Raw genomic sequence first — 72,089 nt, 5'->3', positions numbered from 1 at the left:
AATGTGGTGTCACCGCTAGACACCACACTTACTAGGTGGTAACTTAAATCGGCCGCGGTCCTGTAGTACATGTCGGACCCGCGTGTCGCCACTGTGTGATCGCAAACCTAGCGCCACCACATGGCAGGTCTCGAGAGACTGAGGAGACCTCGTCCCAGTTGTACGGACAACATAGCTAGCGATTGGACGTGCTAAGCCTTGCTCTCAATTGCCGAGAGATAGACAGTAGAATAGCCCTCTGCTAAGTTAAATGGCGACCACCTAGCAAGGCGCCATTTGTATCAGTGCCTATAGCTTACTAATATTCAAGAGAGATGTATTCCAAGGACTAATTAAAAGTTAAGTAACAAGCATCTACGTACTTTTCTTCTTATTCATTTATAAGTCTCATGTTCCAGACTTCACGCCCGTCTGCGTTAGCATTGCGTGCCCTATCGGCTACAGCATTGTGTCTAGGCTGTATGGTCTAGACACAACAAAATGCTCTGCAGTGGAAGCCGCCGTCTGACATGCGGTATCATCATGACACAGCAGCTGCAGCTGCGCGGAGTGGCCGCGTGGTTTGCGGTGCCATGCACGGACTGCACGGCCCATCCCGCTGGGGGTTCGAGTCCTGCCTCGGGCATGGGTGTCTGTGTTGTTCTTAGCATAAGTTAGCTTAAGTAGTGTGTAAGTCTAGGGACCGATGACTTCAGCAGTTTGGTCCCTCAGGAATTTTTCCACATTTGAACATTTAATGATACAGCATCGTCTTGTCTGCAATGTCCGGTCTCACTCGATTCACCCTCTTCCTGAAACTTTCAGAGAAGTCTTCCTGATACTCTTGGTTGACAGTTTGTCCTGGAGAAACAAATACATTATGCACGATACCCTACTGTCAAATGAGCTTTGTTTTGATCTGTGATTTGCTCATTAGAGCTTTTTTCGGTCGAGGAGATGTCTCAGTGTTCCACTCCTCAATTCGCCGCTTTGTATCAGGACCATAAACAAAAATCCTGAATTCATCACCTGTGATCGCACGACTGAACCATTCGTGGTCATTTGCACTCCTCTCAAGATGATCAACGCACACATTTCTTCGATTTCCTTTCTGCTCATTTGTGACGTTTTTCGGCACAATTTTGCCACAAACCTTTCGGATGTGCAAAACTTCGGTCAAAATTTGAAGTACAATGGAAGTGTTTAACAGGTCAGCCGGGGACAATTATTATTATACGTAAGCCGGATCTCATAACAGCATGCACATGTTCGATGATTTCCCGGTTTTTGAAGTTGAATGTCTCCCTGAATGAGGTTCACGGCCGTAAAATACGCTCCTGGAAATTGAAATAAGAACACCGTGAATTCATTGTCCCAGGAAGGGGAAACTTTATTGACACATTCCTGGGGTCAGATACATCACATGATCACACTGACAGAACCACAGGCACATAGACACAGGCAACAGAGTATGCACAATGTCGGCACTAGTACAGTGTATATCCACCTTTCGCAGCAATGCAGGCTGCTATTCTCCCATGGAGACGATCGTAGAGATGCTGGATGTAGTCCTGTGGAACGGCTTGCCATGCCATTTCCACCTGGCGCCTCAGTTGGACCAGCGTTCGTGCTGGACGTGCAGACCGCGTGAGACGACGCTTCATCCAGTCCCAAACATGCTCAATGGGGGACAGATCCGGAGATCTTGCTGGCCAGGGTAGTTCACTTACACCTTCTAGAGCATGTTGGGTGGCACGGGATACATGCGGACGTGCATTGTCCTGTTGGAACAGCTAGTTCCCTTGCCGGTCTAGGAATGGTAGAACGATGGGTTCGATGACGGTTTGGATGTACCGTGCACTATTCAGTGTCCCCTCGACGATCACCAGTGGTGTACGGCCAGTGTAGGAGAACGCTCCCCACACCATGATGCCGGGTGTTGGCCCTGTGTGCCTCGGTCGTATGCAGTCCTGATTGTGGCGCTCACCTGCACGGCGCCAAACACGCATACGACCATCATTGGCACCAAGGCAGAAGCGACTCTCATCGCTGAAGACGACACGTCTCCATTCGTCCCTCCATTCACGCCTGTCGCGACACCACTGGAGGCGGGCTGCACGATGTTGGGGCGTGAGCGGAAGACGGCCTAACGGTGTGCGGGACCGTAGCCCAGCTTCATGGAGACGGTTGCGAATGGTCCTCGCCGATACCCCAGGAGCAACAGTGTCCCTAATTTGCTGGGAAGTGGCGGTGCGGTCCCCTACGGCACTGCGTAGGATCCTACGGTCTTGGCGTGCATCCGTGCGTCGCTGCGGTCCGGTCCCAGGTCGACGGGCACGTGCACCTTCCGCCGACCACTGGCGACAACATCGATGTACTGTGGAGACCTCACGCCCCACGTGTTGAGCAATTCGGCGGTACGTCCACCCTGCCTCCCGCATGCCCACTATACGCCCTCGCTCAAAGTCCGTCAGCTGCACATACGGTTCACGTCCACGCTGTCGCGGCATGCTACCAGTGTTACAGACTGCGATGGAGCTCCGTATGCCACGGCAAACTGGCTGACACTGACGGCGGCGGTGCACAAATGCTGCGCAGCTAGCGCCATTCGACGGCCAACACCGCGGTTCCTGGTGTGTCCGCTGTGCCGTGCGTGTGATCATTGCTTGTACAGCCCTCTCGCAGTGTCCGGAGCAAGTATGGTGGGTCTGACACACCGGTGTCAATGTGTTCTTTTTTCCATTTCCAGGAGTGTATAAATTGTGCCAGCGAAAAAACGTGTCTCGATATGGAATGTTTTTTGTAGGTGTGTTTCAACTTTTCAAAGATCACACACGTGGATTCCCCAAGCTTAACGTTGCTCCAAATTCCGCTCTTCAGTTTTCGTAACACACAAAAAAAACATAGCTTTACTGATGGTGCTCTCAAAAATCAGTTGATGGCTGTACGGAGCTGAAATTCTGACTCTGCATTTTGAAGTTTTGAAGGAACGAACACACCGGTCTACGCAAACAGAACAACACGGCATTGCAATATCACTAGCAGTGCTATCAGCCTCTCTCAAAAATCACGCGATGGCTGTACGGAGCTGAAACTTGGACTGAGCACGTCTCGTACATCAACACACGCTTAAGAGTCAAAATTACGGCCACTGCCTCACCGCAAGTGTGAAAGCCACCCGAAGGCGTTGTGGGCACTTGTCGCGGTAAGTGGATAAGCGGAGACTCATACTAGCAACGAAACGAGCTGTAAATGGCGAAATCCCTCCGACGCAGGGCAGACTTGTTTACGCTGGCGCTTGGGAGCTGATCGTGGTCAGGAGTTCCCCAGGGACTGTCATATGACTGCTTTTGTTCTCTATATTCGCAGACGATCTGGCGGACAGGATCAGTAGAGCTCCTTGGCTCTTTGCTCATGCGTTGAGTGTGGTGTAATGAAAGACAGTTTGTTCAAAATGTAGAATTATACACTCCTGGAAATTGAAAAAAGAGCACATTGACACCGGTGTGTCAGACCCACCATACTTGCTCCGGACACTGCGAGAGGGCTGTACAAGCAATGATCACACGCACGGCACAGCGGACACACCAGGAACCGCGGTGTTGGCCGTCGAATGGCGCTAGCTGCGCAGCATTTGTGCACCGCCGCCGTCAGTGTCAGCCAGTTTGCCGTGGCATACGGAGCTCCATCGCAGTCTTTAACACTGGTAGCATGCCGCGACAGCTTGGACGTGAACCGTATGTGCAGTTGACGGACTTTGAGCGAGGGCGTATAGTGGGCATGCGGGAGGCCGGGTGGACGTACCGCCGAATTGCTCAACACGTGGGGCGTGAGGTCTCCACAGTACATCGATGTTGTCACCAGTGGTCGGCGGAAGGTGCACGTGCCCGTCGACCTGGGACCGGACCGCAGCGACGCACGGATGCACGCCAAGACCGTAGGATCCTACGCAGTGCCGTAGGGGACCGCACCGCCACTTCCCAGCAAATTAGGGACACTGTTGCTCCTGGGGTATCGGCGAGGACCATTCGCAACCGTCTCCATGAAGCTGGGCTACGGTCCCGCAACCCGTTAGGCCGTCTTCCGCTCACGCCCCAACATCGTGCAGCCCGCCTCCAGTGGTGTCGCGACAGGCGTGAATGGAGGGACGAATGGAGACGTGTCGTCTTCAGCGATGAGAGTCGCTTCTGCCTTGGTGCCAATGATGGTCGTATGCGTGTTTGGCGCCGTGCAGGTGAGCGCCACAATCAGGACTGCATACGACAGAGGCACACAGGGCCAACACCCGGCATCACGGTGTGGGGAGCGATCTCCTACACTGGCCGTACACCACTGGTGATCGTCGAGGGGACACTGAATAGTGCACGGTATATCCAAACCGTCATCGAACCCATCGTTCTACCATTCCTAGACCGGCAAGGGAACTTGCTGTTCCAACAGGACAATGCACGTCCGCATGTATCCCGTGCCACCCAACGTGCTCTAGAAGGTGTAAGTCAACTACCCTGGCCAGCAAGATCTCCGGATCTGTCCCCCATTGAGCATGTTTGGGACTGGATGAAGCGTCGTCTCACGCGGTCTGCACGTCCAGCACGAACGCTGGTCCAACTGAGGCGCCAGGTGGAAATGGCATGGCAAGCCGTTCCACAGGACTACATCCAGCATCTCTACGATCGTCTCCATGGGAGAATAGCAGCCTGCATTGCTGCGAAAGGTGGATATACACTGTACTAGTACCGACATTGTGCATGCTCTGTTGCCTGTGTCTATGTGCCTGTGGTTCTGTCAGTGTTGTCATGTGATGTATCTGACCCCAGGAATGTGTCAATAAAGTTTCCCCTCCCTGGGACAATGAATTCACGGTGTTCTTATTTCAATTTCCAGGAGTGTATGTTAGATAAGGGCATACACTATGTGATCAAAAGTATTCGGACACCCTAAAAAACATACGTTTTTCATATTAGGTGCACTTTGCTGCCACCTACTGCTAGGTAATCTATGTCAGCGACCTCAGTAGTTATTAGACATCGTTAGAGAGCAGAATACGGCGCTCCACAGAACTCACGGTCTTCGAACGTGGTCAGGTGACTGTGTGTCGCTTGTGTCATACGTCTGTACGCGAGATTTCCACACTCTTAAGCATCCATAGGGCCACTGTTTCCGATGTGACAATGAAGTGGAAACGTGAAGGAACACGTAGAGCACAAAAGCATACAGGCCGACCTTGTCTGTTGACTGACAGATGCCGCCGACAGTTGAAGATTGTCGTAATGTGTAATAGGCAGACACCTCTCCAGACCATCACACAGGAATTCCAAACTGCATCAAGATCCACTGCAAGTACTATGACACTTAGGCAGGAGGTGAGTGTGGTGTCACAGCCAGACACCACACGTCCTAGGTGGTAGCTTAAATCGGCCGCGGCCCTGTAGTACATGTCGGACCCGCATGTCGCCACTGTGTGATCGCAAACCTAGCGCCACCACAAGGCCGGTCTCGAGAGACTGACTCGAACTCACCCCAGTTGTACGGACGACAGAGCTAGCGACTAGACGTACGAAGCCTTTCTCTCTCATTAGCCGAGAGACAGAATAGCCTTCAGCTAAGTTAATGGCTACGAACTAGCAAGGCGCCATTAGCCTTACAGTGATTGTAATTAGAGTCTCACTTGTGTTCACCATAGAGATGTACAAGAAGAAATTAAAGATAAGTATATGAGAAACTCCGCTCTTTTCTTCATAGCATTAATTACGTATCCTGTTCCAGTACTTCACGCCCGTCTGCGTTAGTCTAGCGTGCATTAAGCCACCTCTATCTACAAGGTGTTGGCCCAGCTGCCGACACATCACATGGCGACGAGTCTACAAAGGCTCTTGTGTTTTACTTTGCCCTAATTTCTTTGTGTCATGGCTTCGCCACAATCTCCAGATGTACTGTCCAAATTTTATCGCTTGCAGAATCAGCAGACGCAGGCGTTATTGGATGCTCTTGGACAGCTCGTCCAGGGTCACCGTGCGCTGCACACCGATGCGGCCGCCGCCGCTTCATCGCTACCGCCGCCACAACATGCTGTTGCACCTCAATTCAGACCCTTTGATGCCACCCACGAGTCATGGCACGAGTGGTCCCGTCAGTTCGACTTCCACCTAGCAGCCTACAGAATTCAAGGTAATGAGCGGCAGCCGTTTTTGCTTTCTTGTGTCGGTGTGTCCACCTACCGAGTGATAGTGAAGTTGTTTCCCCGGCGCGACGTAGCAACTCTGTCCTACGAAGAACTTTTGTCTGCTTTAGATGCCTATTTCAAGGAAACATTAAATGTCGTTGCAAAAAGGTATACGTTCTTTCGTACAAAACGTACGGCCGGTCAGACTAATAGGGAGTGGGTTGCGACTTTGCAAGGACTTACTAGGGAGTGTGCATTTGAATGCGAATGTGGACTTCCTTATTCAGATACTATGGTGCGTGATGCCATTGCACAGAACGTTTCTGATGTTCGCATACGGGAACAGATTTTGAAACTAGTTAATCCCTCCCTTCAACAAGTGATAGACATATTGGATAGGCAAGACACACTTGACTTTGCTAAGGACTCATTTGAAACTTCGCCGGCTGTGTGTCACATTAACCGGCCCGCCGGGCCCGCTGCACGGGACGCTCAGCGGCCCTCGCGCGCGTCAGCGCAGCGGCAGCCTAGCTCGCAAACACGTGCGCCGCGTAAGCAAGCTAATGCAGTGAAATCATGCCCGCGGTGTGCAACTAGACATTCGCGTGAAAACTGCCGTCACGCCAAGCTATTTGCTTTTACTGTCATAAGAAAGGACATGTCCAAAGTGTTTGCCAGAAAAAGCTCCGATCAGACACTCACACCAATTCCAGGCCCTTTGCTTCGCGTCGGAATCGAACCACGGTAACTCAGGCTCGTGAACCTTCGCCCATGGATATTCACGTAGTTCATTCCACCCCGTCTGGTGACAGTGTTCATTCCACAAAAAGTGTGCGTCGACGTCGTCGGAAGTCCCGTCACGTCGCACGTGATTCTGTCCCAGTGTCTGTTCCAGTTGCACAAAACAGTCGCTTTTGTCGTCAGCAGAACAATAAACTTTTTGTAGACTTAGACTTTGCAGGCAAAGTGATACCATTCCAGCTCGATACCGGAGCTGCAGTTTCATTGCTCAATCACGACACGTACAACCAACTGGGCAAAACTCCGTTGCGTGCCGCAAATGTTCAGCTCAATAGTTACTCAGGCCAGAAAATACCAGTGTTAGGACAGTGCAGCCTTCTTGCAACATACGAGGGACAAACAAAACTTGTGTCATTTTACGTTCTTCGCTCTTCTACTGCAGTGAACTTGTTTGGTTTAGATTTATTTCAGTTGTTTAATTTGTCTATAGTAAATCATGTCCTATCAGTGAATCAGACTGTGCCTTCCGCCAGTGTTTCTAGTCTATGTGAAGAATTTGCGGACATTTTTGCACCGGGCCTTGGTTGCGCTAAGAACTATGCAGCACATTTGGAACTGAAAGAGAACGCGCAACCGAAATTTTTCAGAGCGCGCAATGTTCCCCACGCATTGCGTGATGAGGACGCAAGAACATTAGCCGATTTAGAATCTCAAGGTGTAATTGAACGTGTGCAGGCTTCTCTCTGGGCCTCACCCTTAGTAATTTTGCCAAAACCTTCCGGAAAATTGAGACTTTGTGTGGACTTCAAGGCAACTGTGAATCCACAACTTGTGACTGCCACTTTTCCTTTGCCCCACCCGGAAGATCTTTTTGACAAACTGTGCCCGGGAACATATTTTTCAAAGTTGGACCTAGCAGATGCGTACTTGCAAATACCTTTGGACAAAGCATCCCAGCGCGTCTTGGTGGTAAACACGCATCTTGGCTTGTATCGCTTCAAAAGACTGCCTTTCGGGTGTGCATCCGCCCCTGCATTGTTTCAGCAATATTTACAAACTGTTTGTGCGTCGGTCCCTACTGCTGCGAACTATCTGGACGATATTGTGATCTCCGGAAAGACAGAAGCCGAACATTTGCAAAATCTCCGAACATTATTTCAGGTCTTGCGACAAAATGGTCTTCGCTTGAGGAAGGACAAATGTGTCTTTTTTGCTCGGGACTTACCGTACCTGGGACATGTAATAAATGCCCAGGGCATCCATCCGAGTCCAGAGCACCTCCGTGCCATACAGGATTTGCCATCACCGCAGAACTTGAAACAACTACAGAGTGTGCTGGGTAAAATAAATTATTATCATAAATTTCTGCGCAATGCTTCTTCCATCTCAGCTCCGCTTCATCGCTTACGCCGTACAGGTGTTCCGTTCGTCTGGACGACGGAATGCGAACGCGCCTTTCGCCAGTTGAAATCGACGTTACTTTCAAATACTTGCCTTACGCCATTAGATCCCCGAAAACCCCTTTTGTTGATGGTAGATGCATCGGATTTCGGGATCGGTGCTGTGCTTGCGCACAAAGATGGATCGCATGATCGCCCTATTGCCTTTGCGTCAAAATTGCTCTCATCTGCGCAAAGAAATTATTCGCAGATAGAGAAAGAGGCTTTAGCTCTCGTGTTTGGTGTTACTAAGTTTCACGATTTCTTGTATGGTCGTCACTTTACCATCATCACGGACCACAAACCGTTGACATCGCTTTTTCATCCGACCAAGCCTGTACCTCCACGTACAGCGCAGAAATTCATTCGCTGGTCTCTTTTTCTCTCGCAGTACCGCTACGATATCTTGTATCGGTCCACTGCTAAGCACGGAAACGCTGATGCGTTGTCCCGTTTGCCTGTTGCTGAGGATAAAGCATTCGATTCTTCCGAACTTGCTTGCATGTTCATTGATGCGGAAACCGATGATGTGGTCGCATCGTTTCCGATTGATTTTCGTCGTGTAGCTACGGCCACAGCTGTTGACCCTGTCCTTGCTCCTGTTTTGCGTTTTGTTGCTACGCAATGGCCATTGTCAAAGTCACAGATCGCGGATCCGTATGTTCGCCGATTTTTTGCTCACAAGGAGAGACTTTTTGTACGACGTGGTGTTTTGTTGTTGCGTTCTGATAATGATTAGTCCCGAGTCGTGGTCCCACGTTCGTTACAGTCCTCTGTCTTACGGCTTCTTCACCACGGACATTGGGGTATAGTGCGTACGAAACAACTTGCTCGTCAGCACTGTACTTGGTTCGGAATCGATGCTGCGATTACGAATATGTGCTCCTCTTGCGTGGCGTGTGCCGAACAACAATCCGCACCGCCGTGGAAATTCTTTGCATGGCCGAAAGCCACTTCCCCTTGGCAACGCTTGCACATCGATTTTGCTGGTCCATTCTGGAATGCTCGTTGGTTGGTTGTGGTCGATGCTTTCAGTAATTTTCCTTTTGTTGTCCGGATGTCTTCCACGACGTCTTCTGCCACAATCCAAGCCTTGTCTGCTATCTTTTGCATTGAAGGTCTTCCGCAGACTATTGTTTCCGACAATGACCCACAATTCATGTCCGCAGAATTTCAGTCCTTCTGCAAGGCCAATGGTATTCAACATCTGACGTCCGCGCCGTTTTCGCCTCAGTCAAACGGTGCCGCGGAACGATTGGTCCGGACTTTCAAGTCACAGATGTTGAAATTGAAAGAGTCGCATTCTCGGGAGGACGCATTATTGCTCTTTTTGTCCTCGTATCGCTCTCAGCCCCGCGATGGTCGCTCGCCGGCTGAGTTGCTCCATGGTCGTTCTCATCGAACCTTGATGACTTTGCTGCATCCGCCGCATCAGGTTCCTGTGCAGCGGCAGACTCCTGCTTTTGCTGCTGGCGACGTTGTCTTCTATCGCACCTATCGCGGTTCACGGCGTTGGCTCGCAGGGCGCATTCTTCGCTGCCTCGGCCGCGCGATGTATTTGGTTTTGGGGGCCTCTGGTGAGGTGCGTCGGCATCTCAATCAGCTGCGCCTGTGTCGTCCCCCGGGTACTGCCGCTCCCCGTCTGCTTTCAGCGACGGAGCCGTCAGGTCAGCGCCCTGGGGACCCATCTACTGGCTCGCCTCATCCCCAGGTGTTACCGACGCTGCCTTCCATTTTGCCTCATGGCGTCGCGCCGCCGCCGCAGCCGCCGAAGCCGCCTCCGGCGCCGCCCGCAGTGGACGCTTCGCTGCAGCCGCCACGCGCCTCCCTGGGTCACGCGCCGCCGATCGCTTCCCGTGACCATCTGTCCTCCGCCATGGAACTCTTGCCCGCTCCGGACCAGATGTAGTCATCGCGCGTCGGATTCTCCGACCACATGGAGGTCGACCCTTCGGCCCCTCCTGTCTCATTACGGGCGCATACACCGCATGTTGACGTGCACCCTGGACTAGGTTTTCAGGCGTTTCCTAGCTCCCCTCGGACCGAATGGCCGGGTGCGGGTGGCACAGCCTCGCCTGTTGTTAGGCTCCCCACCTCATCGCATACGTCAACATGGGGTCCTCCCCACGGCGGGCGGAAGCCTTATCTCACGACCGTTCGCCGATTTGCGGGGGAGGAATGTGGTGTCACAGCCAGACACCACACGTCCTAGGTGGTAGCTTAAATCGGCCGCGGTCCTGTAGTACATGTCGGACCCGCGTGTCGCCACTGTGTGATCGCAAACCTAGCGCCACCACAAGGCCGGTCTCGAGAGACTGACTCGAACTCACCCCAGTTGTACGGACGACAGAGCTAGCGACTAGACGTACGAAACCTTTCTCTCTCATTAGCCGAGAGACAGAATAGCCTTCAGCTAAGTTAATGGCTACGAACTAGCAAGGCGCCATTAGCCTTACAGTGATTGTAATTAGAGTCTCACTTGTGTTCACCATAGAGATGTACAAGAAGAAATTAAAGATAAGTATATGAGAAACTCTGCTCTTTTCTTCATAGCGTTAATTACGTATCCTGTTCCAGTACTTCACGCCCGTCTGCGTTAGTCTAGCGTGCATTAAGCCACCTCTATCTACAAGGTGTTGGCCCAGCTGCCGACACATCAGTGAGCAAACTTGGATTCCATGGTCGAGCGGCTGCTCATAAGCCACACATCACGGCGGTAAATGCCAAACGACGCCTGGCTCGGTGTAAGGCGTGTAAACACTGGATGATTGAACAGTGGAAAAACGTGGTGTGGCGTGACGAATCACGGTACACGATGTGGCAATCCGATGGCAGGGTGTGGGTATGGTGAATGCCCGGTGAACGTCACCCGCCGGCGTGTGTAATGCCAACAGTAAAATTCGGAGGCGGTGGTTTTATGGTGTGCTCTTGTTTCTCGTGGAGGGGGCTTGAACCCCTGTTTGTTTTGCGTGGCATCATCACAGCACAGGGCTATATTGATGTTTTAAGCACCCTCTTGATTCCCAATGTTGAAGAGCAATTCGGGGATGGCGACTGCATTTTGCAACACGATCAAGCACCTCTTCATAATGCTTGGCCCGTGGCGGAGTGGTTACACGGTAATAACATCCCTATAATGGTTCAAATGGCTCAAAGCACTTTGGGACTTAACATCTGAGGTCACCAGTCCCAGAACTATTTAAACATAACTAACCTAAGGACATCACACACTTGCAAGCCCGAGGAAGGATTCGCCACTGAGATCGTAGCAGCAGCGCTGTTCCTGACTGAAGCGCCTAGAACCGCTCGGCCACAGCGGCCGGCCCCTATAATCGACTGGCTTGCACAGAGACCTGACCTGAATCCTATAGAACCGATGGAGGGCGCCACGAACTTGTAAGTCATTTTCAGCTAGGTGTCTGGATACTTTTAATCACATAGTGTATGTTCGTAGCGTTCTTGTTTTGGATGTTGGTACTTCGCTTGCTATGTGTTTGTTTATCGATTGTCATTTTTTTGTAGTTCACTGTTGATGGTTGCCTTTACATATTGTCATTTTCAGATAGTGAGGGGAGCTGTGGACGTTAGAAAATTGTGTGCCACGCGAAAAAATCGGATCATTCCCGACGTATTCTTCTGCTTGAGTTCAGTAGATGGGTGACAGCAGCGCAGGCAGCCAGAAATGTTTGCGCCGTGGAGCATGGAGGTAATGGCACTGGACAGATCATGGCAAGAGTTTTCTCGTTTTGATGAGGATCGTTCTGACATTAGTCACACTCCACGTTCAAGAAGGCCTTTAGAATTTGATGCAGATTATTTAAATGCATTAATCCTCAATTATCCACGTCAGTGTACTCGAGAACTGGCAGATGCCGTGAACTGCGATCATTCCACCATCGTGCGACATTTGTATGCAATGGGGAAGGTTAAAAAATCGGGTGTGTGGGTATGGCATGCTCTAAGCCAAAATCACCAAAAATCAATGTGTATCCTCATGTGCAGCTCCACTTGCTCGTGAACAACACAGAGCATTCCTGTCCTGTATCGTTACTGGTGACGAGAAATGGTGTATCTATGCTAAGATAATCATTCATTCATTCATTTCCGTGTCAGGTCAGCATTTCCAGAAGGTAACAACTCCGATGACCTTGCTGTTTCCCTCGATCACGTTCTGTGTTGTGCAGGGTTGTTCAAGTTGAGGACATATTAGCAGGTGGGCCGGGTCTTGTTCCGCACTCGCAGGATGTGTCTTCATCAGCTGGAAGAATGCCCCATTTTCGCATATTTGTCTTGCATAGAGAAACGCCCACTCTAAGACGATTGAGCGATCTCCAAATAGGGTAGGGCAAGTCGTTTCCTGGAGTTAGCTCTTCCTTTAAAGGTATATCAGGTGGTAGCTTGCTCTTCCACCTGGTGATGCGGTTAGACTCTGGTGTTCCCTCCACTGGTTGAGTCCTGGCGATGAAGCTCTCTCGACCAGTCGACGGACTACAGCCTGATGATAGTGCAGTGGATTTCGTGAATCATAAGTTTGCTTAGCCGTCTCTACATCAGCAGCAACAGCCCTTCTAATAGTGGGGGGAGCTATTCCAATAATCTGGTAGATTTTATCGACTGCAGTTTTTTTCATACATCCAGACAAGTTTCGGACGGTCTCATTGATTGCAATATCAACATGTTTGGTGTGAGTGGATGCACTCCACACAGGTGAAGCATACTCTGCAGCGGACACACACAAAGCCAGAGCCGAAATTCTCAGGACGGGAGGACTTGCTCCCCAGGCAGTGGATGTGACCTTCTTAAAGATGTTATTCCGTGAACTAACTTTCAGCCTGGTGTTATAGCAGTGTTTCTTGAAGGGCAGAGTTCGGTCAAGGGCAACACCCAGATATACTGGTGTTGAACAATGCTCCAGTCGTCTGCCTCGCCATGTAACGTCCAGTTCCCGCCGAGCTTCTCTATTCTTCAAGTGAAATGCGCACACCTGAGTCCTGTTGGGATTTGGCTTTAGATGGTTGGCTTTGTAGTAGGATCCAAGCGTATCTAGGGCACAATTCAACCTTTCCTCTGTTTCTTCGAACGTATTTACTTGAGCAGCCACTGCAGTATCGTCAGCATAGACGAAAAACATAGAATTTTCCGTTATGGGCTGGTCATTAGCGTAAACATTGAAGAGCACAGGGGTGAGCACACTGCCTTGACGTAAGCGTCATTTTTATACACCATTTGCTCTTCTTACAATGGAGAGAGACCTGGAATCTTCTGCTCTGCAGGAGAGTACCAATAACGGATGTTAGTTGGTAATCCTTGGTGAGTTGGTAAATTTTCCTCAACAACTTTCTGTGGTTGATAGTGTCGTATGCAGCTGTTAGGTCGACAAAGGCAACTCCTGTTATCTTACCCTGTTCGGAACCATCTTCGATGTGTTGGGTGAGGTTCAGTATCTGACTGCAGCGCGACGTTCAGGTCGAAAGCCAGCTTATTGAGGGATGAACTTTTCTTCGAGGATGCCTCTAATTCGGTTAAGAATAAGACGCTCGAAGCCTTGAAACAGTGGCATAACAGTGATACTGGGGGGAAAGTTTTTAGGGTCGTTTGTTTCCTTACTAGGTTTAAGTAGTGCAACCACACCAGCTTTCCTCCAGAGCTTGGGAATATATAACCTTAGTACACGTTCATTAAACATTCTAAGCAGCCATTGCAGAGTGGGACTGCTGTACTTCTTGATCTGTTCTACTTCGATGTCATCGATGCCAGCAGCTTTGTTCAGTTTCAAGGTGGAGATGGCCGAGCCTAGTTCATCCAAAGTGAATGGTTCTCGGACGTTATGGTTCCCGCATGCTGGGGATCGTTCCAGTTGCTCCCGTGTACTCCGACCTTTAGTCTTCCCGTTCATTAGCAACTGTGTTGCAATCTGGTCTGCTGTTATTGCGGTGTCGTTTCTATATTTCGTTGGGTCACCGCTCAGGGTTTTCAGGAGACTCCAAGCCCGCCTAGTATTTAATTTCATGTCGGGGTTCTCTACCATCAAGGTCCACTTAGCTTTGCGATTTGCTGAGATGATTTGCGTGCAATTCTTTGTATAGGTAGTTTGAGCTCAACCATTCCCAGTTAACATAATGAAAAGACGGGAATGGTTGAGCTCAAACTACCTATACAAAGAATTGCACGCATCCGCAAAAGATAAAGTTATGCGTCTGGTGGAACAGCCATGGTGTGGTGTACTACAAATTGATTCTCCGAGTTGTAACCATCACTGCAGACATTTATTGGCAACAACTGAGACTTTTTGCACGCGTGATACAAGACAACGACCAGAAAGACTGCGTGAAGTGATGCTGCTCTACAATAACTCCCGCCCGCATTCTGCTAGACTGATAAAAGACACTACTCAGATGCTGATCTTGCGCCCTTGTATTTTCACTTTTATCGCCCTCTGTCGAACAGTCTTCAAGGATCTTCCTTTCCTGATGAAAATGCGCTCCGAACATGGCTCGACCAGTTCCTCGCCTCAAAACCACGTGATTTCTACAATCGCGGAAACAGAAAGTTAAGCCAGCATCGGCTGACAGTTGTAGAAGGAGAAGATATAATAGAAGGAGAAGATATAATAGACGATTAAAGTTTCCGCTATGGGTTTTTGTGGTGTGGAAAACGCTACAAACTTACGCACCAACCCAAGAAGTTAATGAGGATGAGTGGGAAAAATAGTCCTATAGCTTACGAGTACAGCATTCTTAGGGTGCAGCATGACACAGTCACTTCGGGTAAATATATAGGCGTGACGTTGCAAAGCGTTGTGAAATGGAATGGATCAGGTTGGTAGTAGGGAAAGCGAATGCTCTGTTTCGCCTCTTCGGAAGAAATTTTGGGAAAATGTAGCTCATCTGTAAAAGAGACAGCGTGTAGAACAACAGTGCGATCCATTCTTGAATATTTTTGGAGTGTTTCTGATCTTCACAAGATCGGATGGAAGGAAAACATGGAAGCATTTTAGAGGCGGGCTGCTAGCTCTGTTACCGGTAGATTCGATCAGGTTATGGAGAAACTTCGTGAACTCAAATTGGAAATCTTGCGCAAAGTTAGAAAACCGGCATCTGACGCCGGCTACAAAACAGTTCTGCTGCCGCCAACGTACATTATACGTAACTACCACGAATACTAAGATGCGAGAAATTAAGGCTCATAAGGAGGGTTTGAGACAGTCGTTTTTCTCTCGCTCTGTCTGCGAGTGGAATAGGAGAGGAAATGGCTACCAGTGATAAAAGGTAGCCTCCGCTATGCACTTCACGGTGGTTTGCGGAGTATGTATGCAGATGTACATGTACTGTTGTGAGCATCTATGGGAAAGTGTTGAAGGACGGAGAAAACACGGGTAGGCGACAAGGCGCTCGACCTCCATACCCCATAACAGAACATTAAGGTCAGTGGCTTGGCCAATCTGTTGTCAGACTCGTCACAGAATGCCGCCTATCCTCCTTTACAGAGTAAATTCGATTCTACACAGAGTACGCGAAAGAACTTGCCCCCCTTCTAACAGCCGTGTACCGCAAGTCTCTAGAGGAACGGAGGGTTCCAAATGATTGGAAAAGAGCACAGGTAGTCCCAGTCTTCAAGAAGGGTCGTCGAGCAGATGCGCAAAACTATAGACCTATATCTCTGACGTCGATCTGTTGTAGAATTTTAGAACATGTTTTTTGCTCGAGTATCATGTCGTTTTTGGAAACCCAGAATCTACTATGTAGGAATCAACATGGATTCCGGAAACAGCGATCGTGTGAGACCCAACTCGCGTTATTTGTTCATGAGACCCAGAAAATATTAGATAAAGGCTCCCAGGTAGATGCTATTTTTCTTGACTTCCGGAAGGCGTTCGATACAGTTCCGCACTGTCGCCTGATAAACAAAGTAAGAGCCTACGGAATATCAGACCAGCTGTGTGGCTGGATTGAAGAGTTTTTAGCAAACAGAACACAGCATGTTGTTATCAATGGAGAGACGTCTACAGACGTTAAGGTAACCTCTGGCGTGCCACAGGGGAGCGTTATGGGACCATTGCTTTTCACAATATATATAAATGACCTAGCAGATAGTGTCGGAAGTTCCATGCGGATTTTCGCGGATGATGCTGTAGTATACAGAGAAGTTGCAGCATTAGAAAATTGTAGCGAAATGCAGGAAGATCTGCAGCGGATAGGCACTTGGTGCAGGGAGTGGCAACTGTCCCTTAACATAGACAAATGTAATGTATTGCGAATACATAGAAAGAAGGATCCTTTATTGTATGATTATATGATAGCGGAACAAACACTGGTAGCAGTTACTTCTGTAAAATATCTGGGAGTATGCGTGCGGAACGATTTGAAGTGGAATGATCATATAAAATTAATTGTTGGTAAGGCGGGTACCAGGTTGAGATTCATTGAGAGAGTGCTTAGAAAATGTAGTCCAGCAACAAAGGAGGTGGCTTACAAAACACTCGTTCGACCTATACTTGAGTATTGCTCATCAGTGTGGGATCCGTACCAGATCGGGTTGACGGAGGAGATAGAGAAGATCCAAAGAAGAGCGGCGCGTTTCGTCACAGGGTTATTTGGTAACCGTGATAGCGTTACGGAGATGTTTAATAAACTCAAGTGGCAGACTCCGCAAGAGAGGCGCTCTGCATCGCGGTGTAGCTTGCTCGCCAAGTTTCGAGAGGGTGCGTTTCTGGATGAGGTATCGAGTATATTGCTTCCCCCTACTTATACCTCCCGAGGAGATCACGAATGCAAAATTAGAGAGATTAGAGTGCGCACGGAGGCTTTCAGGCAGTCGTTCTTCCCGCGAACCATACGCGACTGGAACAGGAAAGGGAGGTAATGACAGTGGCACGTAAGGTGCCCTCCGCCACACACCGTTGGGTGGCTTGCGGAGTATGAATGTAGATGTAGATGTAGACACTTATCACTAGGTCGCCTGAATCAGGTTTCTCCTTGCGCCAAGTCGATCGTCGTGTGCAGAAACTTCGCCATCCAGGTGAACGTCTGCTCGAGACATGCACCGCGTCAAGGACACAGTCCGGCAGATGGCAGTATTATACTGTGGGGGACATTTACGCGGGCTGCCATGGGACCTGTGGTGGTGATCGAAGGCACCACAGTGGCTGTAGATTATCTAAACATTATCTGGGACCTCCTGGATCTGTTCATGGTTGAGGTCTTCCTTTATGATGATGGTATTTTCCAGCAGGATAACTATTCAAGAATCATGCTACAGTGGCTCGAGGAAAATGATAGTCGACTCACGCTGATATCTGGGCCATCAAATTTGACGACAGAACACATCTGGGATGATATCGGCTGGCAGCTCCGCACCCACAAATATCCGACCTATGATTTATGGGATTCGTGTAGTATGTATGTAGACATCTGGAACCACGTACCTCAGCATACATACCAAGGACTTGTTGAAACTATATCACACAGTAATGCGAACCAACATGCTACTAGTGTACAATAATTTGAGTTCATTTCCGCACCGAAGTAAATATTAGAAGGAGAACAATTTCATCACTAGTATGAGAGAAAAAAAGTAGATGTACAGGGCTATTACAAATGATTGAAGCGATTTCATAAATTCACTGTAGCTCCATTCATTGACATATGGTCATGACACACTACAGATACTTCAGGTTTCCGCCGCCAGAGCGCTCGAGAGCGCAGTGAGACAAAATGGCGACAGGAGCCGAGAAAGTGTATGTCGTGCTTGAAATGCACTCACATCAGTCAGTCATAACAGTGCAACGACACTTCAGGACCAAGTTCAACAAAGATCCACCAACTGCTAACTCCATACGGCGATGGTATGCGCAGTTTAAAGCTTCTGGATGCCTCTGTATGGGGAAATCAACGGGTCGGCCTGCAGTGAGCGAAGAAACGGTTGAACGCGTGCGGGCAAGTTTCACGCGTAGCCCGCGGAAGTCGACGAATAAAGCAAGCAGAAAGCTAAACGTACCACAGCCGACGGTTTGGAAAATCTTACGGAAAACGCTAAAGCAGAAGCCTTACCGTTTACAATTGCTACAATCCCTGACACCCGATGACAAAGTCAAACGCTTTGAATTTTCGGCGCGGTTGCAACAGCTCATGGAAGAGGATGCGTTCAGTGCGAAACTTGTTTTCAGTAACGAAGCAACATTTTTTCTTAATGGTGAAGTTAACAGACACAATGTGCGAATCTGGGCGGTAGATAATCCTCACGCATTCGTGCAGCAAATTCGCAATTCACCAAAAGTTAACGTGTTTTGTGCAATCTCACGGTTTAAAGTTTACGGTCCCTTTTTCTTCTGCGAAAAATACGTTACAGGACACGTGTATCTGGACATGCTGGAAAATTGGCTCATGCCACAACTGGAGACCGACAGCGCCGACTTCATCTTTCAACAGGATGATGCTCCACCGCACTTCCATCATGACGTTCGGCATTTCTTAAAGAGGAGATTGGAAAACCGATGGATCGGTCGTGGTGGAGATCATGATCAGCAATTCATGTCATGGCCTCCACGCTCTCCCGACTTAACCCCATGCGATTTCTTTCTGTGGGGTTATGTGAAAGATTCAGTGTTTAAACCTCTTCTACCAAGAGACGTGCCACAACTGTGAGCTCGCATCAACGATGCTTTCGAACTCATCGATGGGGACATGCTGCGCCGAGTGTGGGAGGAACTTGATTATCGGCTTGCTGTCTGCCAAATCACTAAAGGGGCACATATCGAACATTTTTGAATGCCTAAAAAAACTTTTTGAGTTTTTGTATGTGTGTGCAAAGCATTGTGAAAACATCTCAAATAATAAAGTTATTGTAGAGCTGTGAAATCGCTTCAATCATTTGTAATAACCCTGTATAATTTGTAAAGAGCTAAAAGTGAGCACCGCTGATGAATAAGTAGAAACTGTTGTCAAATGGTTCAAATGGCTCTGAGCACTATGGGACTCAACTGCTGAGGTCATTAGTCCCCTAGAACTTAGAACTAGTTAAACCTAACTAACCTAAGGACATCACAAACATCCATGCCCGAGGCAGGATTCGAACCTGCGACCGTAGCGGTCTTGCGGTTCCAGACTGCAGCGCCTTTAACCGCACGGCCACTTCGGCCGGCGAAACTGTTGTCGAAAGATGGGAAGATTTTCAACGTTTTGCAAAACTCGTCACTCAAGTATTCGCAGAAAGTGAGAGACAGGAGAGAAGGAATTTCGCTCTTCCATAAGACTTTGCCTATCAGTGGCTCTTCGCTCCAGCAGCGTCTGTTGCTGCCCGTTTTAATGCTGACGTTTCCTTCACTTCGCCGCAGGCCATTCACCAGTCACTGAAGCGATTTACAACGCAAACAGCCGCATTCTGTCTGCCTCAGAGGACAAAGGAGTGGGGGCCAAACTTTCTGCGAGTTGGCCCTTTCCCTTCAAAGAGAGAAGGCGGCCGCATCTGAGGGCTGATTCATGAACCGAGCCGAGGCCATTGTAAAGCAAAGCTAACTCCGACAGTTTCTGGTTGTGAATGCTCTCGCTCAGTGTGCGCTGATTATGATGCAAAAGGGGCCGTGAAGGGCTACATTGCGTCTAAATGGGCATAACCGTTCCCTCCAGCCAGTGGATCAAGCTCATACTCACTGAAATGAAGGAGACCCGCCCACTAGGATTTCATCAAAACCTTTTTTGCTACGTTTAAATTTTGGAAGTGACTTTAAATCTCTCATGCAAAGCTATTTCTTACATCTACACCTACATCTATACGGCACAAGTCAATCTTAGGGTGCGTCACGGAGGGTATTTTGTGTACGTCTTTTCCACTCTTCCATTCCTGAATGACGCGTAGGAAGAATGACTGACATTACAACCACGTATCAGGTTTAATTTCTCTGATCTTCTCGTCCTGGTCATGTCGCGAGACGTACGTAGCGGGTAATCGGTAAAATACATTGACTGATAAAAATTCTGAAGCACTCACAAGAGGAGAGGGGACGAAATAGACCTTCACAGTCGCGAAGAGTATGCGATGTTAATTCAGTGATTACAAAATCGAGTCAAGTTTACAAAGAGCTTGGCATATCACACCATGGCAAAAACAGTGACACAATTCAAAAATGCAATACTTGAGAAAAAACTGACTTAAATAATTCTATAAAAATTGTGTTGAAAAAGTATAAGCGTCCTTCAGATTTCATGTAGGCAGTTTTGGCAGTAAATATTGAAAGCTTAAGATGTTCAAGCACTGGAGCATGGTCACACTGAAAAACGCAAGTCGCCGTCATGCAAGTAAACTTTGACGATGGAACAAAGATGATCACTTTCTCTCATATATATATATCAGTCACATTTCCTTTCAATGTGACCACTCAACGATGACAGTAACGTGAGATTTAGGGCGGTCTACAGCATTACCATCAGCTCCGTCAGTATACAGACTTCGTGGGCTGAACGGTGTCAGCTCTTACAAGCGAAATTACTGCAACGATTCTACAATAAGACACACAAGCAGATTTCTTAACATGTCTTGCTACATCGACACAAATATGTTTCAGTTGCATTAAAAACCTCTAATATCTTGGAGGGAGATGTCCATGACATACTGGCACTGTTATATGTAAGAGTGTCTAATTAAAAGAAAGACAAGGTCGAGCCATCACCTCGTAGCTCATTTCACTTTTTGTCGTCAAACTTTTTGGCAAGTGGCCCGTGGGATAGACCTTATTTTGGATCACTCATAAAGTGTATTTCATTCGTTACTTATATCGGCACACTATGCGGGGAAGATGCAATGTAAATATGCTCGCGCCAAAAAGAAAGATGATCATATATTTGTATTCTAATGTTTCCTTAAGTCGATAACAAATTTTTCACCCTTCAACTATCTGTCTCTTCCAGTCCGTGCTTCTCCGTGGACGTACTACGTGTATGTCAGACAACAATATGTGCTGGTGTAAAAGTTATTTTACAATATGTCTTCTGGAAATGGAGGCAGTTTCTTTTATTTGTAAACTACTTCATTCTGAAAATGATAGCTGCACACACCGTAGCCTGCAAACTTTGGAAAACACGGCCAGGTTACTTATGACTGTATTAGACTGCATTCTCTATCACGGAGCTGGACGGTGCATCTTTCATTCAAGAAAGAAGAGGTAAATATCACTCTCTTCAACGGAGAGTTAATATACCAATCAATCAATCTAGACTGTTACAGTGGTAATCGTAGCCAGAGACTGTGGAGGTGAGAACGTAGACGTTTGAACTGCCGCCAGCCACACACATCGAAATAACGCACATTTCTTGGATCTCCTTACAGCGCCAGTATGTAAACACCAGTACAACCAACACATCACAAAATTTTACAATGCGTGTCACACAGTTCCTCTTGTCAACAGGCCTAAAGTAAAGCAGGCGGTTGACCTTACGTCAGTGAGCATATGAAACACACGTAGTCAAAATTTGTTGTACCGAAAGCGGTATTCGACAGGCTTCACGTATTTTTTTATTAGATCACACCACTGAAAAAAAAGTCATCAGTTCCCTAGACTTAGAACCATGTAAACCTAACTAACCTAAGGACATCACACACATCCATGTCCGAGGGAGGACTCGAACCTGAGACCGTAGCAGCTGAGCGGTTCCGCACTGAAGCGCCTAGAACCGCTCGGCCACACTGGCCGGCCACCCCACTGCAGGAGGGATACTGTGCTTCAGTGACAGTGCCCTTTTCTCAACCTAGTGATCATCACTTCCTTCCATGTCAGCATTTGAGAAAATAAATGAGATGAAGGATCACGAGGAATATATCTCAAAGATGGAAGAAATCTTCTTCTTCTTCCTAGGATAGGGCCTGTTCCCTTCAATATCCATCATCCTATGCTTAGATTATCGCTCTATCTTTTTCTTAGACACCCAATATTTATTTCAGCTGTTGGAGATTCATTTCTTACAATTTTCACAATCTTCTTTTCACCCATCCTGTATATGTGTTTATTTCGTTCACGTCTTCTGTTGTGTACTCATTCATTATGGGGTCCACTTTACACCCTTTTCTATCACGTCCACTTCTCTATATCTCAGTGACTTTACTGTAATCCTTCGCTGAATTTTCATTTCAGTGGCTTCCAAAAGTCTCTGTTTTTGATGTTTCTGGTCTTGTCTCAGGTGTGTATGTCATAATTGGTGTCACTAATCTTTCGCATATTCTTGCCTTTGCAGCTTTTCCTATAGGCTTGTTTTTTTTCAGATAGCATCATTTAAATGCCCTGCCACTTTGTTTGTATTTGCTCTTTGTTCTCTAACTTCCTTATTGAAATTTCCAATGCTCGACGGCTCATTAATAAAACGTTTAAATGTCATTACCTGTTGAATAACTTTTCCATTCACTTCCAGTCTGCATTTAATTGGTCCCACATATATGTCTTCATATATTTAGTTTTTTTAGTGGTTATGACCATATTTAAATTCTTGGTTCCCACGTTAAATATACATAAAAAATTCTGCTGGTTATCTTCACATTTTGCCAACAGGATTACATCGTCAGCTTAACAAATGATTGTTATTTCTTCGTCCCACATTTTATAACTGCTACTGGCTAATTCCTTCTCTATTACTTTGTCTATTACTATATTACAAAGTAGCGGGCTCGAAGTGTCACCTTGTCCGATACCAGTATTAGCTGGTATACAGCTAGTTAACCTGCAACCAATTCTTGGCCGGGCTTAGTTGTTAGAATAAATGCCTTCAGTAGTTTATATTCCGTCGGAAGTAATCCCCCTATTGTAGAACAGGTTTAAAACGTCTGTCAACTGATTCCTATCGAAAGCTATCTGTAAATCGATAGAACAAAGATAAGCTGGTCTCTTGTATTCAGTGGACTTCTCTGCAAACTGTCTAAGAATGAATACTGCATCTGTGCATGACCTATCAGATCTAAAACCAAACTGCTCCTCTGCAATGGTTTTAATCCTTTTCATTTTATTTCCTATTATTTTTTATGAGTCTGAAAACTCAACTCAGCAGCTTTATTCCTCTGTAGTTCGATGGGCCTTTCTTATCTCCCTTTTTTGAACATGTGAGTTGTAATACTTTTCGAACATTCGTTTACAATTTTAATACTAATTATAACGTTGTCAATTACCTTCGTTAATTGTTCACTTAGTGCTTCAGTAATTCATTGGGACTCCTAGTTTTCCCTTGCGACTTCCTATTTCTTAAAAGACTTACAGCTTCTTCTACTTCTGCATGTCAAACACTTACGTTATTATTTACTTGTATTTTGATTCTGATCTCTCTTCATTTGTTGGTGATTTTTTACCTTTGTACGATTCTGTTAAATATGTAACCCATAATTCATCATTTATGTCGTTCCTTTCTAAATTTCATTTAATTCGTTCTTCTGCTGTCGTGTCATTTTCCAAATTTGTTTCTGCAACCCATGAAAGTCACTTTCTAAATTTTTAGAAAAGATTTGCCAGTGTTCCTGGTTAAATCATCTCGCTAGTAATTTTGTCTCATTGCTAGTTCTTTTGTAATCTTCATAGGACTCTTGTGCTTTGAGTGTTTTATATTTCAAATGGGCACCCATCTTTTATTTTTACACATTTAATATCTTGAACTCTTCGGCAGGTGTAATCCGAATATACAGATTGAACAGAATGGATGATGTTTTAAAACTTCGATTTGCTGCTGGATGAAGATGTTCGATGCCACAATGAGGCCTGTTAATGCGTTGGCCTGGTTGAGAAAAGGTGTGGCAGTATCAACTCCCTAGGAACGTTTCGTTTCAGCAAGTGTTGTTTATATGTAAACTTCGGAGTGTTTAGTTCCTTTTTGAGGGTAGAGAACCATTATTATGTCCTGTAGATACATAAGTGCGATAAATATACAGTGTTCATATTTCTACACGAATACTTTCCAATGTCTTGAGACACATACACGCTATAGCCTTTCCTCATTTTGCGATAACTATCAGTCCAGCGCTAGCTGCATCGCGATCGCAGGTGAACTACCACCAGACAGACGACTCGATGTACCAGAAGAAGGCCAAAAGTCTCCACCGAATCTCGTCGATGGAGTTATGTACTATGAATCTCATTCATGCCTGAATCTAAGTGATAGACTTCAGCTGCTTGTAATGTGGACCAAATTACGAAGAGCATTCAATAAGTAATGGAACACATTTTTTGCTAGGCCAGTTTCAGTTAAAAAATGTAGAATTTGTTGTGGGAGATCGTGGAATATTCCCGCTCCAGCCTCTATAGTTTCATGAAGTTCCGATTGGTGGCGGCGCGATACTTAGCCTAAAATTGTGTCTGTGACGGAGGTACGTTCCAGGCAGAGAGCTGTCACTGAGTTTCTTTTGGGCCGAAAACCAGAACATTGCAGATATTTGTAGGCTCTTCAGAGACCTGTGAGTGAACAAAATCACGGTGAGTCGTCCGGCGAGGCGTCTACCTTTATCGCAACAAGGTGGAGCAAACCTGTCCGACCCCCCGCGTGCCTGGCGGCGGCACACAGCTGTCACTCCTATAGCGTTGGAACGGGCGGACACTCTTATTCGAAGTGATCGACTGATCACAATGAAACACCTCGCTGCTCAACTGGACGTCTCTGTCGTTAGTTCTGACAAAGTCCTCCACCGATTGGGTTACTCATAGGTGACCACTGGGCTCCTTGGCGCCTAACAGTAAACTGAAAAGCAACGAAGGACAGACTGTGCGGAATTTCTTGCACGTTACGAGGTTAATTACGACAACTTTTGTCTAACGTCGTCACAGATGATGAAAACTGGGTTCAACATTTCGAACCCGAAACCAAACGGCAATCCCTGGAGTGGCGCCACACTACCTCTGTTGCGAAGGAAAAGTTCAAAGCCGCACCCTCTCTCAGAAAGTCATGTCGACTGTCTTCTGAAACACTGAAGGGGTTACTCTGTTTGATGTCCTCCATCATTGCGCAACGATCAACTGTGAGGGGTACTGCGCTACCCTCAGCAAATTGAAGAAACATGTTCGTCTGCACAAAATGTAAACGAAATTCTGCTCCATGACAATGAAAGGCCTCACACAAGCCTGCACATCCCAGAGGAGCTCAGAAAATTTCACTAGGCTCTTCTTCCTCATCCACCTTATAGTTCGGATCTCAAACCTTCCGACTTCCTTCTGTCTGGCCCAATGAAGCATGCACGCCATGAGAAGTAGTACATGGATGGACTTTATTGATGCGGGCAAGACGCTGGCTCCAACGTCGACCAGTGGAGTGGTACCATGCGGGCATACAGGCCCTCCTAACTAGGTGGCGTAAAGCCGTCGCATTAAACGGAGATTATGTTGGCAGACAGGGTTTTTCAGCCAAAACAGTGGAAAACAATAAGGTGTTTTGAAATCCTACATAAAACCAAACGGCTTTCAGTAAAAGATGTGTCTCCTCGTACATACAGGGTGTTTCAAAAATGACCGGTATATTTGAAACGGCAATAAAAACTAAACGAGCAGCGATAGAAATACACCGTTTGTTGCAATATGCTTGGGACAACAGTACATTTTCAGGCAGACAAACTTTCGAAATTACAGTAGTTACAATTTTCAACAACAGATGGCGCTGCAAGTGATGTGAAAGATATAGAAGACAACGCAGTCTGTAGGTGCGCCATTCTGTACGTCGTCTTTCTGCTGTAAGCGTGTGCTGTTAACAACGTGCAAGTGTGCTGTAGACAACATGGTTTATTCCTTAGGACAGAGGATTTTTCTGGTGTTGGAATTCCACCACCTAGAACACAGTGTTGTTGCAACAAGACGAAGTTTTCAACGGAGGTTTAATGTAACCACAGGACCGAAAAGCTATACAATAAAGGATCTGTTTGAAAAATTTCAACGGACTGGGAACGTGACTGATGAACGTGCTGGAAAGGTTGGGCGACCGCGTACGGCAACCACAGAGGGCAACGCGCAGCTAGTGCAGCAGGTGATCCAACAGCAGCCTCGCGTTTCCGTACGCCGTGTTGCAGCTGCGGTCCAAATGACGCCAACGTCCACGTATCGTCTCATGCGCCAGAGTTTACACCTCTATCCATACAAAATTCAAACGCGGCAACCCCTCAGCGCCGCTACCATTGCTCCACGAGAGACATTCGCTAACGATATAGTGCACAGGATTGATGACGGCGATATGCATGTGGGCAGCATTTGGTTTACTGACGAAGCTTATTTTTACCTGGACGGCTTCGTCAATAAACAGAACTGGCGCATATGGGGAACCGAAAAGCCCCATGTTGCAGTCCCATCGTCCCTGCATCCTCAAAAAGTACTGGTCTGGGCCGCCATTTCTTCCAAAGGAATCATTGGCCCATTTTTCAGATCCGAAACGATTACTGCATCACGCTATCTGGACATTCTTCGTGAATTTGTGGCGGTACAAACTGCCTTAGACGACACTGCGAACACCTCGTGGTTTACGTAAGATGGTGCCCGGCCACATCGCACGGTCGACGTCTTTAATTTCCTGAATGAATATTTCGATGATCGTGTGATTGCTTTGGGCTATCCGAAACATACAGGAGGCGGCGTGGATTGGCCTCCCTATTCGCCAGACATGAACCCCTGTGACATCTTTCTGTGGGGACACTTGAAAGACCAGGTGTACCGCCAGAATCCAGAAAAAATTGAACAGCTGAAGCAGTACATCTCATCTGCATGTGAAGCCATTCCGCCAGACACGTTGTCAGAGACTACGCCATATTATTGCTACGCATGGTGGATATGTGGAAAATATCGCACTTTAGAGTTTCCCAGACCGCAGCGCCATCTGTTGTTGAAAATTGTAACTACTGTAATTTCGAAAGTTTGTCTGCCTGAAAATGTACTGTTGTCCCAAGCATATTGCAACAAACGGTGTATTTCTATCGCTGCTCGTTTAGTTTTTATTGCCGTTTCAAATATACCGGTCATTTTTGAAACACCCTGTATTTGCAACATGCTGTGATTTTTCATATGTTTCCTTGGTTAAAATCTGCCAAGAAAGGACATCACCGTGACCACTGTCGATAGCATATCGGCTTCCAGAGGCTTCCTACAGAAACGCCGTATCTGCTGAATGTCGGTATAGACTCTGTTTTGGTTAAGCGCGCACGTAGCACACACATCAAAAAAAGTTTTCCATCACCTTGGTACCTAGTTCCGGAACCTGTACAGAAAATTGTAATAGAGATCAACATTAACATCATTTCCGCCCTTTTTATTGCTCATGAAAACCACACGTTGCCCGTTGTACCACCATACAGCGAGACCTTCAGAGGTGGTGGTCCAGATTGCTGAACACACCGTTACCTCTAATACCCAGTAGCACGTCCTCTTGGATTGATTCATGCTTGTATTCGTCGTCGCATACTATCCACAAGTTCATCAAGGTACTGTTGGTCCAGATTGTCCCACTCCTCACCCGCGATTCGCCTGGATCCCAGAGTGGTTGGTGGGTCATGTCGTCCATAAAGAGCCCTTTCCCAGGCATGTTCGGTGGGGTTCATGTCTCGGAAACATGCTGGCCACTCTAGTCGAGCGATGTGAGTATCCTGAAGGAAGCCAATCGCAAGATGTACACGATGGATGCGCGAATTCTCGTCCATGAAGACGAATGGCTCGCCAATATACTGCAGATATAGTTGCGCTATCACTCGGAGGATTGCATTCAGCCGTTACGGCGCCTTCCATGACCACCAGCGGCGTACGTCGGCCCACAGCAGGGAACCTCCTCCACCTTGCTACACTCGCTGGATAGTGTGTCTAAGGCGTTCAGCGTGACCGGGTTGCCTCCAAACATGTCTCTGACGATTATCTGGTTGAAGACATATGCGACACTCATCGGTGAAGAGAACGTGATGTCAATCCCGAGCGGTCCATTCGGCATGCTGTTGGGCCCATGTGTACCGCGCTCCTTGGTGTCATGGTTGCAGAGATGGACCGCGATATGAAGTGGAGTGAAGTTGCGCATCCTATTGCACACAATTTGAGAAGTAACACGACGTCCTGTGGCTGTACAAAAAGCTCTATTCTACATGGTGGCGTTGCTGTCAGGGTTCCTCCGGGCCATAATTCGTACGTAGCGGTCATCCACTGCAGTAGAGCCCTAGGGCGGGCTGAGCGAGGAATGTCATCGACAGTTCCTGTCTCTCTAAATCCCCTCCAAGTCCGAACAACATCGCTTTGGTTGACTACAAAACGCCTGGACACGTCCCTTGTTGAGAGGCTTTCCTGGCACAAAGTAACAATGCAAACGCCATCGAACCGCGTTATTGACCGTCTAGGCGTGGTTGAACAACAGACAACAATAGCCGTGTACCTCTTTCCTGGTGGAATGACTGGAATTGATCCACTGTCCGACCCCCTCCGCGTAATAGGCGCTGCTCATGCATGGTTGTTTAATCTTTGGGATGGTTTAGTGACATGTCTTGTCAGTCAAAGGGACTGTGTGTGTGATACAATATCCACAGTCAACGTCTATCTTCAGGAGTTCTGGGAACCGCGGAGATGAATAATTGTTTTGATGTGTGTAAAATCCAGAATTTTGAAAGCTATTGCCATATAGCCCTTGATGCAATGAAATATGGAAACTATGAAATGCATTCTTGTGTAGTATTCAGAGAAACCGCCTTCGGCTAATCCCACTCGCTGACCCCAGCTGTCTCGTTGCGGCTTAGGGGTTGTATGTCGCCACTGTTAAGGTGTTTTTGCAGTTCACTCGTCATATGTGTGATGTATTCTTCGTACGAGGGGCGTTCAGGAAATAATGCAACACATTTTATTCTGGATGCAGGTTGATTGTCTTCAGAATTCCAATACAATTATTACGCGCTTTCTTGCCTACAAAGCCCTACATTTCAACATAATCCCCGTTCAGTGTGAGGGCTCTACATCACCTTACTGGGGGACCTGTATGCCCTCATGGTACCACTTTAATGGTCGACATCGGAGCCAACGTCTTGCAGTATCAATGATCCCCACACTAGCCAGGTACTGCTTGCAGCGGAGAGCATCCTTCATCGGGGCGAACAGATGAAAATCGGAAGGTGGGAGATCCACGCTGTAAGGTGGTTGGGGTGGAACAGTCCGGTGAAGTTTCGTGAGCCCCTGTCGGGTGCGCTGACTAGCGTGACGAGGCCTTATGTTATTATGGAGAAGGAGAATTTCATTTGCACTTTTGTAGTGACGAACGCACTGAAGTCAATTCATCAATTTCCTGGGTGTTTGCACTTCAGTGTTGACCGTTGCAGTATGAGAGAGGACATCAAACACAATAATGCGTTCAGTGTTTCAGAAGGCCGCCATTACCGACTGCAAGTTCAGCTTTGAGCTATTTCTTCGGTCGAAGGTTACTGTGAGGTCACTCAATCGACTGTTGTTTTGTTTCCAGTTAGAAGTGATGAATCCATGTGACGCTGTTCGACAGTATATTGGCACGATCAACCTCGTAATGTGCAAACAGTTCCGCAGAGATGTGTAGAGGGTCGAATGAGTAGAGCGAGTAATGAAGTAAGTTAAAATGTTAAGGAATACTGGGAGCCGGAAGCTGTATGTGTGTTACTTTCTGTTGTGCGGTGCAATGCTGTGACACCGTGGCGTAATTGGGTCGGCAGAGCGCCAGCAACACGAAGGAGAACGGAGTGTCACCGGCCAGCTGAACACACGCCAGAGAGTCAACATCGAGGGCGGTAAGCACGTCATTCAGGCCGGCCGAGCAACACCAGAATATTCTACCGACCTAGTTGAGCCGTGGCGGCTCATATCTATAGTGCCACTCTGGTGGTTTATCTTTCCTGCCACGGTCAGGGCGGTAAGCAGCGCCCTCTGGTGCCTACGCGAGGAGTAACGAGGCGAGGTCCTGTGGGGGGTGTGCTCCGGTAAGTGGTGGAAGACGGGAAGTCGGGTTGACGCAGTGAGTATGGTATCGGACCTATCGCATGGAGATATACAAGTTGGCTCTGAACGGAAGGCGTCGTAGGAAGCAGCGGGAAGCGGGCTTCCTGTAATTTGTGTGAAGGAGTAACGATTTTTGCATTGGATGTCCCAGTGGTTCCCGAGAGTTGAGGTGGCTGCTTTTGGAGAAGAGAATTGGTAAGAGCTTGTGTCTACGCTCTTTCCCGTACGATGTTGCTGCCGGCCGTTATAAACGGGTGAAAATCAGGCGCTTGTATTGACTATACGGGAACTGGTGATGTAAAATTACATTTGTGATTCAGTCTCACTTGTACTGTGACAATTTAGAGTCGAAAACTGTGATGGTTTCATTAGGTCTGGTTCTTTGCTGTCCAACTAAGGGAGTCAGTTATTTGGGATAACTGAGGGAGCACCATTATGTTGGTCTAATTGATACGTTGTCCACGTTTTGTCTATGGCTTTGCGAATCGAAATCGTGAGGGAGTACACGTGTGAGTAATTTGCTATTGTACTGATGGTTATGTTGTAAAGACTGTTCTCTGGTGTGTTAAATCACGCACTGCTTTGTAGCCAATCTAAGCAGAAGTTACCATTGCTACTTGCTAATGTGCTACTGTCCTTATGATTGGCGTTGTTTGTCTTTTGATTGTGGGTGTGCTCACGTTTAAAAAAAATTTACGGCTACTATTCATAAGGGTTGTCTAGTAAGCAAATTGCTTAAGCTTTTATCATATGCTGGTTTGTTTGCCTATCACATTGGCTTTCTATGCAGTAACTGAAGGAATGTGTATGGTGGTTCAAGATTGTAGGCTGACTAGAACTGGTGTTGAGGTTAAGGGCGAGATCAGCATCCCGCAAACCCGCACGCTGCGCGTGGTTAAATGTTCCGCTATTGGGGAGCCGGCTCTCTGTTCTTGGATTTTGTAAGGATACGCGATGAATGCATTGCTGTAGTTTTTCGCCTGCTAAATTGCGGGGTGTCGGTGGCGTCCTATGGCTAGACTTGTGATGTATGTTAAAGGAATTAACTGTACCAAACTTAAGAGAGCTTTTAGTTTGTTTTAGGTCTGTACATGGAATGATGATATTTTGTCGATTGTGGCAATAACTTCCTGTGTGGGGAGATCCTCTGAGGGGCTTGTATTGTACTGTTGCAGTGCAGTCCATCTGAAACGTGCTGCTTAAAACTTGGGACTGCAGCTCTCTGATGTTATATATTACTGTTTATTGGCCGGCCGCGGTGGTCTCGCGGTTCTAGGCGCGCAGTCCGGAACCGTGCGACTGCTACGGTCGCAGGTTCGAATCCTGCCTCGGGCATGGTTGTGTGTGATGTCCTTAGGTTAGTTAGGTTTAAGTAGTTCTAAGTTCTAGGGGACTACTGACCACAGCAGTTGAGTCCCATAGTGCTCAGAGCCATTACTGTTTATTCTTAAATGTCTTGGATGTAATATGGTTGTTGAGGATTATGTAATTAATTTTGATCGCTGGTTCCTTAAAGGAAGTATTTCGTTTTAAATTATGTGCTCGGTCAGAGCCTATTTAAATATAATTTTAACTCAGCATTCAAATTTTCTGGTCTTGCTTACTTAAAAGGCTTTCAGTTAAATGATTGCTATTTGCCTGTTTAAACGTTTGAGTGACTTAAAAGAAAAGAATATTATTTTGTAATTTGTACTGATTGTTCGTTTTGGGTAATACCTGAGTTATGTGTTCAATAAATGGGTGTCTAGTCAATGGTGATGTACTGTTCTATTGCTAGCCTACCCCTTCCACTCCACAGCCTATTGAGCTGCTTTGTGTCGAAATTGTGTTCAGAACACCCCTCTGACCTGACACCTCACTAGTGGAGAAGAAGAGCAGCAGACATCAGCAACAGAAAGCCGTATTTAAGGACCGGCAGCCAGCTCATCATCATCGTCCATCGTGAGGCGTTGGAGTCAGAGCCTGTGTCACTTAACGCCACCACCAGTTCTGAGTCGCAGTCATTGTAATAGTCACCGTCGTAATGGAGACCGCCGCCTAGGAGGTGCCAGGGTGAGGACGCCACCTTAAATATCGACGGACGCCGTCAACAGGCACCCGACAGTCATAGGAGTCATTGTGTCATTGTGTGGGGTGAGTCCTGATAAGCATTGACGCCACCGGCCTGGGACGCTGCTGCCACAAACACCGTGACCAGGAGAGGAGCAGTGGACCGTAGCCCGCGGACGCTGTCGCCAGACAACCGCCACTTGGGATGGTAGTTGAAACAGGGCACTTACCCGACCCCCTGCCCTCACTCCTCCCCCCGTTCCAACCCTCATCACCTGACGCGACAGAGGCCCATGGCACGGTGTCCCGGTGAGCGTCCAGCTTCAGCCGGCCTCTTCTTCACTGCCGAGAATATTACGAAGAAGGTAAACCTCGCCCAGAGGGCCCCCGACCAATATCTTGCAGCTGATCAGTAAACGTTGTTATTCTGTCATCAGGAACCATCCGTGAACACATCCCCAACATCCTCTCCCTCGCACTCAGCAGAGTACCATTGATCCGTGTATCTACTCGTGCTACACCTTGTGTTTTGATGGTTTTCCTTTTCTTCGACATGTTTGTTTGATATGTTGTCATTAAGTGGCTGCTTGGTTGTCTTTTCCCTCTGCTATCGATATCTGCGTTTTTGCTTCCGCGAAACTGCTATGGAGGAAGTGAGATCTTTGACCGGTTGTAACCTCGTGTGGTAGCGCGGAAGTAGGGGGTTGCGCGCAGAGAGAGTGTGGTGGACACGGGAGGACAGTGTGGCTCTCCAGCGCGAAGCAGGCGTGGTCGGTTGTACCGAGTCGCCACGTGATGTATGTCGGTTGTGTGTAACGAGCGGGTCGAGTTGACGGAAGAGCTCCCCGCGTGTTGGATGTATACAGAATCGCCCCACGAGTACTTGCTGTTCATTTCGCCTTGGTGGGACGTTAACAAGCTTCTGTAAATCCTCCGTCTCAACAGTGGATTTTAAAAGGAGACACCTAGTATGAAGGAGCGGTCACTACCCGTCAACGTTGCAGAGAAGACGTGAAATCCGGTGACAGAGCGTGTTGTCGCGTGACCGTGGCGTGTTGGGTACAGTGGCGACGCGTGCGCCGTCGGATGTGTGGATCCTTGCCATCGGAGGTCGTGTACTGCCTGTTCGAGCATAATTGCAAGTTAAGTTAGTGGAAGGTTTAATAATTAAGTAATAAGTTTGCGTAACCAGTGTCTCTTCTGCCTTGTGGCCTCCGGCGACCGGGTTTCCTGTCCCTGGCACCGGTGTAATTGAAGACAGTGATCTTTCCTCCTCCTCTCGTTACTGTCCGATGGGAGGTGTTGTTTTGGCAGTTTAATTGTTTCGCTATTCTGTCGTGGGTTACGAGTAAATTCATGCTTCTTGTTGGTTGATCATGTGGTCGCTCATTCAGGACTGTGTGGTGTAATGTTTCCTTGCACGAGGTTAGCTTTAATTCTGTCAGCTAGTTAAGCCATCTTATAACAAGTTTTCGCTGTCTAAAAGTCGGTGCAGTGACCAGCCTGAGAGTGGCAACTGTGTTTACGGGCGTATTTAAATTGGTCAGTATTCTGTCTAGCCTGAGCATCCCTGAGTGGCTGATTTGTGGCCGTCGTACACGGGTCCGTCATATCTACTTTGTTCTAATGATATTCCAGGACACTTTTGTTTAAAAATTTTCTTAAATTCCTTCAAGTTTGTAAATTCCTTTTATTGCCATTAATCGTGTGTTTGCTGAGACCTGTTTAAATTTTTTAATGGGGGTGTTGGTAGCTTCACTACCTCACCGTACCTTATTAACAAAGTTCTGTATGTACTTTAGTAGCCTGTTTACTAATGTTCTTTAAATTTTTTTAAATTGTTGTGTTGCTATAAATTACTTTGATTGGCGTTAGCGGCGTGTTTTAAAAGGTAGTTTATTGCCGTAATGCTAGCTTCTGTTTTTTTTTATTTTTTTTAAATTGTTGTATCGCTATAAATTACTTGATTGCCGTTAGCGGCGTGGTTAAAAGGCTGTTTATTGCCGTACTGCTAGTTTCTGTAAGATACGAATAAAACGTTTGTGAAAATCTCAACCCGACAGTAAACTGCTAGAAATTTTCCCCCGTTTCCCAACTTGTGGTGTGGCTTGTAGTAACCGTAACTATTGTGTGTGTCACCCATGTTCAAACCCGGGACGAGCAGTGGTGTTCCGTGCCTGTTAATGCGGCCCTTTAGCACTGGTATGAGACATGAGCGTTTACTGACGGTCCTTCGCTGCTCTTTGTGGTCTTGTGTTAGCCAGCGGAGAACATAGTGGGTTCACACCTTTGAGTAGCACAACAGATGGACGAGTTTGTCAGCACTAGCGACAGGGACGTCCAGTTAAGCTGTGAGGAATTCGATTGTAATCCGTTGATCCCTTGACTGAGAGTGTCTGCATGTTCCAACATTGCAGGAGCTACAACTGTGTGCAACCGGCTAACGCGCGGGAGATCGGGCAAGTCTGCGCGACCTAGTTGCGATGATGACAGACTCCTCCGCCCAACGACGCACCATGCTTTTGTTCACTGCCAGGTCTCCGTAGGCATTCTGCAAGCGCCTATGAATAGCTGCAATGCTCTGATCTTCTGCAAAAGAGACTCATTAAGAGGTCTCTGCTTGGACGTTGGACTCATATCCGTGAGGACGACGGTTCAAACCTGTGTCCAGCCAGCTAGATGTAGGTTTTCGATGATTTCCCTAAATCGCTCCATGCAGATGTCGGGATGGTTCCTTTGAGAAGGCATGGCCGATTTCTTTCCCTATCCTTGACACAATCCGAGCTTGTGCTCCGTCTCTTACGAACTCGATGTCAATGCGACGTTAAACGATGTCTTCTTTTTTTTCCCCTTACGAACTCGATGTCAATGCGACGTTAAACGATTTTTATTTATTTATTTATTTATTTATTTATTTATTTATTTTTGCTGCTTGGAATGCGCCCCTATTGTAGACGCCACTTTGTAGACTACGTAGAGCGCCGCCACCAATCGCACCTTCATGAAACTATAAGAGCTCAAGCGCGAATATTCCACGATGACACACAACAAATTACGCAATTCTTCAACCGAAATTGGCCGAAAAAAAAAAGGTGTTGCATTACTTATTGAATGCTCCTCATACTTCCAGTTTACGGAAGTTTATCTAGAATGTTTTCAAAGACCAATCTTGAGGCCTTAATACGATCCTCTGAGCTTTCATGACTCAATCGCTTCCCTGCTTCAGCAGTTTGGTGGCATTAGCCAAAAACAAAGGATGATAACTTTTGACTTTGGTGTACATTTCCAAAGTCATAAATAACGTAACTAGAAACTTGTGTGAATGTTATAAGAGCACAAATCGAACTGGTGGTCTTCAATAGCACAGATAAACACGCGAACTGTACCTGAGTCGCGTGTTTGCTCACATTTGGTGCAGTAGGGAGATGTTTGTTGGACCCCTTCTGCCGACGTCGGGGTTGCGGCACCGTTAACCCGTTTCTACTTTTTCAAGTTCTACAGACGTAATGCCTTTGCAATGCTCGTCGAATGTTCTTCCCAATAACATAGAAAAATTACATATGTGGATTACAGAAAGCTCGATTTCACTTTAGGCAGCTATAGAGTTGCATCCTTGAGAAAATTCGACACATCTCCAATGACTTACCAAAACTCGCAATTGCCTGTATTTACACGGTCTACATCTACTTGGGGTTGCTTATCTTTGTTGCCTAATCATGTATAATGGAATATGAGCTGTGATACGTATTGGACGAAATGGTTCGAGTCCGCAGCTAAGCGATCAGAGTGTCACTGACATGCGGATAACGTTGTTTCGGTTCTAGTTTACTTGTGCGATGTTACCAAATCGTCAGTGCGGTTTTCTGTTTCATCATCAATAGCTTAATAACAAACCCGATAACATTGATGTTTTTGACATCGATACTAAATGATGGATTTATAGAACTTTGTAAAAAGCGGGATAGTTCCTTCAACATCATACTAATTAATCAAAATCAATAAATACAGCAGTAATTAATATTATGTACCCAACCCATTTTGTGTTTACACGTATAAAAAAAAAGTTTTGCATCTCCCTGGTTCCCAGAACTCCTGAAGATATACGTTAAGCCCGCATCTCGTGGTCGTGCGGTAGCGTTCTCGCTTCCCACGCCCGGGTTCCCGGGTTCGATTCCCGGCGGGGTCAGGGATTTTCTCTGCCTCGTGATGGCTGGGTGTTGTGTGCTGTCCTTAGGTTAGTTAGGTTTAAGTAGTTCTAAGTTCTAGGGGACTTATGACCACAGCAGTTGAGTCCCATAGTGCTCAGAGCCATTTGAACCACCCATTTTTGATAAACGTTAACTGTGATATTGTACCCCATACGAAGGCCCTTTGACTGTTCAAAGTTGTCACTAAGCCCGCCCAATGCTGTAAACAACCATGCATGAGCAGCGCCTATTAGACGGAGGGGGCCGGCCGAAGTGGCCGAGCGGTTCTAGACGCTACAGTCCGGAGCCGCGCGACCACTACGGTCGCAGGTTCGAATCCTGCCTCGGGCATGGATGTGTGTGATGTCCTTAGGTTAGTTAGATTTAAGTAGTTCTAAGTTATAGGGGACTGATGACCTCAGAAGTCCCATAGTGCTCAGAGCCATTTGAACCATTTAGACGGAGGGGCCCGACAGCCGACCAGTACCAGTGATTACACCAGGAAGGAGGTACACGGCTCATGTTGGCTGTAGTTCAACCATGCCTAGAGGGTCAATACCGCGGATTGATCGCGTCCACCAGGAAGGGCTCTCAAAAAGGGAAGTGTCCAGGCGTCTTGGAGTCTCCCAAAGCCATGTTGTTCGGACATGGAGGAGATACAGAGAGACAGGAACTGTGAATGACATGCCTCGCCCAGGACGCCCAAGGGCTGCTACTGCAGTGGATGACCGCTACCTACAGATTATGGCTCGGAGGAACCCTGTCAGCAATGCCACCATGTAGAACAATGCTTTCCGTGCAGCCACAGGACGTCGTGTTACGACTCAAACTGTGTCCAATAGGCTGCATGATACGCAACTTCACTCCCGACGTCCATGGCGAGGTCGGACCTTGCAACCACGACACCATACAGCACGGTGTAGATGGGCCCAACCACATGCCAAATGGACCGCTCAGGATTGGCATCATGTTCTCTTCACCGATGAGTGTCGCATATACCCTCAACCAGACGATCGTCGGAGACATGTTTGGAGGCAACCCCGTCAGGCTTATCGCCTTAGACACACTGTCCAGCGAGTGCAGCAGGGTGGAGCTTCCCTGATGTTTTGGGGTGGCATTATGTGGGTCCACATACGCCGCTGGTGGTCATAGGAGGCGCTGTAACGCCTCCACGATACGTGAATGCCATCCACCGACCGATAGTACAACCAAATCGGCAACATATTGGTGAGAAATTCGTCATCATGGACGACAATTCGCGCTTCCATCGTGTACATCCTGCGAATGACTTCCTTCAGGATAACGTCATCGCTCGACTAGAGTGGCCAGCATGTTCTCCAGACATGAACCCTATCGAACATGCTTGGGATAGATTGAAAAGGACTGTTTATGAACGACGTGACCCACCAACCACTCTGAGGGGTCTACGCCGAATCGGCGTTGAGGACTGTGACAATCTGGACCAACAGTGCCTTGATGAACTTGTGGATAGTATGCCACGACGGATACAGGCATGCATCAATGCAAGAGGACGTGCTACTGAGTATTAAAGGTACCGGTGCATACAGCAATCTGGACCACCAACTCTCAAGGTCTCGCTGTATGGTGGTACAACAGGCAATGTGTGACTTTCATCAGCAATAAAGATGGCTTAAATGACTTTATGTTGATCTCCAGTCCAATTTTATGTACAGGTTCTGAAACTCTCGGAACCGAGGTGATGGAAAACTTTTTTGATGTGTGTAGATTGGAAAAATAACATTTTTTGTGAAAAAAATTAGTTCCATCCGTTGCTGATGAAGATCACATGTCCTTTTTTGTGAATAGTCTTTCAAAGTCTGATGACGTTGCTCTAAAGCTCACAATTTTTTGTAGCATTGTATAATGGGTACTGGTGATGTCTTGTGGATCGTATTTAAGACGAAGAGAGAAATTTTTGAAATTAAATCCTCTGATATCTCTTGTGATGTTGTTGTGGTCTTCAGTCCGAAGACTGGTTTGACGCAGCTCTTCATGCAACTCTATACTGTGCAAGTCTCTTCATCTCCGAATATCTACTGCAAACTACATCCTTCTGAATCTGCTTACTGTATTCATCTCTTGGTCTCCCTCTATGATTTTTACCCCAACACTTCCCTCCAATATTACATTGGTTATCCCTTGACGTCGCAAGATGTGTTCTACCAACCGATTTCTTCTTTTAGTCAAGTAATTAAACAAATTTCTTTTCTTTCCGATTCTTTTCAGTACCACATCGTTGTTTACATGATCTATCCATCGAATCTTAAGCATTCTTCCTTAACGCTACATTTCGGAAACTTCTGTTCTCTTCTTATCTGAACTGTTTACCGTTCATGTTACACTTCTGTACAACACTGTACTCCAGAGAAATGCCCTCAGAAAATACTTCATAACAAATTTGTACTCGAAGTTAACATACCTCTTTGCTTCAGGAAAGCTTTCTTTTCAATTACAAGTCTTTATTTTATATCCTCTCTTCCGGCATCGGCAGTTAATTTGCCACGCAGATAACAAAACTCACCTACAACTTTAAATGTCTCGTTACCTAATCTAATTCCCTCAGCATCAACTGATTTAATTCGACTAAACTCCACTATGCTTAATTTGGTTTTGTTGATTTACGTCTTATATCCTCTTTAAGATACTTTCCCTTCCACTGAACTGCTATTCCAAATCCTTTGCTGTGTCTGGTAGAATTACAGTATCATCGGCAAATCTCAAATTTTTATTTATTCTCCATGAACCTTAATTCCTACTCCGAATTTTTCTTTTGTTTCTTTTACTATTTGCTCAACGTGCAGGTTGAAATACATCTGGGATAGGCCACAGCTCCGTCTCTGTCTCACTACATCCTCAACCGCTGCTTTCCTTTCATGCCCTTCGACTCATAACTGCTATCTGGTTTCCGTACAAGTTGGAAATAGCCTTTCGCTCCCTATATTTTACCCCTATTATCTCCAGATGTTCAAAGAGTACTCCAGTCAACACTGTCAAAGAGTACTCCAGTCAACACTGTAAAAGGCCTTGTCTAAGTCTACAAATGGTATAAATGTATGTTTGCCTTTCCTTAGCCTGTCTTCTAAGATAAGTCGTAGGATCAGTATTGCCTCGCGTGTTCCTGCGTTTCCCGGGAATCCAATCTGAGCTTCCCCGAGGTTGGCTTTTACCGGTTTTCCCATTCTTCTGCAAAGAATTCGTGTTAGTATTTTGCAATCACGACTTATTAAACTGATAGTTTGGTTATATTCACAAATGTCAGTGGAATTCTTCTTGAAGTCTGAGGGCATTTCACCTGTATCATACATTTCGCCTGTGTCATACCTCTTGCACAACAGATGGAAGAGTTTTGTGATGGCTGACTCTCTAAAGTCTATCAGTAGTTCTGACGGAATGTCGTCTATTCCGAGGCCTTGTTTTCGACTTATGTCTTTCATTACTGTATCAAATTTTTGTCGCAATATTATAGCTCTTAATCATTGTTATGATATGATTTTCCCATCTTTTTGCTTACTTTAGGTGGACCGTATCGGATTCGCTACACCTTGCATCCTCTCTCTGAATTTCTGTATGGGATACTTTTAGTAACACTCATTAGTATTTTGTCAGTAGGTCACAGTAGACCATAGCGTGAACAAAAACTCGGGGATTAACCTTTGTTTCTTTTGTTCACAATATGAACTGAGCTGTGTGCCATAGTAAAGTCACATCATATCAAGTGCACCAGTTGAAGGTTAAAGAGCTGCTTTTAGTATTACAATAATGAGAGCTGATCAGCTCAACTTACGTCTAACTTCAACCAACGGTAACCAGAAAAATATATGGAATGTGCTCTCTATCGCCTAACGTTGATGATAATAGAAAGGATCAGCGATGTGAAAAATTTAGTTACAATATCGATTCTTTTTCCCTTTTAGTATGAATTACGTAGAACTAAATTTATTTAATCTGTAATATCTGGACATTCGGGCAGTTCACACCACAAACTGGAGTGTAATTGTGATATTAGGTTCGTTTCTGTTCATGTTTTACAGTATTTTTGCAAGTAAAGATTGATTTAATGTTAATAAAAAAAGTTACGTATATCCGTAATATAAAAATTTGACCTGTTATTGAAATGTTTCTTCCTGTTTGTCCTATTTTGGTGATAAGTGTTGATAGGTAAAACAATTAATTAGTTCATCTGTAGAAGATCCGTAGGTTAATTCTTCGAAGTACTTGCAAAATATTTATCGGTTGCCGCATTTCTTGTGCTGAACTGGTTCTGCTAATCATCGCCCCATTAACTGTGGTTCAGCTCTTCTCCTTTTGCGTCGAAAGACGCTCAAAGAGATTTCTCTTGTTCGATGTGTCTACGTAAAATTCTACATGATGACAGATCGACTACATCTGCATGTATTCCAGTCAGACAGGAGAATGTGTTCATAGAATGAAGGCTTTCACGGCAGGTGTTGTCATCACTAAACACTTCCGGGCTGAGATGCCGTGGTCCATACACAAAACTCTCCCCTGACGTTTCGCCTTCGACTGCGGAAGGCATCCTCCGAGGACAAGCGGCGAAATGCAACGAGAGCACGAGTGAGCGCCGTATATATAAGCCATCCAGAGGGCGCCGCTGTCAATCACGTGACGTCGGCTGTGCTATAATCTCTGTTATTGTCAACTTTCTCAATTGAAATTAATCGATTGTCACGCTGTTACTGCAATGTTCACATCGATATCTTATCCAGCTTAATGCCTTCATCTTTTCTAATAAAATTATTGCAGTGTTTGGCAATCTCAATAGCCTCTCTCTACATTCGCGCATAATAATGCGACGTCTTTGCTATGACGGTCGTCTCACTAAGCTTTATTTCCTGAAACACGTGCTCAGGCACAGCCGATTTATCAGCATGTCCGAGGCGGCAGTTCCTTTTATGTTCACCCTGACGGGTGTTGACGCTTTTTCTTGTTGTACCTGTATAGACCTAAGGTCTACCTTAACTTTTAAAGTCTCTCCTCGGCCAACGGAGAGTAGGGGGGACATCTCATTCATTAATTACGAAGTGATATGGCGTCGTAAGAGTGGAACTGTCACACTGCTTCACATTGTTATTAACATTTAATTTCAACATCTTGACATCATTTACGATATTATTAAAGTAGTGACCGTTACAAAACAGTCCCCTAACGACGCAATGTGGATGTCACATCAACCTAGACGTACTTAAAATGTCGATTCAGCCGAAACAGTCTGTCGTAACTAAAGATTAGTTATTATAAGCAGCTACTTGGTATATCTACCCTAATAATCATGTTTTTATCAGACGTATATACGCTGCTAGTCCTAAAAAAGAAAAATCATGTAATTAAAGAAAAATAGAGTATAGCTAAGAAGGGCGTAAAACGCAGAGTGAATGGCAGGGCTAGAAGGGGAGTTTTGGAAAGAGAGAAAGCAAGGAAGACTGGGTTTAACGTTCCGTCGACATCGAGGCCATTAGAGACGGAACACAATCTCGGACTGTGTCGAGAATGGGGAAGGAAATCGACCGTGTTCTTTCAAAGGAACCGTCCCAGCATTTGCCTGGAGCGATTTAGAGAAATCACTGAGAAACTGAATCTGAATGGCTGGATGCGGGTTTGAACCCTCGTCCTCCCGTATGCGAGTTCATTGTGCTAACCACAGCGCAAAACAGAAGAAAGTCGTAGCGTCTATGGTTGCCATAAGCACAACATCGGTTCAATTTCCAGTACTGGCATTGGTTTTTCCTTCGTGGGACGATTCGAACGAGGTGTACTAAGACCCACGAAGCCACGTCAAGAGCTGCTTGAACGAGTAGCGGCTCTCACGTCGGGGACAGCGCTGTTCTCATTCCATGCTCCTCCATACCGCGCAAGATGACGCCATACGCAAAGGAGGACACGGCCGACGGTCGGTGGTATAGTGCGTGCTGGAACAGCGGAAAAGTTTTTACATTTTGTGTTTGGTGAGTTGAAATGTCAAACGCTGTAAGTTCCATTAGTTTCAGAGACACTGTATTCTCGATAATCTGGTGCTTCCTCCTAGACTTGTTCTGAATACCAAATCATGGAGAAAATTCCTGATGGAGTCAAGTTACTTATGTTTAAAGCATTCGTTATTAGTTGGTGCATCGTGTAAGTGCCAACCAACGCTTCCCTCTGGAGCTCTCGGTGCCGTGTGTTAAGCTCTCCTCCATTTAGTTGATGCACGGCTGTGTTTTTAATGATGTTTCCATTAAACCTAGCTCGGTTCGAAGAGAGAGCACACACGGTTTTGTGAGTGGGTACCGCTTCTTGAAATCCGACAGAGATTTTGCAGTGACAGAGAAACGAAGAAAGGTGTGTAAGTCCTTTCTTCCACAAGATTAACACAAGACTCAGCCTAAGCTGTGTATGTTTGTGCACATTCGTCAAAGGTAGGCGGACAAGTGGACGATGGGCACGTAAGCCATACCGTAGTTAACTAGCTCTTTACTCGCATCAGCTGTTGAGTGCTATTGACAAGGAATTTCAAACTGATTCCGTATTTCTGGATTTCCGGCAGGCTTTTGACTCTGTACCACACAAGCGGCTTGTAGTGAAATTGCTTATGGAATATGGTCTCGGTTACGTGACTGGATTCGTGATGTCAGAGAGGGCCCGCATCTCGTGGTCGTGCGGTAGCGTTCTCGCTTCCCACGCCCGGGTTCCCGGGTTCGATTCCCGGCGGGGTCAGGGATTTTCTCTGCCTCGTGATGGCTGGGTGTTGTGTGATGTCCTTAGGTTGGTTAGGTTTAAGTAGTTCTAAGTTCTAGGGGACTGATGACCATAGATGTTAAGTCCCATAGTACTCAGAGCCATTTTTGTCAGAGAGGTCATAGTTCGTAGTAATTGACGGAAAGTCATGAAGTAAAACAAAAGTAATTTTGGGCGTTCCCCAAGGTACTGCTATAGGCCCTTTGCTGTTTCTTATCTATATAAACGATTTGCGAGACAATCTGAGCAGCGATCTTACGTTGTTTGCAGATGACGCTGTCATTTATCGACTAGTAAAGTCATCAGAAGATCAAAACAAATTGCAAAACGATTTAGGAAAGATATCTGTATATTGGCACTTGACCCTAAATAACGAAAAGTGTGAGGTCATCCACATGAGTGCTACAAGGAATCCGTTTAACTTTGGTTACACGATAAATCAGTCGAATCTACAGGCTGTAAATTCAACTAAATACAATTATGAATAACTTAAATTGGAAAGAACACATAGAAAATGGAGTAGGGAAGGCTAACCAAAGACTGCGTTTTATTGGCAGGAGACTTAGAAAATGTAACAGATCCACTAAGAAGACGGCCTACACTACGCTTGCCCGTCCTCTTTTAGAATACTGCTGCGCGGTGTGGGATCCTTACCAGATAGGATTGGCGAAGTACATCCAAAAAGTCCAAAGAAGTACAGCACGTTTTTTATCATCACGAAATAGGGTAGAAAGAGAGTGAAATGATACAGGATTTGGCATGGACATCATTAAAACAAAGGTGGTTTTAGTTGTGACATAATCTTCTCACGAAATTCCAATCACCAATTTTGTCCTCCGAATGCGAAACTATTATGTTGACGCCCTCCTAAATACGGAGAAACGATAATCACGACAAAGTAAGGGCAATCAGAGCTCGTACGGAAAGATACAAGTAATCATTCTTTTGGCGCCATATGCGAGATTGGAGTAATGGACAATTGTGAAGGTGGTTCGATGAACCCTCCGCCAAACATTTAAATATGATTTGCAGCGTTTCCATGTAGACGTATATGTAGCAATGGTGACGGATTGTGTCTCCCCCCCTCCCTTCCTGATAGTGTACGTCTGTTCCACTGTTGCGCCAGAGCCGAGGAGAACGCAGATCTGCCCTGCAATGCCGTTCGGATGAGATGTCCATCTTCTCTAGCGGTGGTGTAGGTGGTGCGACCTGACACATCGTGCTCTACGGCCTTCCGTGAACTATACTGCACACACCCGTTGCACTGCCGTAACACTTCTCCCCACAAGAGCATGTGGATGCATCGCATTCTCTCTTGCCAATAAGGAGCCCTCTTTCAAACTCACTGATCTGATGGCACGGTTCATGCATATCTCTGTGAGGTATCCTGCACAGTGTCACAGTGGCCCATTAACGATGAGGGCTGCAGGCACGTTTAATCAGTAGGTGTGTTGACATAGAATCTGCAGGCCGACATGGTTCCAGTACTGATTATTTCTGCAGAACATACTAATGTAAACGTCGGGTGAATATGAACGTCCTATCTCTAGTCATTTATGGTGTTCTTTTTTTTCTGGACAAGAGTCTACATTGTCCGGCTGACTCCCCATTGAACATAATCATGCCGCTTTGCACGGCAGCACGACCGCAGTTCTTGCCCCCATGAACAGGTTGGAACCATCAGGGGTCGTTCAAACCTTTCGAAGAGTTTTGAACGATATCTGAAGCAAGAAACAGTGCTTATGCTTTTTCAGGCCGACATAAATGTGGCCGATGGCCACCGAGGGTATTGCCGAACTGCGTGATCCTAGAACGACCCTTCCCTTGTATTCATGCATGTATTAATGCCGCACCCCTCAGTGATCACGCCACAGGAGGGAGTGAAACAGGATGGCTGAAACAGCGTAATCACACTTTGCCGTTTCAGATAACGTTCAACATTCGTCGAAGGCCCCTAATGGTTCCAACCTGTTCACGAGAGTAAAACTTGCGGTTGTGCTACCCTCCAAATGGATGCAATAACGTTCATTAGGGATGCAGCCCACAACGTCCTTAGAGCGCTGTTTAAACGTCCGTTGGTGTCAGCAGCGTCAGGTGCTGTGAATAAAGTCGCTCACGAGACTGAGAACTGCCGTTTTTGACCGCAAAATGTGTGGAAACCACGCGCCAAGAAAAGTGGCGACCATTCACGGCTTTTACGCCACCCCTTTACCCTTCTTAGTGTCGTTTCTGAGCGATGATGTGTCTGAAATTTTTTCCTCGGCCACACATAACAAAACCCAGTGATTTCACGCCCAGTGTCTCCGTTTTGACCTGCACCGCAGAGGTGTCAGAAGAAAGGATGAAACGTGGATAAGATGGGCTGCGACCACCTCCCATCCCTTGACACGTCCTCTGTGGTGTCGGGCTGAATTATTTACGCGAATTACATGACCTGTGCGTAGACACCTAATGCCACATACCGCGAAAAGGCTACCAACAAACCGTCGGATTCCTGGTACACAGTATCACTGATGTACTTCTTTCCAAAGGTGGACAAACAAGTCATTAAGCAGGTGGTCATAATGATTTGGTTTACGAGTGTATTATTATCATTATTCTGTCAATGGCGTTCACCGACTGTACAACCTGTGAGTATTTTTTTGCAATAGTTCTATAAAACTGGCATGTGAATTTCGCAAATATCATATTAGACTCTCTATATACACTACCGGCTATTAAAATTGCTACACCAACAAGAGACGCCGATGATAAACGGGTATTCATTGGACAAATATATTATACTACAACTGACGTGTGATTACATTTTCGCGCAGTTTGGTTGCATAGATCCTGAGAAATCAGTACCCAGAACAACAACCTCTGGCCGTAATAACAGCCTTGATACGCCTGGGCATTGAGTCAAACAGAGCTTGGATGGCGTGTACAGGTACAACTGCCCATGCAACTTCAACACGATACCACAGTTCATCACGAGTAGTGACTGGCGTATTATGAGGAGCCAGTTGCTTGGCCACCATTGATTAGATGTTTTCCATTGGTGAGAGATCTGGAGAATGTGCTGGCCAGGGCAGCAGTCGAACATTTTCCGTATCCAGAAAGACCCGTACAGAACCTGAAACATGCGGTCGTGCATTATCCTGCTGAAATGTGCAGTTTCACAGGGATCGAATGAAGAGTAGAGCCACGGGAGGTAACGCATCTGAAATGAAACGTCCACTGTTCAAAGTACCGTCAATGCGAACGAGAGGTGACCGAGACGTGTAAACAATGGCACCCCATATCATCACGCTGGGTGATACGCCAGTATGGCGATGACGAATACACGCTTCCAATGGCCGTTCACCGCAATGTCGCCAAACACGGATTCGACCATCATGTTGCTGTAAACAGAACCTGAATTCATCCGAAAAAATGACGTTTTGCCATTCGTGCACCCAGGTTCGTCGTTGAGTACACCATCGCAGGCGCTCCTGTCTGTGATGCAGCGTCAAGGGTAACCGCAACCACGGTATATGAGCTGATAGTCCATGCTGCTGCAATCGTCGTCGAACTGTTCGTGCAGATGGTTGTCCTCTTGCAAACGTCTCCATCTGTTGACTCAGGGATCGAGACGTGGCCGCACGATCCGTTACAGCCATGCGGGTAAGATGCCTGTCATCTCGACTGCTAGTGATACGAGGCCGTTGGGATCCAGCATGGTTTTCCGTATTACCCTCCTGAACCCACCGATTCCATATTATGTTAACAGTTATTGGATCTCGACCAACGCGAGCAGCAATGTCGCGTTACGATAAACCGCAATCGCGGTAGGTTACAATCCGACCTATATCAAAGTCGGAAACGTGATGGTATGCATTTCTCCTTACACGAGGCATCACAACAACGTTTCACCAGGCAACGCCGGTCAACTGCTGTTTGTGTATGAGAAATCGGTTGGAAACTTTCCTCATTTCAGCACGTTGTAGGTGTCGCCACCGGCGCCAACCTTGTGTGAATGCTCTGAAAAGCTAATCATTTGCATATCACAGCATCTTCTTCCTGTCGGCTAATCTTCGCGTCTGTAGCACGTAATCTTCTTGGTGTAGCAATTTTAATGGCCAGTAGTGTAATTATCTTAGGCATGTCCGCCCGCGGTAGCTGAATGGTCAGCGTGACGGATGGTCACTTCTCTGGGCCCAGGATCGATTCCCGGCTGGGTCGCGGAATTTTCTCCGCCCATGGACTGGGTGTTGTGCTGTCCTCATCATCATCTTATCATCATCATTGACTGCAAGTCGCCGAAGTGGCGTCAAATTGTAGGACCTGCACCCGGCGAACGGTCTGCCCGCCGGGGGCCCTAGCCATAAGAATAGATAAAAATCTTAGCCATTACGGGGTTGCCTGACGCAGCCTCTTCGATCTTTCCCCTGATTTCAACTTCTCTAATTGTTAATTATATTACATACCTGTATACAGTCTCGTGTGTTTTCCTAGTGAATTTATTGCATCTAAGTTTTTAATATTACCAGTCTTATGGTTCAATAAGCAGTGAGATGCTTGATATTTGAACGTACTGACTCAAACAGTTTGATAAAAATTCTTTCTGGTTTAAATATTGATAAACATTTAACTGCTCTATTCAACTTTCATACCTTAACAGCCTTGGGAGAGCGAGTCCTGACAAAACTCTACCATCTGGTGAGCAAGATGTATGAGACAGGCGAAATACCCTCAGACAACAAGATGAATATAATAATTCCAATCCCAAAGAAAGCAGGTGTTGACAGATGTGAAAATTACCGAAATATCAGTTTAATAAGTCACTGGTGCAAAATACTATTGCAAATTCTTTACAGACGAATGGAAAAACTAGTAGAAGCCGACCTCGGGGAAGATCAGTTCGGATTCCGTAGGAATGTTTGAACATGTAAGGCAATACTGACCCTACGACTTATCTTAGAAGCTAGATTAAGGAAAGGCAAACCTACGTTTCTAGCATTTGTAGACTTAAAGAAAGCTCTTGACCTTGTTGATTGGAATAGTCTCTTTCAAATTCTGATGGTGGCAGGGGTAAAATGCAGGGAGCGAAAGGCTATTTACAATTTGTACAGAAACCAGATGGCAGTTATAAGAGTCGAGGGACATGAAAGGGAAGCAGTTGTTGGGAAGGGAGTGAGACAGGGTTGTAGCCTCTCCCTGATGCTATACAATCTGTATATTGAGCAAGCAGTAAAGGAAACGAAAGAAAAGTTCGGAGTAGGTATTAAAATCCATGGAGAAGAAATAAAAAATTTGAGGTTCACCGATGACATTTTAATTCTCTCAGAGACAGCAAAGGACTTGGAAGAGCAGTTGAACGGAATGGACAGTGTTTTGAAAGGAGGGTATAAGATGAACATCAACAAAAGCAAAACGAGGATAATGGAAAGTAGCCGAATTAAGTCGGGTGATGCTGAGGGAATTAGATTAGGAAATGAGACACTTAAAGCAGTAAAGGAGTTTTGCTATTTGGGGAGCAAAATAACTGATGATGGTCGAAGTAGAGAGGATATAAAATGTAGACTGGCAATGGCAAGGAAGGCGTTTCTGAAGAAGAGAAATTTGTTAACATCGAGTATTGATTTAAGTGTCAGGTAGTCTTTTCTGAAAGCATTTGTATGGAGTGTAGCCATGTATGGAAGTGAAACATGGACGATAAATAGTTTAGACAAGAAGAGAATAGAAGGTTTCGAAATGTGGTACTACAGAAGAATGCTGAAGATTAGATGGGTAGATCACATCACTAATGAGGAGGTATTGAATAGAATTGGGGAGAAGAGGAGTTTGTGGCACAACTTGACTAGAAGAAGGGATCGGTTGGTAGGACATGTTCTGAGGCATCAGTGGATCACCAATTTAGTACCGGAGGGCAGCGTGGAGGGTAAAAATCGTGGAGGGAGACCAAGAGATGAATACACTAAGCAGTTTCAGAAGGATGTAGGCTGCAGCAGGTACTGGGAGATGAAGAGGCTTGCACAGGATAGAGTAGCATGGAGAGCTGCATCAAACCAGTCTCAGGACTGAAGACCACAACAACAACCTTCAGTATTAACTATGGTTCTGTCTTTCACCATATGTCTTTAGATACTAATAAGTGTACTTTTGCAAAATTGTTAGTGTTACGGGTGATGTTGAGCAGCACGCTTTGCCAGTCCTTCCAGCTGTGTCATTTGCTCCGACTCTCTCAGGGACCTTCAGACCCTCTCTGTGCTGTACGCCGTTCATCCCTTAGTGCAACGGGTCCAGGAGTGCTTCTGTCTGCTCGCTCTGGATGGATCGACTGTCACGTTTATGTCGTCCCTGGACACTTCGGTCTGACGGGAAACGAGGCCGCTGACGCTGCTGCCAAGGCTGCAGTCCTCTTATGTCGGCTCACTAGTGCTTCCATTCCTTCCGAAAATCTCTGTGTTGCCGTCTGTCAGCAGGTGTTGTCACCTTGGCATCACCACTGCCCTTCCCTTCACGGTAACCAGCTCTGGGGAATTAAACCTCTCCCAGCGGCTTGGACGGCCTCCTCTCGGCTCTCTCGCCCTGAAGAGATCATTAGAGCGAGGATGGGTATTGGGAGCTGTTCTTTTAGCCATCGCCATTTGTTAAGTGGTAATCCCCAGTCAGTACGGTGAAGAAGGTCGTACAGCAATAGAAATAGACGCATCTGAAAATACGCCACTTTTATCTGGGGCAGCTGAAACAGCAGTTGATGGTGCGACCTTCAGCACCTCGTTATCTACAGGTCAAATAGCTGAAGCTGCTGGTGTAACAGCTTTAGCAAGTGCAGGAATAGCGTACGGCGCTACAAAATTAGTTGAAAGAGTAAAAAATAAACATTACCTGGTTGTGATTATGTGGGACCTGGATATCCTATAAATATAGACGCTCCACGAAGTGGAGCTGATGCCATTGCTAAAGAACACCACGTTGGTTACGATCGTTTATTGAAGGAAGCTCGAGAACGTGTTTTTACGGAAGAAGAATTTAGACAACGAGTGCAGCAGTTGGATGCTAAAGCCATTGTAGACTTTGCTATTGATTGGAGTCATACACGCAATTGGCATTCTTTTGCAGGAAAGTACGGATTGAAATTGAAAATATTTGTGGAAAAGAAACTTGACAAAGTGTTATACCCGAAAAACCCTGATGCCAAACAACAAGGTATGGACATTTATTTATGTTTTACATATATAATGTATATATAATATTCAGATAATAGTAATAATAACGTTTCTTGCCTTCACCAGAATTACGATCGGCCTCCTTGGGAACGTCCAAATTGGAATGAAATGCATGAAGGCCAGAAACGCTATGCTTATGAACAGTGGGTAATGTCGCGTGTACGTCGTGGTTTGCCTGTAGATCACGAGCGGCCATCAACGTCAGTAACATCAGCGAGCGACGGCGGGGCGGATCACGACAACGACGACATCGAATATTACGAAGACGAACCAGAAGATCACAATCCAGGTGTTCCATTAGTTCCATATTCTGACTCTGATAGAAATATGAGTGCTATGGATGTAGATTCATTGCCCTCAACCCCTGACGGTTCGCCATTTCCTTACGGAATGCCCTTTTTTTAACCACTTACGTTCTCATTTACGTTTTCCGTCTCAGTTACCGGCCGTTTTAGCGAACGACGCGCGGGCTGTCGGCCTCGTTACACTTTTTATCCGTCGTAGCAATACGGCGAAAGACATTTAATCCTTAGTTCAGGACCTCCGTTGTCTCTACGGCGTATTTTATGGGCCTCTCTTTAAGTCCCCATTGTTAGCTGTCTTTCCTTCGGTCGATTGGGCTTAACGTGTTGTTTTCAGCTCTTTTGTTTGTTCCCGTGTTCTACGGTTCTGACATGGACGTGCATGACCCTCGTCGTTTTTGCGCTCTAAAACAAAACAAAACAGAACCACTTGCAAGAAACCAGCCACGGAGCCCAGTGTAACAGTAATAATACTTACCAAACATTTTACGTCAAAATTTTATGAAAACCTAATGAAAATGTTTTTAAAATTCCTACTGCTTGCCACCCACCGTAATAGCTGAAACGCCTACTAGTGGGAGGGGCTAGTTGAACTGCCACTGGCCTAGACATGTTGCGAACATGAAGGCCACGAGTTGTAAGGTGACAGGAGCGCATTACTGCAGTTAGAGGTTTGTTGAGCTCGTAATGGATATTTACATTGATTATCAGTACGCGACTTGTAACTCAACCCCGTAGTGAGAGTACTTGGAAACATAAATTGCTGTCATCTCGCGTGCTAGTTTGTTGATGATTTGAGAGTGTAGACTCGTATTTAGTCACGTGTTATTACAAAGGTTTCAGTGATGCATTACATTTCGTAAACTGGAAGCTGACTGCAGAACTGTGTCGTGGTTAATCAGTCGGATGCTTTATGCCCTTGGTCATCCTCTCCTGCCCTTCAGATTTTTTTATGCTCTGTTGGAATATCTACGAAGTAAACTTTCATTTGGCCGGCCAAAGTGGCCTAGCGGTTCAAGGCGCTTCAGTGTGGAACCGCGCGCCCGCTACGGTCGCAGGTTCGAATCCTGCTTCGGGCATGGAGGTGTGTGATGTCTTTAGGTTAGTTAGGTTTAAGTAGTTCTAAGTTTTAGGGGACTGCTGACCTCAGATGTTAAGTCCCATAGTACTCAGAGCCATTTGAACCAAAACCTGCATTTCTGTGAGTGCCAGAAATTCTATTGATGTTCGCATATGCTACAAAGAATAATTTGGTTGTTAGACGTCGTGGTCTCCTGACCTTCATTGCTTATATGTTCCGCCCTCACAATCATATTCCGCACATCAAGACGCTTCATTCGAACCCAAACTCGATAAGATAAAGTCAATGTTGTATGAATTCATGTAAACGATATGCAAATAACAAGTGCGCACCGGGGTTGAAATACTCAAGGCTGGCGTACCCACATACATTCCAGGCACTATGGTCACAGGAGCTTTTAGTTCGAGAGAGGCAGACCACACACCGGGAGGCCGGACCCTTCAGAGGACGAGTCAACCTCGGCCGCCCGTGGAGCAGACAGCGTGTGCCCGAGTGAAAGGGGGAATGACCCTGTGTTCGGCTTAAGAGCCAATTTCGCTACATTGTGTGGAAGCGTCCAACCTACGCATTCTTTACACATAGTACGCAGTTAACGTAAGATTTTGTGAATTTTTGTGTCATTTCCTTACAGCGGACGACTCCAGAAGATAATTACTGCTTAAAGTTTTTCAGGCATTTCTCTTTAGAACGTTAGGAGCGTCTGTCTGACTTCTGTAGTATTGCGGGGGTGGAAATTGCATCTTGCAGGAGCCACAGGGTAAAGGGTACATCTCAGATTAATCCGTTGCGCAGATTAACAGAATAGCAGATCAACCCCACGCTCACGTGGTGTGTATCTGTTCTGGATTCTCTTGAGATTTTTGGTATCGATAGCTACGATGCCACAACGTAGTTCCGCTCTACTAGGTTTACACTAAGAGAGACACCGACTACAGCGACCTCTAGCCGGCGCTGTCGAGGTCTACGAGCTCCGCGACTGCTTCTGCACATTTGATCAGATGCAGCCAGCCAGGACACTTCGCTTCAACTTTGCACCACCTTACAAGTTATGTAATATGTTTGCATATGTTTATCCACTAGTAAAGATGCTTTAACTGTATCTGCAGTACCGACAGATTAGTACCTTTTCCTTTTCCTGTTCCTACCCTCGCGCCACCTCCCATGCGGGATTAATACAGAGTGTTAATTCAACATTGTGGTTACTCAGCTATACATTCCTCTGTGATTAAATTAACTTTCACGCGTCGTATTGAAGCGCATGTTAACGACGCCATTTTCGAGATTCCTGTTACCAGTATTCACTTTATCGATTCAGTGATTGTCTGTGCAACAGGTATTGAAAAATATCACACTTACAGTTTCTTCCAAGAATTAGTAATAAATGCCCTTTTCTCTGCATGTATAATTTCCAGGTTTTGAAACACGGGTTTCGTTAAGGATGATTGGGTGGAGCTTCGTTGTGGTAGGCTTTTGTAATATTTACATTGATTCTTTCACGCAATAATTCCTTCACAATCTGCTGGTAAGGCTTTCAGCTGCTGTAAAAGTCTGAGTAAATTTTATTCTTGGACGACCTCATTATTCAATCCTTTAGCGAAGTTTTTTCATGCTAAAGTATTTTCAAGTTAAAGTATTGTGATTACGGTCAAGGGAAATCATTCCGTTGCATCCTGTTTAGCTACAAGGTAAACACATTACACTCTTTAATTTTGAAAGGTTTTGAAGAGTTTTCGAGCAGCTTTTGGTACTCAGTTGTACAATCAAAGCCTATCAACTGTCCGTTGCGCAGACTTTCTTTGTATTTGTGATACTGTATTCACTCCTTTTTGTCAGTTCGCAGTTCGATAATGTTTCGATAGCTATATCAATCAGGGCTAACTAATCATGGATAGCAGACCAACCACAACACAGTACAGAACACACAGGGTGAGAATACTAACCACAGCCTCACAGTACATTTATTTATTTGTTGTTGTAGATAATCACAAATACAACACTACAAGCAAACATTACTTGCGCTTTCGTTTAGTGAATCTAATTTATAAACAAAATAGACAAGATATACAGCCATGAAACTGTTCGACAGTTTACCCACCGAAACTACATCACAGTCAGACAGAAGACGTTTTTCGAAACGTAGATTAAAATTGTTTCCCATTAGAGCTCTTTTTGTAACACGGACACGGGGAACTTCTGAAATGGGTTGATTTCGGGGGAAGAGACCAAACTGCGAGGTCATCGGTCTCATCAGATTAGGGAAGGATGGGAAAGGAAGTCGGCCGTGCCCTTTCAAAGGAACCATCCCGGCATTTGCCTGAAGCGATTTAGGGAAATCACGGTAAACCTAAATCAGGATGGCCGGACGCGGGAACTTCTGAAATTGCAATACATTGTACGTTACATATGGGCAGTTTATAGCAATACAAATACATTTTACTATTTAGCTGTGTAATGTTTCGTTCAACTGACATGTTCTATATCATACCATTTGTGGTGAGTATTATTCATAGAACATGAGACTAATTAATAACAATAAGCGATTTATAAAAGACATAAAGGCTCAAAACGAATGGGGCTTGAATAAATCCTTGTGGAAGCTCTGAAATAACACTAGAGGACCTCTTTTGTACAAACAACACAGATGAAAAACTTCAAACCATTTTTGTCTCGTTAAACGCAAGGCACTATTCATTTGCCATAAGCTGAAAAATGTCAATCATGTCGCAGTGTAGAAACTAGAAAGACTTTTATTCGCCCTTGAACAGCATTTCATAAGTCGTATACAAAAGCTATTATGTTTCAACGTACAGAATTCCGCTTAACCATTGTCAGCACCTGTAATGAATTCTCAACGCAGACGATAAATAGTCGACCCATTGCCATGAAACACCGTTGGCACACGAATGCAGCGCATTGTAAACGCCGCTCTTCCTCTTATCTCACGAGTGAATAGGGAAAATCTTCCGTATCCACCTTTCCTTTCGCCTTCTCGCCAGACTCCGCTTTTCGGTGATTATCCTTTGTTTCTCTCTCAGCGTGATTCTCGTGACATGCGAGTAGGGTTTAGTCCTCACGTGTTTTGTAAACCTAACATCCAATTAGCAGCTGCGTTGCAGAGAGAACGTAATGAGCGCAAAATATCCCAGCGACGGAATACTACCAACAAAGAGCAAAACATGGCAAGTCATCCGCTCGTTCCTCAAGCTGAATAGCGGAATTCTGTACACTCGCACGAAACGGAGAACTAAAAAACCTTCACCTCTTTGGGCCTTTTGAGTTCAGTAAAGGCCGAGTGGCGGAATTCTAAAGGACTCATATCGCTTTCTTGTTTTAGCTTTTCCGCACACTAAGGCGTGTATACAGAATAAACGTGTCCGACTTATACTAACAAAATATTGAAACCGCCCACTTATTAGCGTGTTGCTCAATGTTGGAACTCAGTAGAACAGCTATTTTGAGTAGGAGCATTCAGAAACGCGTTGGTAGGTTTCCAGAGGGATGTGGAACCAGATTTCCTAACACAGGTTTCGCAGTTCCTGTAAATTTTCAGCCAATGGTTTGTGCGCGTGGATGGCGTCTGGTAGCGTCCCAGATGCGTTGCACCGGGTTCAGATCAGGTGAATTTGGTGGTCAAGATATTAACGCGAATTCACTACCATCATTGTCTCCGAATCACTGTAGCACGATTCTGGCCTTGTGACATGGGAGTTATTTTGTTGGAAGATGCCATCGCCGTCAGGTATGACGTCGTACGTAAAGGAACGCAGGTGGCCCGCAGTAACATTCAGATAATCCTTCAGTTACTGTTACACGTGTCATGGGAGCACAGCTGAATGGACGCCACAGCAGAGTTTTAAGCCTAACGGCTAACGTCCGTGCTGCAGTGCAGATTACGAGCAACTGTTCACCTAGATGACGGCATATTCATACGCGACCATCGGCCGGGTGTAACACAGAATGTGAATCATCCGACCAGGGTTGATCCTCGGCCCAGTCTAGATGATTTCGTGCGACTGGAATCGTAATTGGAGAAGTCTGTGGTTTAACATGCGAACATATAAGGGCAGGAGCTTAACCCAAACAGTCACTGACTCCGTTCGAATGGATTCGTTTAACCTCTAGAGACCTGAAACCAGACTTCTAACGAAAGAATTGGAAAATTGGTAATGTTTCACTTTCTAGCATCACTAAAAGCCAATAACTTGATTTAAAAAAATCATTCAAAGCATGACCTACAGTTCATGCATCACATGTGATACAGGAAGTCTCTGTCAAGGAAAAGTAACCGTAACCCATGTATCAAATATGATACATCAGATCTCTATTGAGCTAAAACAGTCTATTGTATAAAATGCTTATTTATTGCTGTTTATTGGAATTTTAAGAATTCTGGGTTAGGGAACATTGATTAACGGAAATCAGAGCTTGTTTACGTTATTTATTTATTCTTTCGAGGCTTTTTATGGAAGTAAAACGTACGGCATGTTGAAATGTCACACACAATCATTTCAGGCACAAAATTTTGCAAAACTGTGTTCATTACATATTCTTATATCTGAAGAGCCAAAGAAACTGGTTCATTTCCCTAATATCGTGTAGGGCCCCCACGAACAGCCAGAAGTGCCGGAACAAGACTGGTGGAAACTGACACAATGAATCCTGCTGGGCTGTCCATAAATCCATAAGAGTAAGAAGGGGTGCAGATCTCTTCTCATCAGCACGTTGCAAGGCATCCCAGATATGCTCAATAATTTCCATGTCTGGGGAGTTCGGTACCCAGCGGGCCCTGCATGTCAGCAGGGGACTGATCAAGCTGGTGGAGGCTCTGTAATGGTGTGGGGAGTGCGCAGCTAGAGTGATATGGAATCCCCGATACGTCTAGATATGGCTCTGACAGGTGACACGCATGGAAGCATCCTGTCTGATCACCTGAATCCATTCACGTCCACTGTGCATTCCGGTGGACTTGGGCAATTCCAGCAGGCCAATCCCACACCCTGCACGTCCAGAATTCCTAGAGAGTGGCTCCATGAACATTCTTCTCCTCAGAAGGATGCAGGTTATCAGACAGGATGCTTACGTACGTGTCACCTGTTAGAATCGTGTGTAGACGTATCAGGGATCCGATATCACTCCAACTCCACACGCCTCACACCTTTACAGAGCCTCCACCAGCTTGAGCAGTCCCCTGCTGTCATTCACACGTACACGTCCATCCGCTCGATACAATTTGTAACGAGACTCGTCCGACCCAGAAACACGTTTACAGTCATCAACTGTCCAATGTCTGTGTTGACGGACCCAGGCGAGGAGTAAAGCTTTGTGTTGTGCAGTTATCAAGCGTACACGAGTAGGTCTTCGACTCCGATAACCCATATAGATAATGTTTCGTTAAATGGTTCACACGCTGACACTTGTTGATAGCCCAGCATTGAAATCTGCACCAATTTGCGGAAGGGTTGCATTTCTGTCCCACTGAACGATTCTCTTCAGTCTTCGTTTGTCCCGTTCTTGTAGGATCTTCTCCGGCCGCACCTATGTCGGAAATACACTCCTGGAGATTGAAATAAGAACACCGTGAATTCATTGTCCCAGGAAGGGGAAACTTTATTGACACATTCCTGGGGTCAGATACATCACATGATCACACTGACAGAACCACAGGCACATAGACACAGGCAACAGAGCATGCACAATGTCGGCACTAGTACAGTGTATATCCTCCTTTCGCAGCAATGCAGGCTGCTATTCTCCCATGGAGACGATCGTAGAGATGCTGGATGTAGTCCTGTGGAACGGCTTGCCATGCCATTTCCCCCTGGCGCCTCAGTTGGACCAGCGTTCGTGCTGGACGTGCAGACCGCGTGAGACGACGCTTCATCCAGTCCCAAACATGCTCAATGGGGGACAGATCCGGAGATCTTGCTGGCCAGGGTAGTTGACTTACACCCTGTAGAGCACGTTGGGTGGCACGGGATACATGCGGACGTGCATTGTCCTGTTGGAACAGCAAGTTCCCTTGCCGGTCTAGGAATGGTAGAACGATGGGTTCGATGACGGTTTCGATGTACCGTGCACTATTCAGTGTCCCCTCGACGATCACCAGTGGTGTACGGCCAGTGTAGGAGATCGCTCCCCACACCATGATGCCGGGTGTTGGCCCTGTGTGCCTCGGTCGTATGCAGTCCTGATTGTGGCGCTCACCTGCACGGCGCCAAACACGCATACGACCATCATTGGCACCAAGGCAGAAGCGACTCTCATCGCTGAAGACGACACGTCTCCATTCGTCCCTCCATTCACGCCTGTCGCGACACCACTGGAGGCGGGCTGCACGATGTTGGGGCGTGAGCAGAAGACGGCCTAACGGTGTGCGGGACCGTAGCCCAGCTTCATGGAAACGGTTGCGAATGGTCCTCGCCGATACCCCAGGAGCAACAGTGTCCCTAATTTGCTGGGAAGTGGCGGTGCGGTCCCCTACGGCACTGCGTAGGATCCTACGGTCTTGGCGTGCATCCGTGCGTCGCTGCGGTCCGGTCCCAGGTCGACGGGCACGTGCACCTTCCGCCGACCACTGGCGACAACATCGATGTACTGTGGAGACCTCACGCCCCACGTGTTGAGCAATTCGGCGGTACGTCCACCCGGCCTCCCGCATGCCCACTATACGCCCTCGCTCAAAGTCCGTCAACTGCACATACGGTTCACGTCCACGCTGTCGCGGCATGCTACCAGTGTTAAAGACTGCGATGGAGCTCCGTATGCCACGGCAAACTGGCTGACACTGACGGCGGCGGTGCACAAATGCTGCGCAGCTAGCGCCATTCGAGGGCCAACACCGCGGTTCCTGGTGTGTCGGCTGTGCCATGCGTGTGATCATTGCTTGTACAGCCCTCTCGCAGTGTCCGGAGCAAGTATGGTGGGTCTGACACACAGGTGTCAATGTGTTCTTTTTTCCATTTCCAGGAGTGTATGATTCCTGATAGTGACGGTACACTCGTGACATGGTCATACAGAAAAATCCCCATTCATCGTTACCTCGGAGATGCTGTGTGACATCGCTAGTGCGCCGACTGCAACACCACGTGCAAAATCATTTAAATCTCGATAGCCTGCCATTGTAGCAGCAGTATCCGATCTAACAACTGCGCCAGGCGCTTGTTGTCTTACATAGGTGTTGGTGACCTCAGCGCCGTATTCTGCTTGTTTACATACCTCTGTGTTTGGATACGCTTGCCTATACCAGTTTCTTTAGCGCTTCAGTGTATTTTCTTTCACTGATCTCTTAAAAGCGTAGTAGGTACGCCTCTGACACGCCGTTTTTATTGGATTATGGCAGTAAACCTTAGGTCGACCGTGAACCTGCTACGTATGCTCAAGGCTATGCCTTCCCGAGCTAGAATGTGTCGAATCATTATGGATGCCTAAAGCGACACCATGATCGAAGTTTACCTAGCTTTTCCGGGGCCATTTCCTCCCCACCAGATCAAATTTCTTCAGCATCGCTCTTTTCCCGGCGTATCCTCCACAGAACGCACGCAGGCGCGCAGCCGACGCGTTTGCGAACTCCTAGGCGTAAAAACTCACACGCCGCGTCGGGATGCGTCTTCCAAATCCTTCTGCGTTCCGCGAAAAATCCTCCGTCCCAGAGAACGGACGAGTGCCGCGGAAATAAAAGAGCGAAAGTCGCGCCGGAGGTATGTATTATTCATGTAGAGGACATCAGGCGCTGCTTGTCAGCTGCCAGGGGTACCGCGCTTCTCTGTCGCTCGGTTATGTTTGCCGTTCGTCCTGCGCTCGCCAAAAGAACAAGCGCAAGTCTGGGACAATGTTAGTCGTTCGTGGTGTAAATACTGATGGCGGTACACATTGTACACGAGTTCGCATTTAATCGCTCTCTTAATAGACACTTTTAACCCTATTGTTGTTCTTGTTCTACTTGTTGTTGTTGTTGTTGTTGTTGTTGTGGTGGTGGTGGTGGTGGTTATGAGCTACAGTCCGAAGACGGATCACTTGGGTTCGGAACGCCTGTAATGGTGACAGCATGTGTTACATTGCGTGTTAAGAGCAGTAGCCATGCTCTATACAGTGAGGTGGCAAAAGTCGTAGGAATCAACATGGATTCCGGAAACAGCGATCGTTGAGACCCAACGCGCGTTATTTGTTCATGAGACCCAGAAAATATTAGATACAGGCTCCCAGGTAGATGCTATTTTTCTTGACTTCCGGAAGGCGTTCGATACAGTTCCGCACTGTCGCCTGATAAACAAAGTAAGAGCCTACGGAATATCAGACCAGCTGTGTGGCTGGATTGATGAGTTTTTAGCAAACAGAACACAGCATGTTGTTATCAATGGAGAGACATCTACAGACGTTAAAATAACCTCTGGCGTGCCACAGGGGAGTGTTATGGGACCATTGCTTTTCACAATATATATAAATGACCTAGTAGATAGTGTCGGAAGTTCCATGCGGCTTTTCGCGGATGATGCTGTAGTATACAGAGAAGTTGCAGCATTAGAAAATTGTATCGAAATGCAGGAAGATCTGCAGCGGATAGGCACTTGGTGCAGGGAGTGGCAACTGTCCCTTAACATAGACAAATGTAATGTATTGCGAATACATAGAAAGAAGGATCCTTTATTGTATGATTATATGATAGCGGAACAAACACTGGTAGCAGTTACTTCTGTAAAATATCTGGGAGTATGCGTGCGGAACGATTTGAAGTGGAATGATCATATAAAATTAATTGTTGGTAAGGCGGGTGCCAGGTTGAGATTCATTGGGAGAGTGCTTAGAAAATGTAGTCCATCAACAAAGGAGGTGGCTTACAAAACACTCGTTCGACCTATACTTGAGTATTGCTCATCAGTGTGGGATCCGTACCAGATCGGGTTGACGGAGGAGATAGAGAAGATCCAAAGAAGAGCGGCGCGTTTCGTCACAGGGTTATTTGGTAACCGTGATAGCGTTACGGAGATGTTTAGCAAACTCAAGTGGCAGACTCTGGAAGAGAGGCGCTCTGCATCGCGGTGTAGCTTACTCGCCAGGTTTCGAGAGGGTGCGTTTCTGGATGAGGTATCGAGTATATTGCTTCCCCCTACTTATACCTCCCGAGGAGATCACGAATGTAAAATTAGAGAGATTAGAGCGCGCACGGAGGCTTTCAGACAGTCGTTCTTCCCGCGAACCATACGCGACTGGAACAGGAAAGGGAGGTAATGACAGTGGCACGTAAAGTGCCCTCCGCCACACACCGTTGGGTGGCTTGCGGAGTATGAATGTAGATGTAGATGTAGATAGCGACAGACACATATACACGGAGCTGTCATTTGTACTCATGTGATTCAAGCGAAAATGTTGCCGATGTGATTATCCCCGTACGACGGGAATTGACAGACTTTAACGCGGAACCGTAGTTGGAGCTAGACGCATAGGACATTCCGTTTCGGAAATTGAGCCGTCTATCGACTCGTGCTACACCTTGTATTTAGCTTGCATTAGTTTTTTTTTCTTCCCCTGACATTTTTGTTTGATATGTTGTCTGTCATTAAGTGGCTGCTTGGTTGTCTTTTCCCTCTGCTATCGATATCTTTTTTGCTTCCGGGAAACTTCTATGGAGGAAGTGAGATCTTTGACCGGTTGCAACCTCGTGTGGTGGAGCGGAAGTAGGGGGTTGCGCGCAGAGAGAGAGAGTGTGGTGGACACGGGAGGGCAGTGTGGCTCTTCAGCGCGAAGCAGGCGTGGTCTGTTGTACCGAGTCGCCACGTGATGTATGTCGGTTGTGTGTAACGAGCGGGTCGAGTTGACGGAAGAGCTTCCCGCGTCTTGGTTGTATACAGAATTGCCCCACGAGTAGTTGCTGTTCATTTCGCCTTGGTGGGACGTTAACAAGCTTCTTCAAGTCCTCCGTTTCAACACTGGAGTTTAAAAGGAGGCACCTAACATGAAGGAGCGGTCACTACCCGTCAACGTTGCAGAGAAGACGTGAACTCCGGTGACAGAGCGTGTTGTCGCGTGACCGTGGCGTGTTGGGTGCGTTGGCGAAACGTGCGCGGTCGGATGTGTGGATCCTTGTCATCGGAGGTCGTGTACTGCCTGTTCGAGCATAATTGCAAGTTAAGTTCGTGGAAGGTTTAATCATTAAGTAATAATGTTGTGTAACCAGCGTCTCTCCTACCTTGTGGCCTCAGGCGACCGGGTTTCCTGTCCCTGGCACCGGTGTAATTGAAGACAGTGATCTTTCCTCCTCCTCTCGTTACTGTCCGATGGGAGGTGTAGTTTTGGCAGTTTAATTGTTTCGCTATTCTGTCGTGGGTTATGAGTAAATTGATGCTTCTTGTTGGTTGATCATGTGGTCGCTCATTCAGGACTGTGTGGTGTAATGTTTCCTTGCACGAGGTTAGCTTTAATTCTGTCAGCAAGTTAAGCCATCTTATAACAAGTTTTCGCTGTCTAAAAGTCGGTGCAGTGACCAGCCTGAGAGTGGCAACTGTGTTGACGGGCGTATTTAAATTGGTCAGTATTCTGTCTAGCCTGAGCGTCCCTGAGTGGGTGATTTGTGGCCACCATACACGGGTCCGTCATATCTGTTATGTTCTAATTATATTCCAGGACACTTTTTGTAGTGTCGGCAGACTTGCCAACACTACGTAAACTAATTGAAAGAGGCGGCCAAGATGCACGCGCTAACTCACGAAGGATGGAGTGAGGTCTGAAACAGGATACGTTATGAATGCTATAAAGAAAAGTACGTAGCTTCTCGAATACTTAACTTTAATCCATCCTTTGTATACATCGTTCTTGATGAGACATCTGGAGATTGTGGCGATACAAGTGAGGCTCTTTAGATACATGCAATGTTACAAATGGCGCCTTGCTAGGTCGTAGCCATGGACTTAGCTGAAGGCTATTCTAACTGTCTCTCGGCAAATGAGAGAAAGGCTTCGTCAGTGTAGTCGCTAGCAACGTCGTCGTACAACTGGGGCGAGTGCTAGTCAGTCTCTCCAGACCTGCCTTGTGGTGGCGCTCGGTCTGCGATCCTGACAGTGGCGACACGCGGGTCCGACATGTACTAATGGACCGCGGCCGATTTAAGCTACCACCTAGCAAGTGTGGTGTCTGGCGGTGACACCACACTTTTGTTTAAAATTTTCTTAAATTCCTCCAAGTTTGTAAATTCCTTTTATTGCCATTAATCGTGTGTTTGCTGAGACCTGTTTAAATTTTTTAATGGGGTTGTTGGTAGCTTCACTACCTCATCGTACCTTATTAACAAAGTTCTGTATGTACTTTTGTAGCCTGTTTACTATTGTTTTTTAAAAAATTTTTAAATTGTTGTGTTGCTGTAAATTACTTTGATTGGCGTTAGAGCCCGCATCTCGTGGTCGTGCGGTAGCGTTCTCGCTTCCCACGCCCGGGTTCGATTCCCGGCGGGGTCAGGGATTTTCTCTGCCTCGTGGTGGCTGGGTGTTGTGTGCTGTCCTTAGGTTAGTTAGGTTTAAGTAGTTCTAAGTTCTAGGGGACTGATGACCATAGATGTTAAGTCCCATAGTGCTCAGAGCGATTTGAACCATTGGCGTTAGAGGCGTGTTTTAAAAGGTAGTTTATTGCCGTACTGCTAGCTTTCGTGTTTTTAATTTTTTTTAGCTGTTGTATTGCTATTCATTTCTTGATCGCCGTTAGCGGCGTGTTTTAAAAGGTTGTTTATGCCGTATTGCTAGCTTCTGTGTTTTTTTCTATTTTTTTTTTAAAAAATAGTTGTATTGCTATAAATTACTTGATTACCGTTAGCGGCGTGTTTGAAAGGCTGTTTTTGGCGTACTGCTAGTTTCTGTAAGATACGAATAAAACATTTGTGAAAATCTCAACTCGACGGGTAACTAATACAAATTTGGCCTCGTTTCCCAACTTGTGGTGTGGCTTGTAGTAACCGTACCCACTGTGTGTGACAGAAATCTTTACGAAATTCAATATTCCGAGATCTACGGTGTCAAGTTTGTGCCGAGAATAGTAAATTTCAGGCATTATCTCTCACCACGGACACCCTAGTGGGCGACGGTGTTCACTTAACGGCCGAGAGCAGCGGCGATTGCGTACAGTTGTCAGTGCTAACATACAAGCACCACTGCGTGAAATGACAGCATAAATCAATTTTGGGTCGTACGAAGAACGTATCCGTTAGGACAGGGCGACGAAATCTGGCGCTAACGGGCTATGGCAGCAGACGACTGATGCTGGAGCCTTCACTAACAACACAGCATCGCCTGTGGCGCCTCTCCTGGGCTCGTGACCATGTCAGTTAGACTCTAGTTTATTGGAATACCGTGGTCTGGTGAGATGAGTTCCGATGTCAGTTTGTAAGAGCTGATGGTAAAGCTCGAGTGTGGCACAGACTCCACGAAGCCATAGGCCCAGGTTGTCACCAAGGCACAATGCTAGCTGTTGCTGGCTCCATAGTGGCGTGGACTGTGTTTACGTCGAATGGCCCGGGTACTCTCGTCCTGATGAACCGATCGTTGACTACTCGGAGACCGTCTCCAGCCATTCATGGATTCCCTGTTCCCAAAGAAAGGTGTTATGTCACTGGACCAGAATCTTTTGTAGTTGGTTCAAAGAACATTCTGGACAATCCGAGCCAATGATACGGCCACCGAGATCTTCTGATATGAATGATGTTGCAAATACACTCCTGGAAATTGAAATAAGAACACCGTGAATTCATTGTCCCAGGAAGGGGAAACTTTATTGACACATTCCTGGGGTCAGATACATCACATGATCACACTGACAGAACCACAGGCACATAGACACAGGCAACAGAGCATGCACAATGTCGGCACTAGTACAGTGTATATCCACCTTTCGCAGCAATGCAGGCTGCTATTCTCCCATGGAGACGATCGTAGAGATGCTGGATGTAGTCCTGTGGAACGGCTTGCCATGCCATTTCCACCTGGCGCCTCAGTTGGACCAGCGTTCGTGCTGGACGTGCAGACCGCGTGAGACGACGCTTCATCCAGTCCCAAACATGCTCAATGGGGGACAGATCCGGAGATCTTGCTGGCCAGGGTAGTTCACTTACACCTTCTAGAGCACGTTGGGTGGCACGGGATACATGCGGACGTGCATTGTCCTGTTGGAACAGCAAGTTCCCTTGCCGGTCTAGGAATGGTAGAACGATGGGTTCGATGACGGTTTGGATGTACCGTGCACTATTCAGTGTCCCCTCGACGATCACCAGTGGTGTACGGCCAGTGTAGGAGATCGCTCCCCACACCATGATGCCGGGTGTTGGCCCTGTGTGCCTCGGTCGTATGCAGTCCTGATTGTGGCGCTCACCTGCACGGCGCCAAACACGCATACGACCATCATTGGCACCAAGGCAGAAGCGACTCTCATCGTTGAAGACGACACGTCTCCATTCGTCCCTCCATTCACGCCTGTCGCGACACCACTGGAGGCGGGCTGCACGATGTTGGGGCGTGAGCGGAAGACGGCCTAACGGTGTGCGGGACCGTAGCCCAGCTTCATGGAGACGGTTGCGAATGGTCCTCGCCGATACCCCAGGAGCAACAGTGTCCCTAATTTGCTGGGAAGTGGCGGTGCGGTCCCCTACGGCACTGCGTAGGATCCTACGGTCTTGGCGTGCATCCGTGCGTCGCTGCGGTCCGGTCCCAGGTCGACGGGCACGTGCACCTTCCGCCGACCTCTGGCGACAACATCGATGTACTGTGGAGACCTCACGCCCCACGTGTTGAGCAATTCGGCGGTACGTCCACGCGGCCTCCCGCATGCCCACTATACGCCCTCGCTCAAAGTCCGTCAACTGCACATACGGTTCACGTCCACGCTGTCGCGGCATGCTACCAGTTTTAAAGACTGCGATGGAGCTCCGTATGCCACGGCAAACTGGCTGACACTGACGGCGGCGGTGCACAAATGCTGCGCAGCTAGCGCCATTCGACGGCCAACACCGCGGTTCCTGGTGTGTCCGCTGTGCCGTGCGTGTGATCATTGCTTGTACAGCCCTCTCGCAGTGTCCGGAGCAAGTATGGTGGGTCTGACACACCGGTGTCAATGTGTTCTTTTTTCCATTTCCAGGAGTGTATGTCACGGGGCCACAACTATTCGCCACTAACTTGAAGAACATTCTGGACAGTTTGAGTGAATCATTTGGCCGGCCATATCGTCCGCCATGAATCCCATTGAACATTTGTGATACGTAATAGAGGGGTAAGTTCGTGCACAGAATCCTGCACCGATAGCACTTTTTCAGTTAGGGACGGCTATAATGTCAGGACGGTTCAGTACTTCTATAGGGGTCTTCCAACGGATTGTTGAGTCCATGCCATGTCGAGTTGTTGCACTCTGCTGGGCAAAAACGAACACGATATTAGAAGGTATCCCGTGACTTTAGTCACCTCAGTGTATGATAACAATGCTGTACCGACAATATACCGACTAGATAATGCGAGACTGCTAGTTGCCCATCTTGTGTTGGCTTACCTTTAGTACTGAGGATTTTCAATTGTTTTACCAGCCAGCACGTCCGCCATATCCCTCATTCACTGAAATAGCGGGTCATGGTCGAAGCTAGTCAACCCCGTGCAACTATGTGCGTCTCAGAGTAATTACTGCTACGTATATCGCTTTTAACTCGCTTACTTCGGCCAAGCCTTGGTCTCCCTCTGTAGTTTTTGCCTTCTACACTCTACTCCATTACCAAATTCATGATTCCTTCACTCCTCAGAATGTGCGCTACCAACCAATCCGTTCTTTTAACCAACTTGTGCCACAAAGCAACTCCCGTGGCCATTCGAATCAATACCTCTACATTACTTATTCAATCTATCCATTTAATTTTCAACATTCTTCTGTCCTGCCTCTTCTTTCACTCCTCTGCAAGGGTACACTGCAGACAAATATGTTCGGAGAAGACTTCTTAGCCATTAAATTTATATTCCATTGGAACTAATTCCATCAGTCTGGAACTGCGCGACCTCTACGGTCGCAGGTTCGAATCCTGCCTCGGGCATGGATGTGTGTGATGTCCTTAGGTTAGTTAGGTTTAAGTAGTTCTAAGTTCTAGGATGTTAACACCCATAGTACTCAGAGCCAATATTTTGAACTAATTCCACTTCTACAGAAATATTTTTGGTACTGTTGACAGCCTGCATTTTATTCCTATTTCTACCATAGTAAAACTTGTGTCCTACTTTAAGTGTTTAATTTCCTAACCTAATATCCTCAACGTCATCATATTGAATGAGACAACATTCAGTTACAGTTGTTTTACATTTGTTGATAGTCATCCTATAATATCTTTTCGAGAGATTACCTTGCAGGTCGTCTGAAGTCTGTAACCGAATTATAACGTCATCGACAAGCCACAAAATTTATGTTTCTTTTTCTTGAAATTGGATGCCCTTTCCAAACTTCTGTTTTATTCCCTTCTCTTGTTGCTCGATGTACAGGGAACGGTTGGAAATCTGCCTCATTTCCATCCTAACTGTTGCTTCCCTTTTATGCCCTTCTACTCCGATAAACAGAGTCTGGTTCCTGTACAACCTGTCGATAATGTTTCCCTCCCGGTACTTTGCTCCTACTACATTCAGAATTTCAAAGTCTATAGTTCATCCAAAACTGTCATTAACTTTCGCTAAATCTACAAACAATATAAACGGAAGTTTTACTTTCTCAATCGTACTTTAAAAAAAATGGCTCTAAGCACTATGGGACTTAACATCTGAGGTCATCAGTCCCATAGAATTACTTAAACCTGACCAACCTAAGAACATCACACACATCCATGCCCGAGGCAAGATTCGAACCTGCGACCGTAGCAGCAGCGCGGTTTCGGACTGAAGCGCCTAGAACCGCTCGGGCTCTGTGGCCTGCCGTACTTTTTAAGATAATTCGTAAGGCTAGTATGGTCCCCCATGTTCCTGCATAGCTCTTTGACGCTGAGATGTCTGCTTGTGCGGACAGTTTCGAATAAGTGAAGGAGGCGGCGGGACGCAGTCCGGCAGAGCTCGCTCCACCAGCGGACCCATCCGGCCCTCCACCGATGATGAACCAGCAGAAGACCTCGGACTCTGTGAAGGTCACTGATTCGTGCTCGAGAAGTCGTTATGCGGCCGCGGCTTCGGCTGCGGGAGCGAGTAGTGAGATGGATCGCCGCTCAGCAGATCTTGCTCTGTTGGAGACCTCACCCTACCCGTTACCTACAACGGACTCGGAAAATGAGAAGAACGGATTGTCGTTAAGTGGACGCAGCCTCGGCTGTGGAAACGAGTGGTTGGGCAGTTTGCCCGCCATCTACGACGTTACAACACGGGAAGAAAGGTACAACACGTGCATTCTGCGGATGGGGGTTTTCCCCTGCACGCTCTTATGTGCACACTCGATGTGGGAGGACCACCTGCCTCGCACCCCACCCGCAGGTGGTCCTCCCAAATCTAGTGTGCTCGCAGTACGACGACTGTCCACCAAGGACGGCACACAACCACAGAGCTCGAAGCATGCGACGAGAGCTGACACCATTCCAGAGACGGAGAAAAGCCTTACTTCTAGGCCTCATACCAGGGCAAAACCGGCACCTGGGAGTATGGAGGCGGAGCGGATCTGGCGAAAGCGCCAGCTGACGTGAACGCTGCCACCACCAGCACGAAACGCACTGCCACGGGCGCCACCAGTGGCGCACACCCACACTCTGCGCGCAGCAAAAAGCGTCACAGTATGGGACCAAGGCCCCACACACGCCATCCGAAGACTGCTTCATGGAGCTCGCCGCCAGGGCGGTGACAGCAGAAACCGCCAAACCACCAACCGATTCACCGAAGTTTCCGATAAAGGATGGAGAATACGGAGAATCAACAACCGAAGAAGAAGCCTCCACTACCGCCTGTCGTCATCCAGTTTCCGGGCGCCTCAACACATTCAAGGAGAAGATCGGTCGTGAGGGGCAACTTCACAACTGGTGTGAAAGGACCCGAACTGTACAAAATTGTCGCACACACGACTGAAGACGACAAAGGGGTCAAGGATCTTGCGAAGAAGGAGGGCTCGTATTGATTGACCCACTAGCCTGAAGGTCTTCCACAAGCTCCCATTCAGCATGGAATGGACCCAGTATACCCAAAAGACCTGCTGAAGAAATGGGCTACAACGTTCGCGCTACCTTGCGAATGAAGTCACCTAGAGACAACCCAGACATATCACTCTTCCTGGCTATACTGGACGACAACGTGGAAGACAGGAAGACTTCCCAGATCAAGCGAGTGGGTTTGTCGGAGTTACAGTAGAAAACTTCGCAGAAGATGCGGGCCTACACAGTGCTGCAACTGCCACGGTCTCGATCACATCACGAAGTACCGCCAGATGCTACTATGACGTGTGATGTGCTCGTACACATCAGCCGTAACTGCACTGTTCCAGTCGGCCGGTGTGGCCGAGCGGTTCTAGGTGCTACAGTCTGGAACCGCGCTACCGCTACGGTCGCACGTTCGAATCCTGCCTCGGGCATGGATGTGTGTGATGTCCTTAGGTTAGTCAGGTTTAAGTAGTTCTAAGTTCTAGGGGATTGATGACCTCAGAAGTTTAGTCCCATAGTGCTCAGAGCCATTTGAACCATTTGCCCTGTCCTAAAGACAGATTCTTCACGATGCTGTAACTATCAGCAGATGAAAAGTGGACACTTATAGAGGCTGCCGCGCCTTCAAACACGCAGCCGCGTCCGAGATGGTACAGCAGGGAAGGAGCTACGCTGCAGCAGCAACAACAGGATCTGATGCAGGTACTGTAAGTCACCACGACAACGTCCAGACGCAGCCACAGACGCCGGATGGAACACGTGCCTGTCGTGGAAGACGCAATCGAGAGCTGACCAGGGACAGTGCGACCGACGCCAGCCAGAGTGGTCCAGGGGCGCGGTAGGTAGGGTCTGTGGCTACCACACGTCGCTACTGACTCTCAAACCGACAGGAGAAACCAGCTGTGACAACTGAAGCTGCGGAACTCAGGGCGACTCTAAGAGAGCTCAAACAGCTCGTCATGCAGACTGCGCAGCCCGTTGTAACTGCACTTGAAGCGGCCACCCAGGTCGACATCACAGAAGCACCCACAATGACCATACATGGCTGTCTTTGGCTTCACCATTGTGTGTGGAGCGCATACAGAGTAAGGACACAAGAAGGCGAGTTTCAGCAGTTCCTGCACGACGGCGCTGTGGACGAACGTTTCATCACCGAAATCTGGCTCAAACCTGGAATAAACGTGAGGCCACTGAACTTCCAGTGCTACTGCACAGACGTAGTAGATATGGCAGGCGATGGGACGGCGGTGTAGGTGAGAATGTCGCTGCGCCCACACACAGTACAGCCTCCCAAGGTGCCTACACTGGAAGCATCAGGTGTCGCCGTCAGCACCTCGGCGGACCAGTGACCTTCACTGCCAAGTATCGTCAGCCAAAATGTCTCCTGTAACCCAGGGACTTTGATGCTCTACTGTGAGGCAACCTACTTATTGGTGGCGACTTCTGCGCCAAACATTCGGAGTGGATGTAGTATTCTCGTGGCCACTACAGGGAAGCAAGGAAAAGGATTTTGTTATGAGTGACCAGTATCCTCTTTCTACCATAGAAATGCACTCGTGGATTAATATAGTTCTTTATTTAGGTGAACACGTAGGTTCTAGTTCAGTCCAAATGGCTCTAAGGGACTTAACTTCTGAGGTCATCAGTTCCATAGAACTTAGAACTACCTAAACCTAACTAACCTAAGGACATCACACACATCCATGCCCGAGGGAGGATTCGAATCTGCGACCGTAGCGGTCGCGCGGTTCCAGACTGTAGCGCCTAGAACCGCTCGTCCACCCCAGCCGGCCAGTTAGTTCAGTCCGAAACCACGCAGCTGCTACAGCTGCACGTTCGAATCCTGCCTCAGGCATGGATGTGTGTGATGTCCTTAGGTTAGTTAGGTTTACGTAGTTTTAAGTCTATGGGACTAATGACCTCAAAGTCCCATAGTGCTTAGAGCCATTTGGATCATTTTTGTTTCTTAAGTGAAATAGAATCCATGTGTAGTGGTACAAGCTCATCAGTAATAGTCATCTTGCAGACAATATCGGTACTCTTGCTGTTACAGACTTTAATATCACTGCTGGTCCCGCCATTGTCGCTCATCTGGTCGCTATGTACTGTCATAGCCTGTGACTTGAACTGCGCCCGTTCTGAGAATGTACTGACAGACGCCTAACTTGATGAGTGAGTCAGTGAGGTTCTCCAATCAACTGCTGCGGCCTAAGCACTTGCTGTCGAGAGGGCTTTGGCGACGTGTTGCTAGTCGGTGTGTCTGGCGCACTTGATCCAGAGCCTAATAATCGATCTTCGCTTCATCTTTGTCCACCAGTGTGCTGGCGACAGCACAGTGGAACTCACGAGTGACTGCCACTAGTGCAGACCGTTGGTCCAGGTGGCCAACAACCATGGCGTAATAGTGCTGTGGCCGTTCCACCCCACACACAACCAACATCACAGTCACCCAGACGATGCCGCAGTCACTCAAATGGCTTGGACATAGCAATTATCAACGAGGCCGCAGACGATGCAGTCGCAACCACGCACATAGTCCTGTCATCAGATCATCTCTAGTGGTCTTCGACCTAGACACATATGGGGTAGCGCCATCAGAGGTTCGCGAGAAGTAAGCTGGAAGCACTTCTGCCCTTGGCCGAGACAGTCACCGCCATGCTCTTTCTAGGTATGAAGGCACAGATGCGGCTCTCACCACGTTTACACACTACACTTCGGAAGCAGTGGAGGCAGTCACGCCACACGGAAGACAGAAGCGAACGGATTACATGCGACGAGAGCTGACACCATACCAGAAGCAAAACTGGCACCTGGGAGTATGGAGGCGGAGCGAAACTGGCGAAAGCGCCAGCTGACGTGAACGCTACCACCACCAGCACGAAACGCACTACTTACAGCTTCCCCAGGTACGATACAATCAATCCGATAGAAAGAAATGGGAATACTGGGAATGGCGGGACGCATCACCAGAAGCAGCATTTTCCTGAAGATGGCGACCAGTTGGATCGCCGAAATATCGAGTCAAGTTGATTTTAGGATCCGGCAGCAAACCCGAAGAGACTTTCAATACTGAGAATGACAGTTCACGAGACAACTGGCAATCATGAACGTGCACCACAACATCAAAGTTGCAGTAACAAATCATCGAAATCTAAACTGGGCTGCGAAATTTGCCACGCTCAGAATCG

The sequence above is a fragment of the Schistocerca nitens genome, chromosome 10, assembly GCF_023898315.1.
Source record: "Schistocerca nitens isolate TAMUIC-IGC-003100 chromosome 10, iqSchNite1.1, whole genome shotgun sequence".
NCBI classification, from domain to species: Eukaryota; Metazoa; Arthropoda; class Insecta; order Orthoptera; family Acrididae; genus Schistocerca; species Schistocerca nitens.
This window is presented reverse-complemented; position numbering follows the sequence as displayed.